Source organism: Manacus vitellinus, unplaced genomic scaffold (assembly GCF_001715985.3).
Source record: "Manacus vitellinus isolate BGI_N305 unplaced genomic scaffold, ASM171598v3 scaffold_54_pilon, whole genome shotgun sequence".
NCBI lineage: Eukaryota > Metazoa > Chordata > Aves > Passeriformes > Pipridae > Manacus > Manacus vitellinus.
The window spans coordinates 1,847,443-1,919,531 of NW_021940645.1; the positions used below are offsets into that span (position 1 = coordinate 1,847,443).

Genomic DNA, 72,089 nt, shown 5'->3' on the forward strand with positions numbered 1-72,089 from the left:
TTGCAGCTTTTTAGGGAGGAGACAAGTAGTGTCTGAAAAACATTCTTGTCTGCTGCATTACTTCCCAGTGTTGTTGGCTCAGCATGGAGCACAACGGATCAGGGTTGTAAAATGCTGTAATCCCTCCTGTTGACCCATGTTTTTACTCCAAATCGATTAAGACAGAAGCTGATGCAGGCAGGAAAGGTAAAGTTAAAGAACAGGGGAAGGTCCAGTGCCTCTTCAGGAAAACAAGGTGAAACCCCTTCAGTTGTTGGTTAGGAGGCAGCTTGCTCAGCTGGAAAAGGCAGCAGTGATCCTGTGAAACATTGTAATTCTGTTGCTGTAGAGGAAAAGGGGTTTGTTTCCTGTTGTTACTATAAAAGCAAAGTCTGGGAATGATGGTTCCCATGGCAAAAGTGAAGCCAGGAGTTTTGCTGAGGAAAAAAAATGAGTGTGTGTTACAGCCAGCCTGCATCTGAGTCAGAAAATCAGCGTCGGTCTGGGGAGAAACATCGATAAAATGTGTCTTAAAGAACATTTTATGTTCTTTAAGAAGTGAAGGTTGTTTTAGAGCTGGTGGTGACCTACCGTGCAGTGAACTACTGCTGTACATTGCTGCTTTTGCAGATGTGAGACGTTATTTCTGGCTGTTCTGTACCTGAGATGAGATGTCTGATTGAGAGAAGTTCACGGCTTTGTGTGCTACCTAACAAATGTATCACTGCAAAGTTTCACAGTGGGATTTAATTAATTTTGCTTTTCACGCCATAGTATTTCTTGTGCATATTTTTATTGGCGTTTCTGTTATTGAAAATGAACTCATTGGTTTTCTTTATTTAATTTCTGTGACATTATGCATGTTTTTAATTTAGATTTCCAATTTACCCTGACAAAACTCTTACATATCTCCTTGTACTACATTTTTAACAGTCTAAGTGTATACTCTTTATTGTTTTGGTGTTATTAATGGATAATTATGCTGAAAATCTACTAGAAAGATGTATGGTTTTTTGACATATAAGATTATTGTGTTATGTAATTCAAAACCTTAAGATCGGTCCAATTTTAAGGGGAAATGTAAAATTAATCACTCCTCTCCATATCTTCCACAGTAAATAGCTGTTGTTCTGTACTTTTAGGTACCTGTCACTAACTTGCCTGCTTCAGCAACAGCAGATAATCAGGCACTGACCCCAAGCTACTTATCAAAGTAAATTTTCCAAGCTGATACTGATTCTAAGTTGTTTTACATATGGAAAGAATATAGTATATAAGAAGCATAATACTGTAGAAGAAGAAGAATATAATAGAAGTGATATTAGGAAACCATTTATCTGCTTATCCATCACAGGTGACTCGTAAGGTAAAAGCAGGCTACATAACACACTAGAGCACAGGCTTAGAGCACTTGCAGCATGAAGGAATGAAGAGACATCTAAAGAAATAAATACATGGAAGAAGTTTGCATTTATTGTCTTAAGTGTGAATGAATCTTGCTTCCAAGTGCCATAAACCTTCTCTGTACAGAGATGTGCATTTCCCCAGAAAGCACAGCTTTAATTTAATAGAAAGTTTTTACTGTTGACACTGGGAGAAGGCTTGGTAAATATTCACTTCAACAGAGCTATGCTCACTTAGTCCCTTTGAGGACCTGTCTCTATTATTTTAATTAAAAGCAGCAGACAAAATCTAATCATGCAGAGCCTGCACCATACCAAACCCAGAGTCAAAATGAACTCTGTGCTCGGTGTAAAACTGAATTGAGCAATCGTGTCATGCAACCAGATCTTCTGCAGCAGGCTCTGAAAGGCAATGTCATGGGAAAAGCAAAAGAAGCAACTGCAGCATTCACTTTTCCTTATTATTGCCAGAGCCATGCCAGAAATGTTGTTAGGAAGCAACATCTAATTAAAACATTCTCAGCTTAACTTTAGGGTATTTCATAATCTCACCCTTGGCTTTGTCTTTTTATTAGCAAAAGGCTTAAGTGACTGTGAAATATAATGAAAGGCCATGGGGAGGGCTTGCACACCACAAAGCTGCTAATCCATTGGAGACCTATGTGGGAAGTGAACATTTTTGAGCAATGGTGCAGAGCTTTGAAGGTTATCAGGACCTTTTATCTTCTAGTCAGCTTTCTCTGAACTTGAAGCCCTATCTGTGTGAAGTACATCCCAGCAAATATCTACTAAGCTTGAAATGGAGAGACTAATGTATTGCTGCTTTTCCTCAAATGTTTTAAATCTGTCTGATTTACTTGTTTTATGTAGCGTGTGGGAACCAGAGTGAGAGTCCAGGACATTAATAGCACAATACAAGTGTGTTTAATGCCCCAGAGAGTTTATTGTGCAGATTATTAGGTGTTATTCAGTCAATGTGGGTTTGACAGTGCAAATGTCAAATAGAGATGTATATTTTCCTTAACCTCATACTAAAATAAAAGATCAGGACTGATCCAGTAATAGTAGGAGTGTAATATTTTCCTCTCAGATTTGTTATTTTTACAGAAGAATCTGATCAACTGGGAACCAGAAGAGAACCTCAGTTCACTTTCATATTTTATTTCATATCTTTTATTCTTTTTATTCAGCATGGAGTAGTCTGAGTCATAACTAGGAACAAGGTGTCTGAGAAAATACTCGGTGACTTTGACATTCATACTCAGTCAGTCTACTTTTGTTTAGTCTTGCAAGCAGTCAGGAGAATAGTTTGCTTTGTGAAGGAAGAACTAAACCTCAAGAGCATCTGAGAGGATTAAATTATATGAAGGGAAGTTATTAGGCAATTTTAAAAAAGGGTATTAGCAGAATTCAGAATTTCTGCTGATGAATAGATCTCCTTTGCTTTGAGTCTTGCCATTCCTAACCACACACTACCAGTGATCACTCTGGGAGCTGCCATGTCAGTGTTTAGACATGCCCATGTCAGGCACTTCAGTACAGCTTTAAGTGACAGCAGTATTGGGCTGTCCCCAAACTCATTTACCAGTGAGTAATCATGTCATGCAAAATCCCTTCCTGCCATGCTGCACCTGTGCTGCTGTGCTTGCCCATCAGTAGCAGCTAACACAGAAGAACAACTTAAATTAGCCACTCAGTTTAAACCAAAATGCAGCTGAAACATTCATTAGGCTCCTTGAAAAATCTCAGCTGCTTAGGCTGAGACCAGTTGCGGTTGGTTGGTTGGTTTTTTTCTTAATAGTTAAAAGTACTAACTCTGAAGCTTGACTGAAGTTTTAGATCTTTTGAGAGGAGAGGTAAGCTGTTTACTTTACAGTTTTTTATTGAAAATAACGGTGTCCCAGCTTGGGGTAATAACTTACATAAATATGACTTCTGACTTTTTTAACTCTTGTCACTGTGCCTTCCGCCGGGCTTTAAATATTGTTGTGATCTTTATCAAACACATTATTCATAGAATTAATACAGATACCATTAGCCCAGGAGTACTGAAAAGTACCATAAACCAGAGTGTTGGTGGGTTTTTTTCACTTGTTACTTAGCTTGAGTCATTTCCCTGTATCAGATGGGTTGCCATTGAGTTGAAGAGTTAACCCTGGCTGTGATTGGTGTTCACTATGTTCAGATTGCTCCTGACCTAACATAATTACCTCCTAACAACATAATTACCTTTTATGTGTGTTTTATATTTTCAGTCTCAAATCCTTGCTTCCTCTTTTGTATTACCACTCTTACACATAGTTAGCTCTTTGTGTGTAAAACATCTGAACTGGGTTGATTGGATGGCACTGCTTATGCTGCCAGAATGATGTCTTAATTGAACTTAACTGGATAATTTTAAGTACTGCTTAACTGAAATCCTCAGTATAAAGCAGTCCTCCCTGAATCACGAACTGACTTTTTTTCTACTCATCAACTGAGCTCCTCCTGTGTTCAGATGTAGTAGCAGCGTGATGAGGGGAATCACTGGTAGGTCTAGTGGCATTTATTCCCAGGGTTGCTGTTTAGAGGAGTTCACTGTGTGCCATTAAACTGTTCACCTACATGGAGAGTAAACTAAATCTTGGACTTGGCAGATACAAAAGTCTGTCGCAGGGGGAGATGTTGAGGCAGACTGAGTTTTACTTCTGTGGCAAGGCTCTAGATGGGAGAGAAGTGGATGTGTGGCAGGATGGATTTTTTCTGACTCATTTCTTTGTTAGCCACAGGGGTTTATATGGGCCTTGCTTCCTTTCCTGTATCCCAAAATCCTATGGCTGAGAGTGTATTCCACTTTAAATAATGGGAGTTTTGTCATTCACTGAATTGCTCATCAGCTTCCTAGAAGGGATAGTGCAGAATTTCTTTTGGAAATAGTGTGTTTACCATGTTCCATCACAGCCCATATGAAATGTATGTCTCTTAGGAACTTAAATAGAAACAAAAAAAAATTTGCTTCAAATACTTGCAATTCTAGAATTTTTTTTCTGCAAAGAAGCAGCAGGTATTCACAGAGAAAGCAATGTGGTTGATACAACTGCAGCTAATTCGCTTCTTTCGTTAGTCAAATGTTTAGAGACAATTTGAGTTAATCAACCTGCTCTTTAAAAAATATTGAAAAGGTCTTACAAATTAATTTTCAATTTGGAAAGAGCATTTGCATTAAAAAAAAAAAAAAAACAGGAAGGATATGCACATCTTAGCAGAGTGCAATAACTGTTAAGTTAAAAATAATTAGGATATGAAATAACAAATGTCTCTAAATATATGTAAAGTACAATTTTCAGTAAAATATATTAACTCAGTTTTTAAACTGTTTCTTCGGTTAGTATATAGGTTGGGATTGGAAGCTCACTTTTTTCAATTAATGGAGAGAAAACTGCTTGATACAATTCAGCTGTTTAACCATGCATTGCAGATAAACCTAGTCAGTTGATTATCTGCATCTCCCCAATAGTTTCACTTTGCTCATTAGTGATAATTGCTGCTCGTTAGTGGGAAAAAAAAAAGTTGTAATCAATGTGTTAACATCACAGAAAATAGCAACACAAAGCCTAATGTCCTTAGTGCAGCGTTTGTCCAAAGTCCTCCTCCCTTGGCACTTCACTCTGTATTTTATTACCTGATAACATTTGCTGCAATTTAGGCTCAAAAATCATTTGCTTCATAGTATCTCTTATTTCACATGGCTATAAATTTCTGAAATGTTTCTCTCAGTGCTGTGTTTTTTCTGGAGAGGAAATTTTTTTGGAATGCAAGAATCTTCAGTGGTCCAAAGAGCAGTGCTTAGGCATTATTTTATTTATATATATTTTTTAAATGGAATGGTGTTATTTATAGTTTTCCATAGACTTGAGATGTTTCAACAGAGAAAGTTTAACAAAGTGCAGTTTATCTGAGGAGGAAAAATTTCTTAGGATTGGATTTATTCACAAATTTTTTTCCTCTTTCTTCATTGCAGCTTCTATGAGATGCTAAATTGCAGAGCTATTACTGACATTAGGTTATTTGATTAATTTAAAAGGCTTTTGCCTCATTTCATATCTGAATTTTTTTTAATATGTAAAAAGTCTTATATTTCATACTGTCTTATGAAAAAAAATTGTTTGCTTTTGGTTGCACTGCTGAATCTCTAGTTTTAGGATAAGAAAAGAGGAGTTTGTGCCTACACAAGAGAGGTAGGGAGGAGCAGATGGTATTGTCTTTAAACAGATGGTTTCTTGTCTTTAAAGAGGTCTTACAAGATTACAGAGTTTTTCAGCCAACAGGGTTTTTCACTGGAATCATACTATAAACTAGTTTAGGGACAATATTTTGGTACTGAATAAACATATATAGTAAATAAAAGTTATCAGTGAGAGTAAATAAAGCAAATTCTAAACTCAAAAAAAGTTTCTGACCAACTTCATTGGTCTTACAAGGTTCTTGTGTCCTGAGATGACTTTTATATCAAAACAAACCAGCTTTGTTGCAAATCAAGAAAAAATATTTAATTGAATTCTTAAATACAAAGCTAAGTAGATAATGTTTTCTGGAAGCTTCAGTATTAACTTCTTATCTTAGAAGTTATTGTGGTTGGATGGTTGGTTTTTTGTTGTTTTGTTTTTTGTTTTTTTTAAGAAAAGACAATAGATTAATACACAGAAACCAGATGTTTAAATTAAATATATACAGCTTCATCTAGGAGGGTTTTTAATGTATCCCTTAAGAGCAGCATCTTTGTAGTCTGCTAGGTAGGATTCTTGTAAAAAAATCTTTGTAATTAAATCATTGTAATTAGCTGTTATAAGATACAAGCATCCTATTTTTCTCTACAGATAAAAAGCAGACAAGTTTATTAGAAATCCATTTAGACATTTGTTAATTTTAACAGTAGGCAAAATTCTCATACAGAAAGGTTGAAATAAATTTATGTAGTACTTCAACATAAATTATTACATTATTACCAAGAGTTGCATTCCTACATGGAGAGCAGTGGCCAATATTAAAACAAGATGTCTTGATTTGTAAGCTAAGCAGATGGAAATTTTCATAGAAGGTTACTTAGAGATTAAAAAGTCAGATTTTATCCTCCTGGATACCTACAAAACTTAACTTCATTGATGCTTTGCCTTCAAGGGTATTTATAATTTAGGAGAGAAACAAGTGTGATGTTAGACAAACAGAATAAGTTACAGTAGGGTATCATGTTGTACCAATGCATGCCTTGAACATACATATACACATGAGCTAGTTAGTCCATGTTTTGGAGTTTATTTAGAAAAAGAAAGAGCTGCATATTTTTCTGAAGAGAGATGTTTGGCATCATTCTTTATTATTCTGAGAGAGTGAAATACCTTTTTCCCCTGGAAAAACCCAATGGCTTTTCAGACTACTGACTTTTCTCAGGAAATGTTCTACTCATTTTGATTGTATTAGGGACGAGCTTTCGTTGTGGGTACTTGCTTCAGGCACCTAAACTTGGTCAAATTATTAATCATGGAATTCATATTGCCAGAGGAGATTTAGCACAAAGGAACAAGAGCACTTAAGGAAGACTGACAGATGGAGAAGTGTGTGTGGGTCTGTATAAAAACCTTATAATGCCTGCTGCAAAAATCCTGGTGTTTAGCCCAGTATTCTGTAGCTCCAGTCTTTCTTAAAGACAAGCTGATGTTTATCCATGTCCTGTCTGTGTTATTCAACCTCTTTTCAGTGATAGCAACACGTTTACTGAATTTGCAAACAAGATGTCTGTTGCATTTCAGCGTTGTAAGAAGTGACCAGTTTGTATCTGGGAAGCTGTAAGAAATTAATTTTTTTCCATTTCTTCAAATCCTTCCTTCTTGTCTGTGATAATTTCATCCCCCTCTAGCTATTTGCCTATAATAGAGGAATACCTACATGTGTCTCTTCATTGGTTATCTGAAAATTTTTATTCTTAGCTCTGGAAGAGTAATTTAAATTTAGAAAACAAACAAACAAAAAACCAAATGCCTCTGGATGGGAATCTGAACCTTGAGATTTTCTTTTCTTTATCTCAGAGGGTTTTGCTTCATTATTCATAGGAGAGGGCTTTATATCACTTGTACTTTGCCAGCCACAAACTTGTTCTGTCAGTTTTAACCCATTTATATTAAAGATTAATTAACAAGATTTGAGTTTTCTTTAACCATTGTGGAAGCTTTGTGGAAAACCCTAGCATGTGTACATAATTGCAACACAGAGACCACAAGAATTTAAGATAGTTGAGGTTGCAGTAGAATTCAGCAGAACTTACACAGACTTTCCAAGCACCCTGATTTTCAGACGACTTGGGAGGATTATTTTGCTTTTCTGTTTCCTTTCTCAGACACTCTGGAACAGTTTCCTGATGGTGAGCCAACACTAAGCTGGAAAGCATAGAAGGGCAGGCTTTGATCCAGAGTATATTTCGATCTTACATCTGAAGAATGTTTCACGTGATTTTGTGATATTGGATGTTAGTTGTAAAGTTTTGGAAATTAATCTTTCAGAGATTCTTTCAGAAGCATCAGCAAAGTTTCTTTTCTACTTTGGGGTTGTGGTTCTTCTCTGTGTAGCAGTGAAACAGTGACAGCCCTCATTGCAGTTGGTTTAGTTTTTATCAGAAGAATAAAACTTAAGGACTCTTCTGAAAAAATCCCCATATCTTTCTCCACCATTTGAAATGTTTTTTTTGTGAGAAGGACTTCACTGAGAAGAATTGTTGTATAGCTTCTCTCTGTCCTGTTTGCAGACCTTTTGAGGGAAAGAGGACAGTTTCATGTAATTATACCTCTAAAAATAATTGTTTTTTTCAGTGACTCAGCCTTGGTTACTATAAATAAGTCTTGGATATCATAGGTAGTTTTAAAAAGTTAAACCAATTACATTACTAGCAATAAGCAGTGAGTAATTAAAGAAACCTATTTCAAGTAGCTTGGAAGTTTCCTACTGATGTAGCACACTTTCCTCAGTACTTGCAGTGAGTATTCTACAGAATTTTAAAATTATTTTTATAAAATGTGAAATAAGTAAACAGCTCTTACATAATTGGTTTCTTTCTAAAAATAGAAATAATATTTTAATTATTTGAAGTACTTTTTTTTTTCATTTTTCAGGGTTTGAAAGAGGTTCACTTCTAAATTTTATTTATTTATTTTTTAAACTACATAGGGAGTCCTCACTAGTGTTTAACACAATTTTGATTTATCTGTTTAAATTTAGGAGCCTGCCAGAAGGAAAATTTTGCTTCCAGAGTATTTTGTACTTGAACTGAATATAGCTGAGAATGATTGCACAAGCTGACTTTTGTCAATAACATCAGTAAGCATTTAAGACTGAACTATTTTTGCAGTGTTCATAGTGGTCTTAATTTAAAAAATCTGATAAACCTGTTAGTAAGCTACAAATGTACTCCAAGTATAAGAGTTAGCCCTAAATTATTTTCCACTCACTGACCTATGCTTTTGAATGCATTGAAGCAAAAATACACACTTTAGCACAGTCACTTACTAAAGTTCAATATCCCATAAATGACCTCAATGACTAGATGAATTTGAAGGCATCCACAGCATTTGATGGAGATGTCAGTCATGGTTCTCTCTATAAGTTCAGGTCAGAAATCATTGCAGGACATAGTTTGGCTCATAAAGTTATGGAAATGTAGGCTGATTTTAGAATACCTGGAGTATAATACTGGTTTTGCCAAAAGGTTAGAACCAAAAGAAAAAAATTGGGGAGTACTGACTCAGTATGTCATTTCCTTATGAGACAACTAACAGTGAAACCTGGAGCAGGAAACGGGTGATCATAAATACACAGTCTGTTCAGGGGGCATCCTGGTCAGCATTTCTGAATCCTTTCAAAATGTCTTATAGGATTCACAAGCCTTTGCCTCAGAAAACATCTGCTTTCTGCAAATATTGCCGTTGCTTCTGTGAAAATACTGAGCTGAAGTCTGTCATTTCCCAATGGGGCATGATCAGTGAAGGCTTTGCTTAATTGGGATGCGTAGGTGGTTGTTGATTCTCTTGTCTTTATTTTCTAAAGTCTAATTCTGCATTATTGGAACATTTGATGTTCCATGTGCCAGTTAAGAATACCTGGAAATGGATTTTTTTGTTCAATAAGAGCAATTTAAGACACAATATAAGAGAGCAGCTTACATCTGAATGACAGTTCTTGTTCCAGCCAATGTATAGTAATGGCAGGTCACACACACTCTGTTTCTACTCTGTTATGACTCTAGTTATCAGTGAAATTTTCTTGCATGTTGCAAAGTAGGCCAGAATCAGTCCCACTGTTTCAAGCAATTCTTGCTCTACTCTGCACAATGCTCCCCACAGGTGGATTTTCATGATTAATCAATCCAAAACAATTCTTAAATGTTTCCAACTCAAAAATTAGTCTTAACAAGGTGGTAATATATATATATATATATATATATATATAAACAAAACTGTTTTAGAGGCATCTAAGCTGAGGTTTTATGTCTCCTTTATTGTTAGCAACTGTGGAATCTGTAAATCCTTACCTTTTTAATGGTGTTTTATTAAATTCATTTATCTTAGTTCATAACGACCTCTTTTCCATATTACCTCTGCCTTCTCTGGCAATATTGTGAAAATTGAAATTGATGATGGCAATATGTTGGCAACTTGATGAATCATATGTTTTCTGATTGTTTTTTAGAGTAGGTATAAGATATATACCACTAAGGTGATGAGTAAAAAAGGGTCATCTGAAGGAATCTCCTCTCTAGTCCTGCTCAGAGAAGCAAAACAGATAGGAGCTGTCAAAGAGGATGCATGAAGAGCAATACATTTTCCTTGGCTTTTGCAACACCTGACAGCAAAGGAAAAATTCAAAGACAGTTAAGATGTGCAGAGATTTTACCTGGCTGCTTTCTTGACAATTTTGCAAACTCGATTTTTCCTGAATTAATGACATAGCCTTCTAAAGCTGCTGGGAAATATGAAGGCATCTCATTTCAAAAGACAAGTAACTTCATATGTAGGGGAGAGAACAATGAGAGGCAGAGGGCTGGCCAGCAGGGAAGCCTTTTTGTGTGGAATTTCAGTTGCAGTCATAAAGGCATCTCCGTGAACCTTCACACCTTGCCCATGGCCTTGGCATTTGTAAGCAGTGCTGTCTTCTGCAGTCTATTCTTTGGTGTTCTCTCACCTTCTGCTTTCGTGCCGTGGCAGTGCAGCAGCTGTTGCCTCCTGCCTCCCTGTCAGCCCGCCCTCAGCCGCTCAGCGCTCCCCGAGCTCTTCAAAACACGGCTCGCCCAGGCAGCAAAGAAAAACTGGGTCACAGGCAAGCCCAAGTAGGCCGAGTTATTGCTATTCAGCTGCTTTTGTGTGAGTTGTTCTGTTCAGGCCTCTTCAAGTCTGCTTATTCTTTTCATTAAGCCATACTCAGAGCCGTGATGTTTCAGCAATGTTTGTTCAAGGCTCAACACCCGTTTGGCCCTATAGCTATAAGCTGTCCATCGTGACTGCCACAGAAAGTAATGGGGAATATTTTTAAAGGACATGAAGCTGAGGGACACAGAAAGGGCTGTTGTATAAAGCATGAGTCAGAAAACACTTGGCCATTACTGCTTAGCAAAGTGATCTTTGTCTTAAAATGTTGTGATGAACCAGAGGAAGTGCTTACTTCTGGCACAGTATTTCCATTTGCAGTTTTTAGATAAAAATCATGACCAGAAATGTTGCAAATGTTGCAAAGCACATGAAAAGCTGCCCTGTGCTGTCAGAATCAGTATTGTGTATGACAGCTCCTGGCTTGCAACACCCAACTAGGCAGTCTGTGTAGGAATGTTTATTACTGGTACCACCAGTCAGGCTTCAGCTGAAAATGTTTGACACTGGTGTAATATGTCCTTCACTTTGCCATGCCGTGACTTGTAAAGCTGCTCCCTTTCATGCAGTCATAAAATAATTCAGGAGCTCTCCAGTCAACTGATTGGATGCCAGAAACCTCCAGTGGTTGTCCCACTCTACTCAGTGGTGCAGTTCACCACTGAGCTGTCTTCATGGGAAGAGGTTTTCCCTCAGAGGAAAACTCTCTTGTTTCAATCACTGTTTGTCTTGTCCTCCTACCCTGTGCTGCTGGCTCCATCTTGTCAATAACTAGGGACCAGAGATAATTTTATTTATTTATTTTGGGTTTTTAAGTCACTTTAACTTTGAAGTCATTGTGTGTGTCATTCTGAAAATATTTTTCCTATTGTTGAGTTTAATTTCTTATTTTTCTATGGATTATAAGAATGTATGTTAGACTTTATGGTTTCAGATAACCATGGATCCTTTTGAAGTGGAAAGTTTATGGTTTTTTTCTGACAATTACTGTGCTTTACTGCTGAAAAAAAATCAGCCTATATAAGGGATTTTGAAATTTAAAATTCTATTAGTTAAAGATATGTTTGTGTATTTTCAATAAAGGAGAGAGTGGACAAAGTTTATCGTGTCCTGAAGGATAGCACAAAGTTTACATACCTTGTACATGTACATGCTTACCTTTAAGCTACAATTTGCAAGTGTTTGAAGTCCACCTAAATGTATTAATATAGAGAGATTAAACTATATATTGGCTTTTGGTTTTGGGAGGCCAGGAAGAGGAGTAGAAGAATAAATAAAACTGTATTCTCAAATACATAAAGAAATGTCTTTGAACTAGGAACACAATTAGGATGTAGCATTGATGTCATGCAATATGTCAGTTGTTAAGATTTTAATCCCCTTCTTCAGTCCTTCCGAAGCACAGGACTGTGGTAGGGCTTGCACTGCAGCAGTCCCAGCAGTCGCATTCACATCCAAGTTGGCATCTGAGCAGCCTGGCTTTGCCAGCTTGCTGCCTACCTGCAGGCACTGCCAAGTGCGTGGAGCAGATCCCTCCCCGTGGGTGAGCGCCGGGAGCGCACTGCGAGACGGTCTGGGGGCTGAGGGCTTCATTGTGTCTTAGCACTGCTGCTCGCATTTGTAGGCTCTGAGCATCTGCCATTGCTCAGTAGGAACAACTGGATATTATCCCTCATGTTGGCAAAAAGCCTCTGGAGGATTAAAGGAAGAGTGTAGCTGCTTACAGTCCCCATATTTACTTTTCTGTGTCTGCCAGCACAGTCTGGTTTTCTCTCTGATCATTTATCCAGCCTGGACTTGAGTGTCGCAGTCATTATGGTGAGCGAACAGGCACTTGCTGTGGTGGGGAGCTGACTGACAAGAATATTTTGTGAAAAGGTGAGGGGGATGCTGCTGCATCTGTAGAGGTGAGGGACAGAACACATCAAGCCAGACTGTTTCCAGGTTCCACTGGCTCATGGAATAGGCAGGGAAAATCAGCAGAGCAAGTAATGGGTGCACAACTATACAGTCCTTTAATCTCTGCACACCTGGGAGGTTTGAGTGGGGATGGCTTCAAGGGGAACACAGATGGACAGCACTCTGTGTGAAGAAGGACACTACTCCCTCCATCAGCCTCTCCTTGTTGTCACATCCAAGTGTTCACTGGCTTGTGAGAAGCCAGGTCAAGGAGGTGGGGCTTGGAACAAAAAGAAGGCAAAGCATAAATACATAGTCCTGTACCTGAAGAGTCTTGTTCAGAAGCTGTTGTACTCAGTACTTGTGACATCTTTCAGCAGCTGACTAAGCCCTTGTCCTTATCCTCTGTGCCCTCACCCTCCAGAGCCTTCCCAGGCAGACCACCACGTTTCTGTTAAAGTGTATGAAAACCAAAATATATTTCAAGTTATTAATGATTGTTTTCTGTGGTTTTCCTGTCACTGCTCGCACCATATTTCTGTAAAAAAATCTATAAATGCACCCTGGTTAAAACAGCAGCAGTCAAAGAGATGGCACTTAATTATGATATTGCTTGACTTGCTGTGAGCTCCTGACGATGTAGCCATCAACAGTAACTGTCAAATGCACTTTGACAGCTTTGCTGTTAGCTTGAGATTTGAGTGGAATGTTCAATATCAGCAAGTGAGCGAGATATAGGGAGAATTTCCAGTGACAGGGCTTTGTTGATAATAGCAATGCAAGCTCTGAGATCAAATAAAGTATCAGCTGGGAAATTAAGATGATATTACATTACATGTTAGTGATGCTTAGGATCTTAGGAGTAACAACCCTCATCAGCTAAGGAATTACTAAGGCAAAATTAAAGAATGCTATTGCTTTATAATGCCATAATATTTTATGTAATAAACTTCTCAGAAACTGTCTTTATGGAGTTACATATAGAACAATTATGTCACTTATCCATTGCCTATTCCACTTAATGGTCTTTGGATTAGTCCGTTTATATATATCTACATCCTCAGAAACCTTAATAAACTCTGCAGTAACTCGTGCAGTTTGTGTCCAAATGTCCTTCCCTCTGCTTCCTCCATTTACCAGCACAACGTTTGGTTGAACAAGGGCCTCGGGAGAGCTGGAAAGCTCAGCCCAGTATTGATTTTGCAGAAATGGAAGAATACATGTGGAAACATAATGACTGGGGAAAAAACCCACCAAAACAAAATCCTTCTGGAAAATAATGTTATTTAATTTTTTAAAAAAATCGCAGTAATTTTTTGTAATATTTGCCAGTCTTGAAGCTTTTGTGATTTATGCTTTGAAGCTTTTTGTGTTTCTGTGAAAGACTGTGAGTTTTTTTCTGTAGAACACAGAAGATATTGCATATGTCTTTGTTCAGTGGAAGACCAGTAGGTTACATTCAGACTTCATAATATATTAAACTATGTGAATTTTCTTACCTAAGATTCAAAAGGCTTCAAAGACATGACATGAGAACGGTCAGCAGTGCTGTCAACACAAAGGTGGCTGGAACTGTGCAGACTCCCTTAAGTTGGTGTTTGGCTATGAAACTAAATTATTAGCATATTGCATGCCCTCCTTGTCTGCTGACTTAATATGGTCCTGTCACTGACTGTGGTTTGATGGTGAAAGACCTCATTTTAAGGGGCTGAATTTTGCATCCTTTGGATCTGCAGTAGAAGCTGGAGGTACTTGGAGCTGTGATACTCAGTAAGCAGAAGTGACATAAAGAATAAGGCTTGATGGTAGATCAAGTAGATGAAGTTTTAGGTATTATCTAGGAGGTTTCAGTACCTTACACAGAGCAGGTTTAACTGTTATTTCAGTAGTGTTGTTAACTACTTAGCAACAACTACAGCATCAGAGTGTTATCGACACTATTCTCATACTGAATCCAAAATACAGCACTGTACCAGGTACTAGGAAGAAAATTAACTCTGTCTCAGCCAAAACCAAGACAAGTAGCTGTTAGTTTTAGCTGTTGGTTCAGTACTGAGGTGCTAGCAAGCAGTGGTGCTGTAAAGAGTCTTTGTACCACCTAAACTTGCAGAGCACTGAAAAGGTTTAAAACCCTCCCACTGTTCCACTGGAATTTTCTTTCAGTGTGTTTTTGCAGTTGGCTTCTTTGGTACCACTCCACTGCCATTCATTTTCCAGTGGCTGCATGAGTCACTGCAGCTGGTGCTGTCCTGTTCCTGGTGGATTCTCTGGCCTGTCATGCCATCCCCCCATGCCAGGAAAAGCACTCACACAGCCTTGACATGGGGGTTCTCTCTTGCACAATGTGAATACACACAAAGCAAAAGCATGCAGAGAGGGGATACTGGGCTCTAAAGTTTCTTCTCAGTCGAAGAAGAAGGGGGCAAATTGTTCTGCCTCATTGCCCTGTAAAGGTTTGGCTCTTCCTGTTGACTGGTGTCTAATTCCTCTTGCTCTTCTCAATCTCTTTTTCAGTTTCATTTGTGGTAGCAAAGGCAGAGCTCTCTGTGTGCAGAAACCAGTAACTACTATACTTCTTCTGAGACTAAATGCTGATGGCTGATGGAGTTATAACTGAGTTGGATGTGTTTGGCTTGGTGACAAGAGTATCACTGTTGGTCAGTGCCATTCTACACCAAACAATAGATGGCAAAAAAAAAATAAATGCTCTGCAGGGCCCCAGCCCCCTCCATTTCAGACATGACATGTCTTTTTGGGGAAAGGGAAACAGTTTATATGAAAATGCCTGCTGCTTCCCTGCTCTTTCCTGCCAAGAGCTGTTCCTTTCTCTTCTCTATTGCAGGAATTCCACAGCATATAGGGCCACGTGCAGTCCTTATTGTGCAGGAAAAGCTTCTGCAAATCTTTAGCTTTGTATCTCAAATCTGTAAGTTTTCACATGAGATTAGAGCAAGAGTTCATGTTGTTTGGGTCTAACTGTTCTGCCCATAATTTCACATCATACTACCATGATACTATTTCTTCAGTGTCCTGATGCATTTTAGTACAAGTGTCCTCAGCAGTGGTCAAATGTAAAATAGAATTGAAATGTTTCTGATCTTTTAGTAGGTTCTTTTTCTCTCCACCAGCTATCAAGTATCTCTCCCGTGGGAGTATTGTTCCTTAGAGGGCTGTTCCTTAGCTGCTCATCCCTTTCACATGTCAGCAAAAGTGCAGGCAGCCATCAGGCAGGAAGATTACAGCCAGAAGATCACAGTTTTAGACAGCTTTACCCTTTTTATCATAAGGTTTTTTCACTGTACTCATTGTCTAAAATATCACCATAGATCTTTAGCTGTCAGCCTTTATTAACCAAATAAATTTTTCTCCTAGATCCAGACTGTAAATTAAGTTTGAGGAGGGAGGAGAACTGGCCTTTATACTTGTCTTTCTCTCATAATTAAAAAAGTTAGGGTTAAAACTTTTATATTTAGGTGGTATAAAAAATTATTAAGATGGAAGGTTCATATGTAATTTTAATTCTTATTAGAATATAATAGGAATGTAGTACAGGTTAACTTACTGAGTTTATTTTTGCAATAGTAGAAGGTCTTAGAGAGTCTTAGAATTGCTATAATAATTCTAAAACTGAACCTTTCGGCAAGGAAAATTAGCGCCTGCACACAGAGGACTGATGAGACTTAGGTGATGAATTTTGCTGGTAAATGACTGATCTTATCCATCTCAGAAGTAGAATGGAAATAGATAAAGTTTGTAATAGAATTGGGTTGTCTTACTTATAAATTGTAAACACAAACCCACTTCTAACAAGAAGTTTTCTCAAAAGGAAAAAGCTACTTCTCTTCCCTTAGCTTTCTATAGAGCTATTTCAAGCCTAAGATTTAATGAATATGTTGCAATGAATGTACTTAAATATGACTTTGAGAGTTTGTTAGATTTGAGTTCTGCTTTGCAGGTGAGGCAAGTCCCCAAGTTCCCTGCAGATAAAAGGAAACAATTGTTTCTTAGGACACCCAAGTTAAAATTAAGTTACCTTCAGAATTAAGATCTTACTGTTTAGAAGTGTTTATCAGATTTTCACTTTATAACAAGTTGCAGTTACTAAGAATATTGACACTGCTGTAACCATAGACAACACTAGATATTCCTGTGTAAGGTTAGCCTCTCTTTTTTCTTTTTCTTTTTTCTTTTTTTTTCAGATAACTCTTCAGTGTTTGGCTCATTTTATTTCAGGAGATGTTTGTTCATTACTTTTGATTGAGACTTCAGCTTTCACTCACCAACCTAAAATTGAGAGCTCAAACTCAGGTTTACAACACATACCTTTGCATTCCTTTTCATCATGAGTCTATAACATTATACTTAATTCATTGCTTCATTTTTAATATTTCATGCAAAACTAGTGCCAATGCAGCATTAATGTCATAGAATTAAGTACTTAAAATAGGTCAGACAAGTTGAACACTCATCCCTTTCTTGTCTGCCTTATGTGTACACAGAAAATGATCTCACTAGTGTTGAATACCAGTAGTCAAACAATGCATAATGTTGTGCAATTGTAATATATAATGGGCTACATCTATTTCACTTCGCTTTCATTAAGATCCTTCTGCTGTGGACATTCCACTAGCAGAGGAAAATGTATTTCGTTCATCTTTGTTACAATCAGAATTATTGAACGGTTCTTCCCAAGGCAGAATCACTGTCAAAACTATGAAATGCTTTATGAACTTCTGCCAGCATAAACCAGCTTACTCTGATTCCACTTTGAAATGGGAATCTGTGCAATTAACCTTGACTCTGTCCTTTCCGTAAATGATAACAGATACAAACTTCCTCTTCTGATCTGTTAACCTAAGTGTCTTGAGTCGCCTTTAAAAGGGAAATTCTACCCAGACAGAAAAAAGTCTTTGGAATAAAACTCAGTGTCTAATAAAAGTAGCTGAGAATTAGAATAAAACATGGTATTTTATGTGAAGTAATCCATATGCTCTTAAAGATGTTGAAATATAATTATCTTAGATGGGTTTATCTATTTCATGTATTTGCAAGGACTTCATTCCTTTAGAGGTTAATAAGTTTATATTCCATTTTATCATGTTAATCACTGAAATGGAAGAGGCAATATCCTTTTGGTTACAGAAAGAACAAGGGTCTTGACTTACCCAAGGTCAAAGAAGAAATTTGTGAACTCTGTCTTGCAGCATTTCAGCTGTTTTGTTCTGCCTTAGCACAAGCTACAGCATATGGCAGAGAATCTGTACAGTAGGCTTTTGCAAGTGAAAGAACAGAAAACTCTTGGGAGAGTTGAATGTCTGATGGTGAGGCAATCACAGATTTTGTGGAACAGGCAGGCTTTTTTTATTCTCCTCATGAATTAAATTTAGAATGCTGTATATAGTTCAGTACTTGTCACACATAAATCTTAAGTATATTGAGAAATATGCTTTAACAACTCTCTTGCCTTTTAACTTACGGGGATCCATATTTTATTGGAAATCTTGATGTTGTGTATGAGGTTTCCATGTAGGCCTCCTCTGCTGTTGTATATGGGACTTTGAGGGTGCAGGACACAAATTAGGGTTTAAGTGTCAAATTATACTATTGAGGTTCACTTCAGAAGTGAGGTTCTGGCTCTGCAGGGCATTCCAGTACCACGTGACATGCTGTGGCAGAGAATGAAGGGAAATGAAAAAAGCATGGCAGTGAAGTCACAGTGCCCACTTTACTGGACCTACGTGGTTCAGTTTTTGCATGGGGACAAAAAAAACCCCAAACCCTCCCTGCATTCTGTCTTGTAGTTTGTTGAAGAAAAGCTGGTTTTATGTTCTGTCCATTAGACCATGCTTCCTCTGTTGACTCATCTGTGGCAGGGGTCAAGAAAAAGGTGAAGAACATTATCTTTAAATTTTCTGCTGAAAAATAAGTCATAGAATTTTTCATTGACATTTATCAATGGGAGAAAGCACATGGAAAGCTGCTGGTTTTCGTGAGTACCAATGACAAGATACAGGGCTTCCCATATTTATTTTATAGCATATTGTTACTTGGCAGCAATGCAGTGGGTCCTCTTAGGGGGAGGGAGTGAGGAAGGTAAGGAGATGCTGAATGCTGTTAGAATTTATACTTTTGAGGCTGTGAGTAAAACCTTCAGCATAAGAATTAATCTGGACATTTATTCATTTTTAGGGTTTATTTTTTTCTTTATAGAGCAAAGGTTAAATGATGCATTCGTATGGTAAATGTCATAATTTCTCAGTTGGCTTGGTTTGAATAGTCAGTAATCATTCTCTGTGATGCTTGTGACCATATTGAGATTTTACTCAATAGCCATTGAAATAAACACAAGGGGCAAAGTTACTATTTTTGTTTTGTTATCGTTTTGCGTAGGCCACATGCTGTTCTTCGTATTTGAAATCCCTTTCAAAGATATTTCAACTCAAAATACACAATAGAGCTTGGAGGATCCAGTGATTATGTCTAGCAATGATACTGTGGATTTAAGTCCTAACAAAGCTTAAAATAATCTGTTTTAATTAACTAAATTATTTTTTTCTCAATAATATGATTAGAAAGACCTTGTACCAGCATTCTTACTTTTATAATAAAGTAACAAAGAAGAGGCAGATTTCAGCTTCTGTACACAAAAAACTCCTACCATATGCTTTGGAAATAACAATCATAAGAATGTGTCTATCTTACACTTTTTAATCCTCTAAAGATGTATGTGTTTGCTTCAGCAGATCTTTCCATATGCATAAAGCAAATAGATTGCAGCTTGTAAGAATAAATTTTAAGGGCCAAGAGAATTAAAAAACCCAAAACCTTCCATGGGTCACCAGTAGTCATTTTGTGTTTCATAATAGCAGTGAATGTGTGAGATAAGCTTACAAAATTTTTTAGCAGGGTGGAAAATTGGAAAGAATCAATAGCATAAATGCCAGTGGGCTAGACATGTAACTGGACACACAGTGAATAGGGACTTTTCTATGGGAACCCATTCCAATGAACTTTCAGCAGGCTCTATGTCCCATGTGAGTTTGTCTTGTCTTTATGCTCTGAGAAGACCTTTCTTTCCATAATTTTTATTAAACAAATAGTCTGCATCTAAACAGTTTACTGTGTTACCTTTCAGTACTGTGGTCGTGTTTATCTTGGTATAGGTTGTGTATTTTTTGTAATTGGAATGCTTGATGGAATTCACATTCTATAGTCTTAATCCTCAAATGGATTATCCAGGAATATCCATGGCAGTTAATATTTTGATTTGTAGCAGAAATATTTTCTTGGCTGCTCATTAAATGAGGAATCCTCTCCCAAGAGAATTTGTTTCAATAGACTGTAATTGAGGTGATGTACTTCACAAGGAATACATGAATATATGTGAATAAAGAGAAACTAGCAATTTCAGTCACGCTTTAAATTACCTTGGAAAGTTAATTTCAGTGTGTAAAAAATGTGTATGCACAAGTTGATGCACATCTTGAGCCAAGGAGAAGGAATTTGCAATTCTTCTCTTTTCTGCACTTTGATTTTCTACAGCTTTCTGCTCTGTGAGAGCCCAAGTGCTGTGCAGTGCTTAGCTATAGGCATCTACCTGATTCAGGCCCTATTCAGTGCTCCTTGGCTAGAGAGGATCTCACCTGTGCCATGTGTGTTTAGCACAACTAAAACCTCACAGTAGTGAGGTTGAATCAAGGCAACCATGAGTTTGTAGAGAAGTTGGTAGAGAAAGGCAGATTACATTGCTGTCAATAAGAAGGTGATTTTTAAATAAAGGCAGTGTGGAAGATTAGAGAATGGAAAAATGCCTAACTGATTATATTTAAAGAGGTTGGAGACAAAAAATGGGTGAAGTTCAATACATAAATAAAGATTTAAAGGATATAAAAAATGGACAAAGGTGTCTAAGAAATGGTATGCAGTTAATCAATAAGTACTGCTTTAAATATGCACTGTACAAAGTAAACAAAAAGGAAAGAGAGTATTGATCAGCATGTGTTGAAAGGTAGTGACAGGGACTAATCTGACTACACAAAAGACTTAAATCTTCACATAGTTGTTTGAGCAAGATAATATTGTCTGGTCTCTGAACTGCTTTTATCTTTGTAAGACTTATTCTAAAGCATCTTTAACAAGACAGTGATTGCTATTCAGGACTGACAAAAGAGCATAGCTGCATTAAAATTACCATTTCTCAAAAAAAACCACCTAGTACAAGAAAAAAAAATAAAGTATTTAATGAGGTCTTATGTTAGAAGGAAAAGCAAAATTAAGCCTGTTTGCATGCCTTACTTAAAAGAGTTTCTTTTAATAAATAGGGTTTATTTAATTATATGGAAAGTTAAAGTGAAATTAAAGTTCATAATTATGTATGTTTTAGTTGTAGCTTAGGCAGTAGGAGCTGAAATCAGTATTCGGGCAGAACAGGTTAACAATTGCTGAACTGAAGAATTCCTTAATTATTTTCAGTGTGACTCACCTCAGCATATGAATTTAAAGTTTGTAGGATTAGTCCTTTGTGTGTTGCAGTGGAAATTGAAGGTGGGTGATAGTGTTTACACAAGCTAGTGTTCAAACCAACCAAACAAACAAAAAGAAATTAAAACCCCAAACGTTTTCTGCATTGCCAGTGAGGATTTACTGGTTTATACATGCCAATGAGGAATGAGGTCTAAAGCTGTACTGGAAGCAGTTTTACTGCAATGTGAACAGGATTTCTTCTTTAATTACAACCTTTCAGTTATATTTTACACGGATAAAAAGTCTATTTGCTTCTTTTTATTTTTAAGACAGTATAGTAAAACTACGACTTGTAACATTTCAAATTTAAATGAGGAAAAAATGTCAACAGAAGCTGAGGACATTGTACGTTAGAAATGGCTTCTGTGTCATTGTGATGTTCATTAGGTGAGCAAGTAGAGAATTAAAAAATAAAGATTTGGTCCTTGCAATTTTATTTTTAATATCTTACAAAAAAAGGACTGAGACTTACCAGAGACAAATGATTGTATTTAAGACTCCAAATCTTCAGTAACAGCACTGTGATATACTTTCTTGAGAAATTATAATTCGTACTCATTAGGATACTGCACATAGTCTTTAGTCATTATAACACCAGATAGTATTTGACTGACATTCCCACTAGGTATAGATTTTTTTTTTAGTATTTGCCTAGATTCATCTTGGTGTTGTCATACAATATTTGTCATGAACCTGAGACTTACAAACTTGGAATTACTGCCATCTACTTGACATATGTGTCTGGTGTTCATCCTGACGGGTGGGTCTGCATTGAAGATCTCTAACCTAGAAAGGAAGTGTAGGTTTGTCAGTGTGCAGTGCTTGTACTGTGCTTTGAGAACCCTACATGTAGACTTTCCACCTGAAATACGTGAATGAAAATACCGGTTTATATGTTGCATGCTTGGAGAAACATCTTAAAAACTAACAATCTGTTCAGCATGTTAGCACTTTGAACTTGAAAAGTAGTTGAAATAATTAAAAAAAAGTAATTATTAACACTTGAGAAGCTATTGTTTGAGTTTATGAATCTCCAGTTTCTTATCAGCTTCTTTCTGCTGACTGTTTTCCTTATTTTCTTAGCTTTTTTTTTTCTTTCATTCTGTTCCTGTTTTAAAATTAATTCGAATATTATGAGACTTATAAAGGAAATTTGTTTCTTAAAAATAGACTCCTATCAAAGCAATATCTGGTGCATTGTAGCAAAGTACTCACTGGGTTCTTTCCAGGTTCATTGAATTAATTTTTTACTGCCTTATGTTGTAAATAAACTTTAAGTACAGAGAATGACGTGGGAATGAGGCACTGTAATTACATTTTTGGGGTAGCTAAAAAAGAACTTGGACTCTCCTGGGACATTGCAAGAGTTCTGATGGTTCTTTCCTTCAACCAGAAAAATTCCATGGTTGTTGGGCTCTTTATCCTATTGATGGTAGAATCTTTTGTTTAAAAGGCTGAAAAAATGGCACGTAGGGCAGAGAAAATATTAAACTGTCCTGATTTTCATTATTTTTATCTCTTGCTGTGTATTGGAGGAGGCCACAACTCTCTGAACCTTTATCTAGATGAGAGGTTCAGAGAAGCATCCATTCCTTGAGGAACTGGCCGACCCAGACCTCCGAGCCTCTCGGATCTGTCGATCGTTAGCGAAAACACGACGTGCTGAAACCCGCTTTTCGCCAGGGCTGTTTTCTGATGCTTTCCTAACTCTCCCTTTTGCTGTTCACAGAGAGCGAGGACGTGTACCAGCGCCAGGTGCTGTCCATTTCCTGCATCGCCTTCGCCATAGTCGTAGTGGGCATGCTTTGTGCAGCGTTCTACTTCAGAACAAAGTAAGAGCCTTCGTCTGGCGTGCTCCTTCATTAGCTCCTGTCCTTCCTACAGCTTTACAGTTCTAAAGTTTCTCCCCTCCTTTTCAAGCTGTTGTTATCTCTGGTCAGGCCAGAAATGTTCCCCATGGCTAAGTCCCCTCAGAAAGTAAACACAAGTAATATGTGTTGTTTTTTCTATTTTCTGATATCAGGAGAGAATAGATTGTGTCATTTCCAGTTCTTTTTTTTTTTCTTGACAGCAATAATTTTGTGTCTTTTGCTATCAGTGCAATAATCACTTTCCTTTCTTGAAAATGACAGTTTAAACATACCATCTCCCTTTTGCATTTCATTTCATGTCCCTAAAAGTCCCATTTATTCTGTATGCTGAGAACAAAAGTAAAGTTAGAAATGCAGAAAGAAACAAGCTGTCTGCAGATATCTGCAACCTGTAGCTAATAGTTGTAAACTGTTGATGTGAATGCATTAGTATCTGTGATATAGAAGCACTTTGACTTTTCCAAGTATGGTGAAATAATCTGTACTAAACTATTTTCAAGAGAAATACTTTCCACTCTATTCTTTTTTCTTCCCAACTGAACATTATAATATTTATTGTACTGTGTGTAATTTGAGTTGCAAAAACCTCATAGCAATTACTTGACCTGCTTGTCAGTGCCACTGTATCTATAAGTATGTTCTCTATGGTCGTCATCCTTCATTCCTGTTCCAGCTGGAGCTGAGAGAACACATACCAATGTAAAAAGTACCTGCATGAGGCTAGTTAGGGTGGCTGAGCACCAAAAACGTGGAGGTTTGCGCTATTTAAAAGTCTGGATGCTTACCTGAATCCCCCTTTCTAGAATTTATTTTAATGGCTAGGAAATCTGATGAGGACTGCTTTTTATTTAAAATAAATTACAATTGATATTTCTGTCAGGAAGAAAAAAAAAAGGAACAAAAAAAAGAAGTTGGAAAAGTCACCAGGTCTTTTTTCCCCCCTTTTTCTTTCCCTCAGACTGCAGGGGTAGTTCGTGCGTGACTTGGGTGGATATTTGAGTGGTTCATGTTTTTTTGCTGAACACTCCTACCTGTTCTAATGTCTTGAGAGATTTTGTTTGATTGTTTTTTGGGCATCCAGTATGACAGTGATGCTAGCTGGGAAGGACAGACAGGCAGGACAGTTCCTCTCTGCAGACTCCTTTATTGTAGTGTAATTTGTAAGCAGAGACAGCCATTTTTGTACTGCATTAGAAATGTCATTATGCATTTTAGATCTGCAGAAGAGCGAGCGAGAGAGAATCTACCTGGAAAGGCTTGGGGGTTTTGCTGAAGAAGAGAGATTCAGAAAAGGCAGAACGGGATTGTCAGTAGGAAGAACATGCAGTCAGTGACAGAGCACACTGTGAATAAAATGCCCCTCTGTTATTCACTTGTGTTCCCCTTGGTTTGGCACTGTTGTAAGGAGTGGTGCAGAGCTGGGCTGGAACAGCCTTCAAAATACCATGACTTTGATGAGGTGGTGAGGAGAGCTATGACTGAAAATAATGAGTGGAAATAACACTTCAAAGATGGACTCACAGGACAATAGTGCGTCATAACTCCGGAGGAGGTGGGGTGTTGGGTTTGGGATTTTATCTGCATTATAAATATGATAGTTGAGAAGTACAGGGAAGAGTTGAAGTGTGCTTATGCCAGGAACTGAATTTTGAAGAGTTATGAGAAAATGAGCCCCTCTGGTTCAGTCAGGAGGTCTTATAAAATATTTGAGTAGAGTAATGGTGAGATACTAATCAATCCCTAACGCCCTGGCTGTGGCTCCATCTAGCACTGTCCAAAAAGTAAAAGTGTCTAGACTGGGTCTCATAGAGACCATGTAAAATAGTATTGTAAATGTAACATTGAGCAGTGTCTTAAGGCTGTAAAACCCAACAAATTTGAAGTGCCTCAATGTTTATCATGTGTTAGCTTTTAGTCAGCAGATATTCGGGAACTTCTTTCTCGGGTATACGTATCCTGACTATGCCTGAATGTTATCAAAGCATTCCTCCTGCATGGGGGATTATCCTTGGGTTTCATTTGATGTATAAAAAATATATAAAATATTGCTAATAGATACAGAAATTTTGAATAGTGGACCTGTTAAGAAAAAAGCCTCCCTGAAGACACTGACCCACAGTTTCTTAGTCTGACAATTCTCTAATACCATCTGCTAGAAATAGGCACTTCCCTATGCACCATTGAATTAAAAGTCCTTTAAAATAGAATCAATCTGAGGAAGTTTAGGACTATAATTAAACTCTATGCCCTTCTAATTATTCCTTTTAGGTTAATCAAGAAAGTGCTGGAAGTGTTAGCAACAGACGAAGAGTACAGTAATGGGCTGCCCTTTACAGCTTAGACTTTTATAAATGACTAGTGACTTTATATCTTGCTGAAGTAACAACACTTTGTTGCCATATAACTCTAAAGTAGAACACATAAGGCCCATTTGTTTTGAAAACAAAAATTATAAAATGAATTTATTAATCAGTAACTTTGAATAATTAATAGTTTCTAGTTTTATAACTGTGCATCCTATAGTTTGGAAAAATAAATATGCAAAAAACTAATATTAATGTTAGGTTGCATGAACATAAAAGGAAATTAATGATTAGATTGTTTTTCTCAGCAAATTATCTTCAGGAATCTCAATTGTAATCTTAACGATTGCAGTAGTGAAGCTGAATATTCCAGTTTTACTTACAGGTGTTTATATACATAGAAACAACTCTAAACCCAGGTTTTCTACATAAATCCAAATTAGAGTTCCCAAAATTGTTTTGTTATTTTCCTGATTAAATTGTAATAATTTTTTATGTATTGGAGACATTCCCAAAGTCTGATGCTGTGATCATGTTTCACTATCATTGTTTATACCTTATATGAAGTCTCCACTCAAAACCCTTGGATGTTCCATAACCATTCTGAAGACCAACATGCAGGTGGCTGGCTTTCCACTAGGATATATGAATAGATATGCCTATTTCCTCAGTTGTGTGTAACTTAGCTGTTCAGAAAATAGTTACTCATACAAATGCTAAAGTTGCTTTTATGGATCTCCCCTGGAATTTTATTAAAAGCTAAAGAGCTCATTTTGATATTTTACAAAGTAAATTATTCAATTTCATTGGTTTCAAAAATTAGTAGGTATTAAAAAGAGATTGTTTCAGAATCAACTGACTAATGTAATTTGACATTATAATCCTTCAGATTATTTATCTGTTTAGATTATTCCAGTATTAACTTCAGAAGTTTTGGGTAAGGAAGAATTTTGAAAGTTTTAAGAAGATTTTTTGCTTGGGAAATTATATCCTCACCCAACTCTGTAAATTTTACTAATTATGAGTTCCTAGCTATACCCAAATTATGTCACTCATATTTGTACCATGTTTACAACGTAAATTCATTCTTTTTCATTTGCCATGCTTTTTAAAAAAAGGACATAAATAGAAAGCCTAAGAGATATGTCTACAGTCCAAGATTTATTAAAGTTTATGACCTGTACTCAGAAAATATGCTATAACGAATACTTACTTCTAAGCAGGTACTTACAGTTTGATGAATGGAAGCATTTGCTTACATTGACATGTTGAATCAAAACTAAGGAACTCAAAGGCAGGGGAAATTCCATGTATTTATTTTAATATATTAAAAACTTTACTATTAAAATTGAGTGTCTGAACTGGGATACTTTTCATCTCTTGCTTTCATACTGAGGGAGCTTGTCCTTTCTCACAGGCTCCCCCACTGACCACCTAATTAAGTCATTTTCCTCTAGTTTCTTATGCTTTCCTGCAGTAGACACAAACTCCACTGTGAAGTTAAAATTACTTTTATTAATCATTCAGTGTAACATTCATTGGCCTGACTCAAGTAAGATGCTGTCAAGCTTGACCATGTCACAAAGCTTTCAGCAGTCAAATCACCAGAAATTTTTCAAAATGTTGCTAAAGTTTTTTGCTAAAACTTCAATTTCAGTATAGAAAGGCTGTATTTTTTTTATTTCTTATTCCCTGAAATAACATCCTTCTGAAATTTGGCTCTGAACCCATTGCTGTCCAAAAGCTGCTGGTGGCATAATAAAATGATGCTGCTGCTGGCAAGTCCTTGACCTTGGTGGGTGGTTTTCAGGGCTGTTGGAGGTTCACTGCTGGAAATGCATTTTCTGGGGAGAAAAAAGAAAGAAGGGAAGGAAGGAGAGAAATAAAGTGGTGTTGTGAAGTTATTTCTCATGATTGTTTAAAACTGATAGTCCAAGACAATGTAGCTTATCAAAAGCTGATAAAAAGGCCTTACATATATTTTGCTAACAGTTTTTGCCCAGCTGAGATATCTGTTTGCAGAAGATAAAAGTAATATTTAAAGTTTGCTGTCTCATATCCTCTGTCATGTGCAGAACTTAATAACTCAGTTTGTCAATGTAGTGTGGCAGAAACAGTGTCTTTATTAACAATGTAGTTATCTCCTGAATGATACAAGCTATTCATCCAGTGGTATTCCTAGCTCTGACATTGTGAATAGTAGTATAATATGTCAACTACACAGCCTCAGATGCCAGACTGATGGTTTTCTTTGAGGTTTAAGCATGTAAGTAAAAGCTGCTCTGTACAGGATGGGTTATAGGTCAAGCCTAATCAGCTAGCAGAAATTTTTGATTCTTCATCAGTTTTCATAGCCAACAGGGGCTAATGCCTGTTATATTTGCCAAAATATTTTTTCCAAATCAGAGCAAAATGCTTTTTTATTATTCAGACCTACTTGCAAGCTATTGTTAAATATGTGATAGAGGATCTTACAAAATTCTGCACTAAAACAACTAGCATGCTATTATGGTAATCTGAGAATAGAAGATATTTTAAAACAGAAGAGCTCTTTTTTTTCCCCTCTTATAAGCCTTGCCAAAAAACAACCACTGCATTGAAATATAAGACACTGGTGAATTAGCTCAGCTGGCTCATCTAATACAGTGAAGTTTTGAACAAAGGGAACTATGGCTATAAAAATATCGTGGCTATAGTCGAAGATCAAGTTAGCTCTTTCTTACATGAATTTTATTTCTCTCTGCAGGAAACAAACAAAGCAAATTCATGAACAGCTGAAAGAAACACAGAATAGGAAAACCTACAGCCTAAATGCTTCCAGCATGATGGCAAAGTCGGAGTGTATGGCACAAAGCCAAGTCCAGCTGCAAAATGTAAGTAATGCTGCCAGCTACAGCACTTAATAGCCTGGCTGAGTTCCTGCTGCTGATGGCAGCACATCCTCATGCTGCTATTAGCATCTGAGCAACGGGAACAAGAATTCTCACCTCTTGCATAAAAAGCTTTCTATCAGGCCTGTTAATGGAAAGCAGGGATTTTTTTTCTGAAGTTGTTTCAATGGATTCTGGTACATTTCGTTCATGTAGTAGTAGACTTTGCTGAGCTTTCCACTGCATCTAGCAGTGGAAATTACTAATATAGTTTCCTTCAATACCATAGCTCATATATGTTGGTTATAGGTGAAGTGGGGTCCTTGATCTTAAGTGATGTCAGGTCTTCCAATAATAAATGAACCTGCATGAAAAAATGTAGAGATTTGTCACAGCTAATTCAGAGTAAATTCAAAATCTGGAACTAAATTTACACATATAAACTAGTGCCCAAGGGAAGACCATGCAGATGGTCTCGTTTATCTGGGTCTTTAGTTAAAGGCAGTTTAGATAACAGAAACAAATTCATTTGTTCAAAGTAAATCTGAAATTTATTTAGTCATTTTCTGTATGTAGTTATATGTAAGTTAATACAGTCTCACAATCCTGAAGTGCATAGAGCATATTTGAAATAAGGAGCTTGAAGATACCTTGCATCCAGGGCTAAATCAATCAGTTATTTTCCAATAAATGTCATCTTCCCCCTTGGTCACACACTAAATTAATACTGTCTTACTTTGAACGAAGTCTTTGGAAGAACTCAGAAGGATCCTGGTAGCAATATAATAGGAAAATATAACAGATGTGTTAAAGCCTTTCTAAATTATTAACTCCTTTTTTTTTTTTAAAGTATCTTAGCATTGCTCAAAGGAATGACTACCTTATTTGCCAGATTCCATCAAAATAGTGGGAGTTTAGCAAAAGTGAGCTCTCATGCCCACTAACTCCTAGTTTACATCCAATTAAGTAAGAGATAAGTATGAGCCCTTTTAACCAATTTAGAGTAAGTAGAACTTCCCTGATGTGACAGAGAAGTTGTCAGAGCATTGCTTATGTTCACTTTAAGTTCTGTTTTGTAGGAATACCATTGTGATGCTCCTGTATATACTCACGATATGCTTCGAAATGCAGGAAAAATATGCTATTTCAAGAAGGAAGATAGCTTCACTAAATTGATATAATCACAGTTTGGGGAACCTTTTGCAATTTTTTTATTTCACTTTCAGTTCATTCAGTCATATATTATTTCTAGCCCCTAAAAAAAAAAAGCTGTTGGGAGTGTTGTTGGGTTGTAATGATGACAACAATAGGTAAAGTTCATGATCCTTTTGTTCTATCATGTAAAGTAAGCCTTGGTTAACACTAAGAAAATGTTCTTTGCCTTTTTCTCACTGTAATTCAGTGCTATATTTTGTCAACCCATCATTTCCATGAACTGTTTGATGTCTCCTGAGCAGCTAACAAACACACCAACAACCTTTATTTCAGTTTTTTTCTTTTGCTCTAGCAATAGCCATAATGACTGAAGTAGCAGTTTGTGGATTCTGGACATAAGGGATTGAAAGCCACCATTATATTTATTATTTTAATCCAAATTTGCTTTTCAGTTCTTAATGCTGTTCAGACTGTCATTTTCAGTGCTGGTAATTAACACACCATTTTCTTGTTCTTGTGGCTGCTTGGCACTGTTTTCTCCTTGCCATTAATGCATTCTCCCTTTGGGAACAAAGATACTAAGGAAGAAAAACAGAATGACCTTGTGCAGGATATAGCATAACAGTGCAGGGTAATAATGGTTTCTATTGTTAGGAAGATTTTAGTGCAGGAATTCATGCAGGCAGCTCATGAAATATTTACAAAACCTGGCAGCTTGGAGGAGAAAAAAAGGGCAGGGGTATGGTGAGGCAGCAGAAAAAAGAACTTTGAAAAGGTATTTCATAGGAATGGCTGAGTGACTCCCCCTCGGAGACCAGAGATCTGCCCTGGGTGTATCTGCTGGGTGGGAAAGGACCAGGCAGCAGCGTGGGGCACAGAGCTCTCCTGTGGCTCTGCTCCCTTCTGTTGGTTGCAGCCTGGGTGTGATCTCTGCCATTCCCATCTGCAGCTGCCACCACAGGGGTCTGGGGAGAAATCTTAGTTCTCTTTGTTTCCAGGAGCTAATAGATAAATAAATTAAGACAGTTATTTTCTGGAGATTACTCCCCCAGTCTGGCATTTTGGTTTATGTAATCCTGGAAGCTGTTTCTTTTCCCATGCCACGTGCTCCTCTTACAAGCAAGAGAGTTTTCCCATTTATGTCACCTTTGTGTCTTTCCCTAGAAGATTTTCCTGTATTTTTCTCTTGTCTGTTTTGAATAGACAAGATGCTTTCAGGTTTTTCACACAGCTCTTTCTTCTTCTATAGAGAAGAAAGAGAAGAATACTTTTGTGTAGGCCTGAGAATAGTTGCATAAGGATTCTTATTCTTTATGACTATTGTGAAGGAGCCATCACCTTTTGACTGAGAGGTTGCTATATTTAGTAAAGGATCCATCTATCTTTCCAAATATTGTGTTGTTCTAGAAAGAGGTTTAACTTATTTCCCAAGACCCAGGGTATAGCAGAGAGTGTTTCAAGTGGTTTGTGGCTGTAAAGAGCTTGACCAGTCTCTTCTTCCCACACTCAAATGCAGTGTGTCTCCTCCACTCCCTCCCTCTGCTCAGTTGTGATCCTGAGAAGTGAAATAAAGGGTCAGATTTTGTCAGGACAGTTGTGTTCTGTCTGAACTCCTGCTGCTCGTTGTGGTAATTGTGGTAATTGTGCTCACCTGTAACAAGTCTGTTTCTCTCCATAGCAATATCATTACTTTTGTAGACGTACAAATTAGATGAAAAATACTATAATCAGGGTTCATAAATAACTGTTTGAACACAGCTCTTAGGATTTCCTGAATCTCCTTCAAGTCCACTGCTTTTCCCAAATATTCTGGCAGCAACACACTTAATTTCTTGCTAGGTTGTTCTTGCTAGGCTTTCTAGCCTCTTGGATTTAGAGACTAATGCACTGGTAATCTTGCTATAATTCTTCAACCAGGAAGAGATAGATGTGCCAGTTTTTAATTCAGGATCTTTGAGGTACACGGGAGATTCAGATTTATTTCACCTAGTGCATGAAACTGAGGTCTTCCAAGTATTATGTACCCCTTCCCAAAGAGATTATACTCTATCCAAGAGAGATTTAAAGACTCTGCTCCAGGGGGCTGCAGCAGTTTGATCTCCTCATAAGCAAAAAGCAGAAAATTGTCATTCTCAGCTTCCCCCCCTCCTTACAAAGACAAGTCCTCGGTGCACCCTCACACACCATGCAGGGGCAGGAGGAGGTGAGGTGGCTCCTGATTGCTACCTTCTTTTTCCACCTTGAGTAGAGAGTTTCTTTAAATTCTCACAACTTGACAAATGCGTCATGGGGGTAAAAAAAAAAAGGGGGGGGTGAAACCATACCGTCCCTTTAGTGTTTCTGAGAATTGTCACGGCTGTTTAAAGTGGTCTTTTTCACCTTTGTGGTTTTTAATACCTTCTCCCGTGGTACCAAGTGGATCTATTAATCCCCCATCACTTTCCTTCTGAGGTGGCTAATATGCTTTTCGTGCTGTACTGTGTGGTTTCACTTTTCAATACATTTGTTTTTAATAGCATGCAGTCACTAGCTCCAGGTTTTTGATATTCTTATAATGAGAGGCTAAAATATGCTCTTTATATGTCTTGTTGCTTTTTGTTGATAGTAGTAGGAAATAAGTTATTTTTGGTCACTGCGATGGACATGCAATTACTGTATTGCACATTCTGTTGCAATTCTGTTGAGCAACAGATACACTTAAATCTTTTAAAGGATTAGTCTGTTGTTTTACCTGAATTATGATTTGGTTTATCAGCCAAGATCAAGAGCAAAATTCCCATTTTTATATCTCATGGCTACTTAGGAAACACTGCCAGAATAGACAAACCTGAGTTTATTGTCCTCTGTCTAGAGGTAGTGTTGGCAACAAAACATACAGAGCATATGGGAACAGCTGTAAGGATGTTAAATGTACCACCTGATGGGCTTTTGTGCAAGATCAGCCCATCCAGGAATATCACTGGCTCTTTTTCTCCTTGAGTTGACCTCTCTGAATGTAATTTAAAGCTGACCCTTCTGCCTTATCAGTTGTTTTTGAAATGAGATCCCCACATCACCTCTCTTGCAATACCACATGACTTTCTGGACCTTTTATTCTTACTATTTTGGGAAAACCATTGAGGGGGAAGGGCTAGGTAAAGCCAGGGGGGGAGGGATGGGTGTTTTGATTTGCATAACGTTAGGACAACAGTGTCAAGCTGTTCTGTAGCATTCGAGTGGCATTTGTTATCCAAGAATCCTACATTTTAGAAGGAGGAATACAAAGCATGGAGCAGAGGAATTATGTGCTCACAGTAATACAGTAGGTCAGTGGCAGAGGCTTCTTTCCTGGCTCAGGCTGCCTTCACAGATTCACTTAGCATTAAGTAGCAGGGGGTGGAATTTTATTGTGAAAATATTCAGTAATTGTACATAATAGATGATTTTCTCCATGAAACCATGAAAAATTGAAAATTTGCAAAATACTTTTTTTAAGAGCTATCATTATTCTTTAATTTATTTAGCCATATGCACCAGTGTTTTTCAGTAATTGCTCAAACAAGCACAGATAATTAACCAAGAAGACAATAAAACCATTAAAAAACCCGTATAATACAGATAAGCTTTCAGTGATGCTGGAAACAGCCCTTTGAAAGTGTTTCACAGCTTATTCTCCATCATGGCTGATTATTCAGGAGCTCAGAACAGTCAGAGGTCTCCACAGAGCTCAGCCCAGGTGAGAACTGAGCTGTGGAAGCAGCAGGATGAGCTCTGCTGGGATATGTCTGGGGAATAATCCTATCCTATACTTTTGGGAGCACTAACTGATACTGGTGTAAACTCTTCACAAAAATATGAAGGTATTTTTCTCCAGAAGGGATGTGGCACTTAAAACTAAGCTTAAGAGGGATTAACCCAACTGTGTTTAAACCTATTAAAATGTACAAATAATGTGATACATCCAAATATGTTCAATTACGTTGTTCAAATTCTCTGTATATTCACACCCTCAACTTAAACTGTGATTCATATTTTCATTGTAATGAATGTTATGACTGTTACAATAACTGTGTAATAACTAGTGTATCTGAAAATGGCATAAATGTTTGGTTAGGGACAAAAAATACCTTGAAAAAAATGTGCCAGAGTGGTTCTTGGTGTTGGACCTTCAGTACCATTTGCTAATCAGCATCAGAGCAGCTTCTGGGGTCCTGGTTTTCCTCAGTTGTGATGAGGAAAAACTCTGTGTACCACTGCTCCAGCCCACATCCACCTTAAATGTGGATGTAGTGAAAGGCACAGCTTATCTCTAATTGCTCTTCATAATTCACATCATACCCATGGTCTTATAAGGCATTCAGACCTTCAATTTTTTTTCATGAACAAACTGAAAAAAAAACAGAAGTAGCTTCTTGGTACTAGCAGCCCATTCTTAACAGAGCTCAAATTGATTTATTCAGGTCACAAATCAAAGCCAGTTTCATTTCTGCAGCTGGCAGGATAACTATTAAAGTTTAAAGCCTTCACAGACCTTAAAAGTCATACTTCTGTCTGAATATTTTATCTACAACATTTACAAGTGCCAACTAAGATCATGGTAACTGAAAGAAATGGGAGTGTAATATGCTGCTTCTTATTACTTCAGTTGTGTTTACTTTATGTGTGTGGCAACATTTTGCACATTGCTGCTCTCATACCTTTGCCTTCATGTATGTCAGCAGTGATTTTGGCCCCATTTATGTGGATATTTCAACAGAAAGGTGGAGAAGACCATTGGAGAAAAGTGTGAAGGTCTGTTACTTTATCCACAGAAATCAGTCATAAGAAGTCTGAGTAGATGGACTAAACATACATGTAACCCATTTTTAAAGGAGAATAATCTTCTGTGACTTTCCTTTTTTATCTTGCTGAAGTCTACAAAATTGTAGATAAGTGGGAATCAGATAATTCTGTATTTTTAAGGAGTTATTTGTCTTTTGTTAGACAAAATAATTATGAAGAACTTTATTTTGAAAGAATTCTTACTACCTTCTCCATGAATTTTTGGGCTATTGTGTATGCCATAATATGGCATTTTTTACCACTGCAATTTTTTCTGTTATTTTGACTACTTTAATTTGTATTTCTTTATAAAATATGTAATCATGTAATAGCTTCCTCAATACCGATTTATTGTGAAGATAACATGGATATCTAGGTATCTGAAAATACAATCTCAGTACAGAAAGGAAAGCAGAGCAATTAGTTTTAGTGCAGGTCTTTGTAATGCAGTGTAAAAAATCTGCAGAGTGATGTATTTTTAATACCTAAATGGAAATGTGGGTTAACCTCTCATATCTCTGAGATATTGCCCAGTAACCACTGAGAACATGAATTCTTCTTACAAGCCCAAGTGCAGCTTTTTCTATACTTTTACTTTCTGGCTCCATTTAGGATCAGATTCTTCTTCTTCTTCTTCTTTTTTTTTTTTCTTTCTTTTTCTTTTTTTTTTTTTTAATGAAATTTCAGTTGAATCACAAAGCAAGAAGAAAAAAATCTGTTCTTGTTCATGTCTGGTGTCTGCTTTGCAGACCTCTGTGTCTCAGTATGTGCCCAGAGACTGCCCTACGCCTACACCTGTCACAGGAAGAATTATGTTTACAGTGTTCATAGTAGCACAGATACTCCCAGGTCAAAAGCTTCAGACCTGTTCAGAAGAGATATCTGGCTCTGCAGATAGGATTCAAATATTTTTCATGCTTATCTGATGACACAAATGCTGTTTCAGTTTGGTTTTCATCGTCGTACATGCTGATGAATGCAGTGTTTGACTGAAATCACCAAAGGACCCAAGAAGTTGCTGACTGTCCTCCGAGATGTGTTTTGTGATCTCAGTCTCTGCATGGAGAAGCACAGAAACAGTGTTCCTTATCATTATGGGCAGATCAGTCCGTAATTTTGCTGCTAATGCAGATATGAGCATTTTGATGTGGAGAACGTAATGGGGATAATGAGTACTGGTACTTTCCGCTGTGTAAACAGTACTGAATGAATGTATTACTTTCAATCCCTAATTTTGATTTAAAATTGCATTAGAGCACTTCTTACCCCATTCTAATATGAATTCAGATGGAATAGCATCAACAGTGTGCTTTGTCTTTTGAGTATTAATTAAGTTTATTCTCTCTGCTACAGTATTCAAAACCAGACAGGCATCCGGGGCCTATTCTGCACAAGGTTATGGAGTCTAGTTTTTCAGGCCCTCAGTCTTTCCCAGAGGCCTTGTCTCCTGACAGAGGAACTCAGCCCATCAAGCAACACAGGTGAGCAAATGGCTGTCTGGTGAGAGCTTTGCTGGCTGCCGAGGGATGTCACTGAGCTGGTGATGCGTGTGCAGGGTTGTTGTGCGCTGGAACTGGGTGAGGTGCTGACTGGTGTGGTACCAGCAGAGCCTCAGCCCACTGATTAAGCAGATGTCCAAGCATTTTCATAGCTGCAGACATAAAAGGTAATAGCAGTGCTTACTAACTTCATCTGTGTTTTGTGAAAGTCCTGGAGGAAGCATTTAAAGACTCTATTGGAGCTGCAGACACAGACCAGTGAATGAAACAGCTGTAGTATGAGAAACCATTAAAAACAAGACTTTCTTTATCAATGTTTGTGAAGTTAATGGCTCATTTGCTGCAGAAAGACTTGGTTCTAAACTTCTAGCCTTTTTTACTACTTTTTTTAAACAAATGATACTTGAAATGAATAATGACTTATTTATGAAAACGTGGTGGCCTTTGAAAACTAGGCTTAAAAAAGTTTGAATGATTGTTTCTAAGAGGAAGAAAAAGAGGAATGTCACCCACCTCTGCATAGCATTCAGATGAGAATTATCCTTATAGCCTTTTTGGATGAGAAGGAGTGCAGGTGCTTCACTGCAGGACTAGAAACTAAACTGGTGTCTGGTATAAGCAGTAATGCTGGTCAGATGGCAATGGTAACATCTGGTTCGGTGCACAGAGAGAGAGAAAAAAGGCTGCAAAAAAATGAGTCTGGAATTTTTTCAGCTAGATAATCTGGAGGGAAAGACTTGTTTATTAAAAGAATAATTTTTTTAAATTATTTCAAAAAAACAAAAGTCTCAGATTGCATGAGGATATGATCTGCCTAGTATATGCTGCATTTTTCATTGCAGTGTCCCAGCCAGCTACATGTTCTTGTTCATTTGAATGAATAATTTGCCTAACCTACAAAGTGCAGTATGTGAGCCAGAAGGGGATATTTTAGGTCCTGTCTGCTTTTACCTCACTTAAGCCTTTAATTTGGCATAAAAAAATAATGCCAACTGTCATGTCAGATCCATTTCTTAGGTCTTATTCCTTATTACACAGAGATTTTCAAAACACACTTAATAATTTTATTTAACATAGATATGAACTATGGGACTGTGGCCTAGAAGTTCTACTCAGAAGTTCTGAGTAGAATTTTATCGCCATTTAGTCACAAGGTGAAGTTTAGAAAAAACACAATGACGTTCCCTTACCTTTAATAGTATGATGGCAATATCCAAGTTTGATATGTCTTTACTTCAGAACTAATTTAAGAAGTGGAATGACTAGTTAATTTATAAAAAAATCTTTTCCAGTTTTATAATTTAAGACTTATTATAAAAGGCCCTGTTTGCTTTATGAAACATGCAACAGACTTGAACATCTAAGACTTATAAGATTGTCTTTAATTTATGCACCATGTGACAGCTTCCTATTTTAGTTTCTAAATATTGTTCAGTATGGACAAATGGTCAGTGTGGCCAAATGAGGAAACTTTTTTAACAGGATTATGTTTTATCCTAAATATCCCTTCATTCCATTCCAGACGTGACATGAGCCTGGAAAAATTATAACAGCTCTGCAGGTTCTCTCTTTTATGCTGTCATTAAATTACATTGTTGTTTTATTTCTGCTTGCTAAGAAAATATTTTGTTCTGCATCCAGACCTCTTTTCTCTGCTGGTGTTTTCAAGGACACAAATGGTGGGTTATCATTTCCTAAAATCGGGAACTGGCTGTTTCCAGTTCCTAAAACTAATACAATTTTTGCCTGACAGTAAGACTATCAACATAGGGAATCACTCGGAGTTGCTGAAATGTGACTGACAGAAATAATTTTTCATTCAGATTAGTAGATAACAGCAATTTTCCATCTCTACCAACCTCAGCTGCATGCAAAGAATTAATGCAGAGGTTAAATTGAAAACTGAAATTTAATCTCCAAAAATATTTTCCCTGTATTATTATTAACCTCCTAAAATATTTTGCCTGTATTATGCACTGATATAACAGTAGAAGAATGTTACATCATCTGCTTGCATATGTAAAATAACTCTTCATACTGTCAGAATTCAAAATCAACAAGTGTGTTTAATCAGTAAACTTCCTGTAAAGTGTTCAATTTACTCAAAAATTCATCTTGGATTATCTGTTGATTTAGGTAAGAAGAAAACCCATAGTGTCTTATTTTCTAGTAGATAGAAACAAATTAGAGTTTTGTCAATTATGGGATTGAGTTGGGATCCCTTTGAATAGCAGTTTTCTTGGTAATTAGTCATCCTGACTTTCATTCATTGATTCAGTCATCATTGATTTTAAAGGGATTCATTTCAGAGAATAACATGATGAAAGCCAAATGCAGATGCTTTCAGCCTGGAGTGGTTGTATTGTCTTACAAAACCACCAAAATAGGATAAACTTACTCTAAAATTAAAAATAATTTGTGTTTTCATTTTTAATGAACTTTTAACACCACAAAAACCATGCTAAAAAGAATTTTTTTCATTTGGTAAGGATTTTATCTATATGCTTCCAATATAATTGATCCAGTTTAAATTAAAGAGTAAATTTAACTTATTCTGTAAATAAGGCTATTGAATTTCAAAGAAGTAGTAATGATAAACTAAAGCAACTAAGAATGAAAAGGCAGAGGAAACCTGAAAAGAAAGCATAAGGAATATGGTATTTTCCCAAAGAAAGAACATAGTTTTCTGCAGAAATTTACTAAAAGTAATGTCTAAAAGGAATAGGGTGTATGGAAAGAAACAAACCATATCACAGAGGGCAAGAAGTCATGCTTGAAGTGAACATTTCCAGGACTCATTGAGAGTTAAGAATTAGTGGTAATACTGAAAGCAATCAATTGTTCCTGCTGTGAAGAAAAAAAACAAAACCAACAAACAGTACTGTACAGGAAAAAGGAAAGCTGATGATGGGACAAAAATAATATATGAAGCTGTTAGGGCAATCCTGAATTAATATATTTCATTTTTTTTTTAAGTTAGAATGGTTATTTGAGGACAGAGGCAGAATGGGAATAGAATCAAATGTATGGAAATAGACATTACTGCAGTCAAAGTGGAAGTAAAATGTGGAAATCAAAGCTTTCAAGTCAAGTTGGTTTGGTTAATCCTGATCAAAGAAATCTGGAAGGAGAACCAGCTCATGAAATTTGAAGTCTAGTAGCAAAATCTGTAAAGATGGGAGCTGTAACATATGATGATAGAATAGCAAGTATCAAATATTTAGGAGTATGGAAAATTTATTGAAGTAACTGAGGGCCAGTTATGTTGAATTAGACTAGTCAAGGCTTTAGGACAAATGTGGGGGAAGCAGATTCTTGGAGTAGATAGAAAAAAGGCCGAAAAATATTTACTAGTTTACCAGCAGCAGCTCCTGCAACACATCACTGATGACTTTCTTTGTATTTGGTGTAGGTGAGCTCGATCTCCACGCAGTCCCAGTCACTCTTGTCACATGTGTCTAATGCCTTCAATGGGAGAAAGCAGGGAGAGACAGAAAAACTATAATGTGGATACACAGAGGTGGTTAAGAGGGAGATAGTGAGGAGTTATGTTGAAAAGGTAAGTGCTGGGCTGAAGACAGTCAACAGTGGAGCACTAGTGGAGCACTCAAGGAACTAGTTAATGTTGGGGGCAAACTTTGTTTAATGTTTTTGTGCATGACTTTGGCACAAAAAGAATTGGAACATCCTGAAAAAATTAGTTAAGAATCACAGACTCAGTACAGATAAAGATTTAGATATAAGGAGTGAATGGCATAACTTTAAAGGATGGCTAACAGGGGTGGATTGAAGTTCAGCTGTACTAAATACAAGGTCAGGCATTTGGGAACTGGTAATAAAATTTAAGAAACAAATGAGGTAGAAAGGTTTCAGTATATACTGCTTGTTAAAGGATAACTAAGTCACGAAGTGATGCAGCTGTGCAAAAGGTGTATGGGATGAGAGGAAGTATTAATTACAGCATCTTCTTCAGAGAGTCAGAAAGATTAATACCATTTCATGAGATACTGTTGTCACTTCATTTGTATATAGCATGAGAATGTACCACTATTATCTCACCTGGTTAAAATGGCCCCTTGATTATTATGGACTCAAATTGCATTCATGAGCTAATATGAGGAGTCAGTGATCCATGTTCTATGGAAAGTGTTAGACTGACACTGTCTTGTGTCAGTATTCAATTCAGGAGACTGGAAAGAGTGTGTGACTGCTGCTTATAAATACATCTCAAAAAGGATAACAAGGAGTTAAAGACCTATTCAAAGTGAAGGAGTATGATGGCACATTTGTCAGAAATAACTGTAAACTAAAAAGAAGTTTTAAAGTTTTCAATATAGAACAACTTTCTGTGGTGGTATCCTGCATATCATTGTAGTTTTAGGATGGAGGTTGATCAGTGCACTACAGGGAGTATATGATAAAGTTATGGCAGATGATTAAACTTAGTGCCACTGAGGTACCTTGAATGCTCTGTTTTCTTTTCCTGTTGCATCTCTCACAAGGGTGGTGACCAGATGATATAGGTAGCTTTGAAGAATTTATGTAGAGTTTCAAAGTCTGGAATCAGCCCCTACACATGCTGTTCCTGAATACGAGAATATGGAATGGAATCAACAATGCTTAGATTTGTAGATATAGGCTGGCTGCTGGAAAGCATCTCTTTTTAAGGTTTTTCATGTTCTGTTGGCAAATTTACATCTTAATGTGTTCATAATGCGATGTAAAATCAATTGTGTTTAGTAATTAACTAAAAAGTAGTACAAGAAGATTCACAGAGTTACTGTAAAAATACTGCTGGTCTTCTCTTCATGAACACAGTTACCTGCACTCGGGAGTTGTGTATGTGCCTCGAGAGGAGAATACTCCACCTGCAGGAACAGACTTTGTTCCCACTCGGTTGCTCAACCTAAAAGAAAATTTTCACTGAAAGCAACCTGCAACAATGAATGCCAAGTTCTTAATTAAGTGCGTTTTTCAAACCATTAATTCATCAGAACTATATTTCACTCTGCTTTATGCATCACTTGTGAACCAGTTCATGCATATTCTGATTTTTTTTATTCTGGAGTAATTGATTAATAGATTTTAAGGACATATCTGCTACAGCTTTATGTATTGGTCTAAATTATTGAATGGCTCAGTTATGTGGGCTGATTTCTTTTACCCAATTAGAGTGGAGTGCAGGGAGGAAGAAACCATAATGATGGGTAAAGGACAATAAAGTCCATGAAGAAATCCGAAAGGCATTGTTTGCCTGAGAGGGAGAAAATCTTCATGTGAGTGCTAGAGCAGAAGTCTGAGAGGGACTGTATTGACACTTTTAGAGGAAGATGTTGCTGATGTTCGGATCAGTTTTGTGAGAAAGGAAGAGCTTTGTTATGCTGGAGTTACCTTTTCATAGAACTTTTAACAGAAATTGTTATTGTCTTTGGTGCTTGAAGAAATGAGTTATCCTGCAGCTTACAGCTGTGCTGTCTGCAAGTATTTCCCAGTCCTTAGTGAATTCATCTTGTCCATGACCACAAATGATTTCCGTTCATTTTTCCCCCCTTTTTTTCTGTCAGAAATGTTGAAAGCATGAGAACCTCCCACTGGTAACAAATTGGTTGCTTCAGCACTGTCACTGCTGGAAGCACTGTGGTTGCAGGACAGTGTTGGCACGTGCCAGATCCCTTCAGTCTGACCAGCACACACACCTTTAACAGCCCCTGGCATCTAGTGCTCCATGGAGCAGTGAGACTTTCAGTGCAAACTGAAGTCCAGATTTATCTACATCTTTGCTGCAGTTTATAGCTTTTACCTCAGGTACACCTGTATGTGTTGAAATTACGTCCATTACAAATGAGGAGCTTTTGTGAATTTGCATGTGCATATTATTAGATAGGAGACTGTGTGCTCTCCTCTAGCAAGGAGGATGCACAAGGGCATCAAATCAACCACAATTAAAAATTTAAAATTTCTAGTTTCAAATATTTGTAATCAGTCTAAAGTCTGATAATCAATTTTTTTACTTTTGTAGAACATTGATGAATATGCTTCAGTAAGTAAACAACCCTGACTTTCCTTATCCATCACAAATTATTCATTCAGCTGCATCTTTTGAGATCCTCTGCTATAATAATCTGAGACTCTCCTGAGCAGAATTGGTCAATTATTTTGTGTTGTGGTGGTGTTACTTTACAGAATATGAACTGTAACTCACAACTTGAACTCAGCCTTCAGAACTGAAAGGCCAGTATTTCATTTTTTCAAAGAAGTTTTTTCACAGCCTCCTTAGTAGCGAAGGAAAAATATATTTAAGGAAGCATCAAAAACCCTGGAGGGAATGCTATTGCTATGGGTTATTGATCTTTTCAGTTAAAAAGCAATAGAAAAATAAAGGTGTAGAAGAAAACAGAGCCAAGGTGGTGATGGAACACTGCTAGCTTGAGCAGTAGGATAAGAGACCATTGAATTTATTTCTTATTTTAACTTTGGACGGAAAAGGTTGGTTTTAATTTGTCCAAGATCCCACTAGTTAAAAAATGCAAATTATTTTTAAGTCATACTATAATAGGAAAAAAAGAAGCAAACTTATCAAAAGTCTTTTGCATTGCTGAATTTTATCAAAAGTTTGAATTATTCACATAGCCAAAAATAATGACTCGTAAAAGGCATCTACAAACCCTATCTTAAGTTATCATTAAAGATGTAACAGAATATTAGGTAACACATGCATTTCTGAGACCCAGAAGATGCCAAGAGAAGTAGGAGTAGCTGGAAAATGAATAGCCAGTCACACCATGCAGTACTGTGACCTGTTAACATTAAGAATAGGTTATACCTTGTCTTAATTCTGTGTTCCCATATTTTTGATTTAGTAAAAGCTAAATTTATGGTTTGCATACCAAAACTGTGGATTCTTGATACCTTTTAATTCCTGCATGAGATGAAAAAAATTCCATTCTCCTTCCAAAACACTAGAAAAATGTTTACAAAAGCAGTTTTCTCAAATAAGTATGAAACTACTACTTGTTTTTATGAAATTCAAGTTTATATTAAATCACATAAAGTAACAACACAGCATTGATCCATGTATACAAACAGGAAAGCAATCTGTATATGAAACAAGAATAAAACAATATAGAAATCTTGTTCAAAGTGGAGGAAACTTGTCTTAGATGGCTTCTTCAAGCTGCAGTTCATAAACTTCACTTATATTGTTCACTTACACTTTTTTTCTCAATTTAGTGTTATTGTATCAGGAAGCAGCACATTGTAGGCTGTAATGGGCTCAGTTTCAGATCTGATTTTTGAATTCAGCTGTGGGTATGATGGAGCTGTGCTGTTTGTTTGTACTGTCTGAGGAGTAAGTAACTCTGTGTAGTGGGATTATGATATGCAGCATGGAAAAAAGAAGCATCCTTCATCAAGTGCAAGAAAACATTTAATATACTGGGTAATTATTTTCATTCTGAGAAGAGAGGTGATGTATTAAATACAGCATAAACAGCAGCTAATGGTGGATTATAGTATTATATTTCCATAGAGAATTTCTACTGCCATCATAGACCACCACAACAAAGTTTATGAGAACAGTAATCCATGTGTTATTAATCCTGAACCTTTACTTTGCAGAATTTTATGCTGTTGTTGTGATAAGTTTTACTGTATTCTCGGTGTTTTTCCTAGAAGTCTCTCTTCATGCTGCAGCCCAGGACAGAAAAGTGGGATGCTCCATCGAAATGCCTTTCGGAGGACTCCTCCCTTGCCTCGGGGTAGGTTCAATGGAATTACAGGACCAGCATATCAACAGCTAGAAGAGTCAAGGATCACAGACCAGGACACAATACCTTGTCACGGGTAAGTAACAGTATAACTGAGCTGAGCCTCTTTGGGAGTGGCTGCTGTTGGGAGGTTAATATGCTTTGCCATGTTCCAGCTTTGTTGTAGTATACTGTGGACCCAGGTTTTATGCTGCTGAAAGCAAAAGAATGTTTTCTGCATACTGGCTCTTTGAAGGTAATATGTTTTTATTTGGCTGGCTGCTTTTTTTTAAGCATTTCAAAGGCTGTAGAGAGAGGGATCAGAACAAACTGTAAGTGATTGGCAACATTACTCCTTATAACTGTTTTTTCTAGCAGTGCTATGATGTTCTAGTAATTTATGGATAGCATTTTTTTCTTCCATCAATCAGCACTGGGCAAATAAGAGAATTAAGAAGTTCAACTTTTTTTAATAAATCAATGTACATTGTGAAGTTTGTTTTCTATAGACTGAAGACCAATCACTTCACATAGGTTTGTCTTTGAAAAACAATTCCACTATTTTTTTTCCTTTTTTAATTCAGTTTGTTAGAACATTGACTGTGAACTCCAACTGTACATAAAGTCTGAATTTCAGAAGTGCTCCTGAGCACCTGCAGTTGCCTTTGAAGTCTTTTGCAATTGCTGAGGTATTTTGTGTAATATTTACATATCTCTATAGATTTCCAAAGACTTTGCAGGATCATTACAAGCATATCATATATATAAAAGTAGGAGTGATATCTGGAATAGAATGAAAAACCCACCGGTTTCATGTGCACACCTGTAAGTCACAGTGAAGAGTTACACTATGAGAAGGGAGCTGCAGGGTTTTGTGTCATAACTGGCTTTATGAAGTGCAGAACTGAGGTTACCCATGTGTTATATTTTCCTTAAGGATGAAAGGAGCTATTATCACTAACCACTCTGATCTCCTGGCAATGACAGCCACAACATTGTTACGTGTGTGTATGTGGTTGTCATCACATGTGTAGGCACCCATCCTCCAGTGCTGCCCTTGGCTCACTGTTTTGTGGATGAATCTACCTAACAAAGCTAGCCACAGTAATTAGGAAAGACAGACCAAGAGCAGGGCTTACCTGGGGAGGGGGAAAGCAAAGCAGCAAAAGGTTTGTGTATCTGGTGCCTTCTTTTAAATAAGTTTGACTCAGGCTTCTGTCATTGTTACTATTTGCTTCTTCTGAGAAAAAAATTGTTTTTATTACCTCTTGCAGTAAATGTATTATTGTTCATTTGTATGATAATGTGCATATAATTCCTTGTGAAAATTGTTACTGAAATTGCAACCCTTCCTGAAAGGAACAGGCTGACAGCCTTCCCTCTCCAGCAGACATGTCTTATAACATGGGCTCTAGGGAGTGCTGTAGTCTTCTCCTAGAGAGAAGTGAGATACAAAACAGCAAAGCTGTGGGTAGTTGTATTTTCTTTTCTCTAGGAAACCAGTGTGTGATACTACAAGTATCGTCTTGTACTGGTCTGTATTTTAAATTTTCAGTTCTGCCAAAGTTTGATATTGGGACGAGCCTGTGATCTTCTGACCTCAGTCTGCTCAGCACTTCATGCCTATTTTGTGCACTAAGGATGTTTAGCATCTAAATATCTGCTGGTTTCACAGTGTTGGTATTCTCATTGGATTTCCAGCCCAAATAAAAAGTTCCCTTGTCCTTTGCAGAAGTTACACTGCTTCCTTTCTTCTCCTTTAAACCTCCATCTTTCCTTATAGGCATGCACAAATCAAAGTGGTTTATCTCCCTAATTCTCTGAGCATTCTGAACTTTGTCCATCAGCAGTTCTGGCTGAAGTTTAGTCAGATTTTGTGTGTTTATACTTGATAGAAAAGAGGATAATTTAGCTGATAGTCTTTGTTCCTCCTGCAAAAGTGCTTCTCTTCACATCCCACGTTGAGAGGAAAGCTTTTGCTGCCTTCAAAAAGCACCAAATCGTGATATTTGCAATACGATCTAATATTGTTTGAGTCAAATACAGGTAATATCAGTTATTTATTCAGTGTATTACTTGAAAGAGTAGAAAAACCTGCTTGAAATGAGTGGCTTAAAGAAGTCACCTCTGTGTCAGTTATGTCTCAGACGGGTTCCAGTCCCTGAGGGTGTTGTGAGTTGACATGCAGTGAAGTGGACAGTGGTTTGATCTCCAGCAGTCAGGGACCTGGCAGGAAGGGTCAGCAGTAAAAAATTATTATGCTTCTTTCAGTTTCATTCTTTAATTTAGACTCAAACACTATAACATAATTAATTACTGTTGAATATTTATAAATGTTTGCTTTTCTTTTGTTGCGTGGTTTTAGGAGGAGGGTGGAGAGAGAACTGCACTTTGAAACACATGCAGATGAATTAATTTATTCAGACAAAATAATTTTTCAGATAAAAAAACAGATATATTTCTTTGGAGGAACTATGGTTCTGGGAAAGTTAATGATAGGAAAATGTAATTAAGGTTCTGCAATTATAGTTCTGAGTCTCAGTCTATTGAAAACAGCAGCAGTCTGGTGTCACACATAGAAGCATGGATCAGTTTGTAATTAACCAAAAGCTGAGTCTCACGTGGTTTAGATGTAATACCCCTTCCGGTTTAATACCTCACCTGTTGCATACAGTGTATGCACTTTAATTCAACCTCAGTCCCTCTTTGTAAGCCCTGTGAGCACAAGGCAGAAACATGTAATTCTGGCATAAAGTTGGTATGTTTAGCTGTATTTCAAAAAATATTATAGAAATATGCCAGGCATTGCGTTACATGTTACTGCTGCTGCCAGTTAGTTTTCAAAATACAAGGAATAATTGAATCTCTGTTATAGAACTGGCAAATGTTACTGTTTTCTCACCAAATCCATTTTAATTCAATCTTTTCTTGTTTTTGCTTATATATCATCCATATAAAACATCCATTGCATGTGAAATTCATTAAAAACATTCACTCCCTTTGTTTTCAGGGTGCAGCCCAGAATATATTTAGGGCCTGAATTACCAAAAAAGGGACTAATGCAACTGATGCGATCTCTCCAGCTATAGTCGTTTGAACAATTATATATAAGCAAAGGAAACAAGAATGGGCACAACCCAAAGGTCTGCACTGTTTTGTTTTCATTTATTTTTTTTTTAATTGTCCTCCCTCAGGAATAATATCCCCAATTAGTATTTCATTCATGAGTCTTGAGAAGTGTTCTAAAAAGCTCCTCCATGAATGGCTGCAGGTGTGTCTAAGCACAGTGCAAATGTAATTAACCAAAGCTGGCTCAGATAAAATATATAGCTGCATCTGTATAGCGTGGACAGGAAATTCTAGCACATATCCAAAAAGGCTGTTTGCTCGATTATTCCCTGGAGTCCCACTTCCCAAAGCACTATCTCTTTCCATCACATGGCAGCAAAGTTCACAACACCTCCTCCTTATCACAGAGCTCCTAGATGCATGTGCTGCTCTTTTGGGGATGCCTGGAGACCTCTGTACAGACCTTCATGTGTGCATGTGTACACATGAATATGTGTCAGGCACTTGTACAAACGCAGTGCCACCACAGACGAGTTAATTACAGGTCAGTGGCACTCTGCTGGAAACGAGCCTGAAGATACCTCCTGCTGTCTCCTGGCTGACGCCTTGCAGGGAGGATGGGCCAAAGGAAGCCTTTCCAGTTAATTTCCATTATGTGCTAATGCTGCACTATGGCTGTTTCACGGGATTCAGTTTCTTTTCATTAGCTCTTTTTCTGCCCGTACCAAAAAGCAGCGAGGTACATATGAGTAGAAGGATATCCCTAGTGAGGTCCAGCAGGATTTTCAGAATAATACCCTTGAGGTCAGAGCACTTACCTCCACACCAGGTCTAAATGTTGCTGTCCTCATCCATGGATAAAACATGTTAGATTTACTATTAGCTTGCCTTATTAAATAGTGATAAGCTGATTATAAATAAAGTATATTCTGGTACTGAGGTAATGTCTGTGGTCCTTAGTAACATGACTAGTAGATGTAGTAACTCTTAGAGCACCATATTTCTAGTAATACTACTTTCAGATGGGAAACATCTTTTTTTTTTTTTTCATTGTTTCCTTTATTTTATATTTAGTATACTTTCCATTTCTTTTTTTTTTTAACTATTTTTTGTAAACAAAACATTTCCCTATCAGAATAATGAATTTGGCTTTGAAACAAAATGGAAATGCTGATAAATTTCACCAAGTTGCCTCACAATAAATAAAATCATACTGTGAGATGTATTAGTGGAAGATAAAGGATTGGGGTTTTTTTAAACAGTATTACAATATCAAGAGAACACAGACATTTGCTCAAGCCTAATATATATTAGCTCTATTTCCAGATGAAATCTAATAAAACAAACCAGGCCAACATTATGGTAAAGGCTATTGAAAAAATAGACATTTTTCAGAGGTACACTGCACTTAGATGCTCTGATTGTTTGAAGGGGAGTACAATCATTTCTATGTAAACAAAGACTATACAGCCATGTGTGTTTAAAGTTCTTTTTATCTGCATCTTTTTTAAGTGTTTTCCTAAAATAACCATTTGACATTGAGAGTTCTGACATTGAAGAAAGTATCAATCCATTTCTGGATTCAGAAATGTACGAATGGAATGTCAAATTTAATTTCAAAGCAAATTAATAATACATTATAACTTCTGAAATCTTTTAAAAAGGAATTTTCATTACTCTCATGTACTGGTGGGCAAAATGAGACTGAGGGAAAAGCAGTGGTTTGCCACTGGCAGATCTGAGAATCAAAAGCTGTCTCCAGAGCCTATTGTTTTCCCCAGGGCCCCACCACTGCCAAGTGCTCCTAGTGGAAGGGAAAAATCATGTGTATCCTTTCAGCACAGTTCACTAAACCTCAGTGTCCCTGCTGCCAGTTGCATCTGACCACTTGATGTAAAACAAAAACCTCTTTTTACTCTTTCCAGGTATTCATCCAGTGGTTTAAAAACTCCTCAGAATACTTCAATAAATATGCAACTGCCTTCAAGAGAGACAACCCCATATTTTAATAACGTGGATCAGAAGGACTTGGTCGGCTATTCATCTTCAAGGGCCAACTCCGTTCCCATCATCCCGTCTGTGGGCTTGGACGAAGCCTGCATGCAAATGCAAAACGTTTCTGAAGTAACAGGCATCAAATGGTGCAAAAACTCCTATTCCGCTGAACTTGTCAATGTGAGTTCCCCTGTCAGTAATTGTCTTATAGCAGAACAACACGAAGTGAAAGTATTGCTAGAAACTGTGCAGGAGCAGATCCGGATTCTGACGGACGCGCGGCGGTCGGAGGACTATGACCTGGCGAGCGCGGACGCAGAGAGCAGCGCGAGTGAAAACACGGCCTTTCTGCCCATGAGCCCCTTGGCCAAGTCGGAGCGAGAGGCGCAGTTTGTCTTAAAAAACGAAACGCAAAGAGACTCAGTATTGACCAAGTGACTTCGTGTGGGGGTTGTGGGAGGGGAAATGAGAGATCTGTGCGCTCGATGCTTTGCTAAACAGGAAGGGAGGAAGTTAAATACAAATTATTTATATGCATTAATTTAAGAGCATCTACTTAGAAGAAACCAAATAGTCAATCGCCCTCATATCATAGTGTTTTTTAACAAAATATTTTTTTAAGGGAAAAGTTCCAGGAGGGATGAAGCGTGCATCAGGTGCTTTCTAGGCAGGATTACACAGTTTCAGTTACAGAGGATTTTACCATGGTCCCGTTCAACTGTCCAAAGTCTTAGGCTATGCATCTTCTTTTCAGTAAAGTCCAAGACCATTCTTAGATGCATTTGTGGTTTCAGAGCAGTGCTGCAGCGAGCTACTGGCCAGGGATTCAGACCCTGGGGACCAAGTCCCGTGAGCCCAGCACAGGTCCAATCCCCTCTCCCCCTCTCCTCTTGATTCCAGGTTCATACCACAGAAACAGGCACACAGATTCCTACTTCTGAGTTCTGGTACCTGCTGTGGAATGAGGACATCCCTAAACTGAACATATTCTTAACTCTTGACCTTAATTTGATGTGTCGGTCAGCCAAGAAAGTCAATGGAATCATTGAGGAGCTCTGGGTTTTGCCAAGCGTGGAGAGGGATTGGGTTCTGTAGAGATTCAGTGGTCAGAAGCCGGTGGCTGCTCCATCTTCTGAGCTTTGCCTACCAGAGCTGCCTTGGTGGAGAGTTAGGAAGAACAAGGGAAAATGCAGAAGTGTGTATTACAACAGGTGTGGTTTTGGTTTCTGACTTGGGTTTTTTTTGAGTGGCACCATAAACTCTGTTGTTCGTTAGCATCCCTAAACATTTCTAAACTTTTACACTTTGAAGGCATTTGTAAGCTCTCAAGGAGCACTTCTTGGTGTCTGTGTATATTTTTTTTTAACTTACCTTTTATTATGGGTTGTTCAGAGAAGAGTCAGGGAGATCCAATATGATCAAAATCCAGCTGATAAGTGTTCACTATGCCTAATTTGTTCCTGCATTCAGTTCTCCAGTTACTTTAATTAATTATGGCTTAGGCTTGTGAACTTTAAAGTTTCAACCCTGCAGATGATTCAGTATGGACAGACCTGCAGGCATGCACAGATCTGAGTCTAATGGGGCTGTATAAGAGCAGATGGTTTCCACCAAGTCACTCCCTGCAGGGGATCAAGGTCTTAGAGAAGAAGTGTCATTACCTGGCTGCTGTATCCCAGTCACATTATAGCACTTTTTCCATTATCTTTCTTTTTAGTCCCTCTTTCCCCCAGAAATTGTAACAAAATATGCCAATAGTGCAATGAGTTGGGTTTGGTGACACATATTACTGGTTTTATTGGTATTAAAATATCTGCTTATTCTTGGGGGGAAAAGTCAACTATAATAAATAATTGCGAAAGCCTTCCCTGGTTAATGTCAGAAGATTGATTTTAAAAAAACAGTATATACAGAATGTATTTAAACATTCCTTTGCAGCAAATTAATGGTTAAATTTATTAATGTGCCCCAGACTTTCTAGTTCACAAGTCTCAAGACTTCCCAAAATAGCACAATCGATCACGCTGTGCTGTTGTATGTTGAGTCAGAATAAAGCAATATTTTAACCTCTGTCAAGTAAATTTGGAAAAGAAATGCTGAAGGTGTATGTCATTTTTTTTGTTAAGGCAGTAAAAAAAAATTAACAGTCTTCATTCAGCAAGTCTTATTTTGGGTTCCTTTTGTGGTTTTGATTTCGGGGTTTCTTTTAAAGATAAAGTTGATGAAATTGTCTTGTTTACAGAACTTTCTATGGCTGTAATCTTTGCTGTGTGTTTTCAGTAGAAATATATTTGAGGGCAAACTGTTGTTCTGTGCCCCAGGATGGAGCCTGTCTTGTTTGGACTCCCTTCTGCAAAGACACAGAGCTTTTGTTGTATCAGTGAGGTGGATCGCCATGAGGTTTGGTCTCACCCTGATGTTTTTCTGCTGTATGTTGTGGCTGGGCACAGTCTCACTGTGTGAATTGAGCTGACTGTGGTGGGTGTGGTCCCACGCCCACACTAGATAAATCCTCTGAAAGACAGGGTGTATTAGGTGGGGCTCAGCTTTGCATCCCTACAGTCATATGACTTTTCTGTTAACAGCGTTTACATCCCACCATCTGAGGGCATGAGCAAAGTGAGCTTGCTTCTGCCCATAAGCCCTGTGAACATACCTGTAATATAAAAGCTGGTTACTATATAAAGCTCTGGTTCAACAATTTGTAAAGTATGATCACTATTAATAAATTTTTCACCATTAATTTCATCCAGATGGTCTCTCTGCTAAAATGTGCAGAATCCTGCCCAAATTGATGTTTCAGAATTAAATCTTTTCAATCCAGACGTAAGACCTCCTCACCCCCAAATTCTTCCAAACTCTGCAGTTTCACCTCTGGCAAAATAATGGAAACACACAACAAGATTTCAGTTGAAGAAAGAACCATATCATAAGCAATGCCTTTATGGAGTGAATGTGTTCACGCAGCACCCCTGAAAGACCCAGAAAGAGGGGACAAGCAATGTATTTAAGAGAATGAAATGTCTAAGTGAATGACAGATGAAGATCTGAAATGGTGAGGATATCTTCGGTTCGTGTTAGAGATGCGATCTTGTACTCAGCAAAGGATGTGTGACTGTTATATGTTAACTGTTCTATTCAGTTTTCAGCATGTTTGAATAGAGAGACGTTAATATTAACCATATGACAGACTAGTGTATTATTTGTTAAGAGTATTACTTCAGATCTTATTGAAACTGTCATTGTTTGCAGAGGAAAACAAAAAGGGTTGAAAACGTCAAACTAGGTAGCCTTAATGCCGTTTGTGTGGTTCTCTAACACAGCTGTTTTCCTCTGTGGACCTTCCTATTTTACAGTGAATGGGACAACATTTTCTCTGAGGTCTGACAACTCATTATGTAAAGGATCCCTAAGAAAGTTGTACTGAAACAGCTGAAGTGGTAGGCCAAATATTGCTTTACTTCTGGTCCCATTGAACTCAGTGGATTGGAAGGGCTGTGAATCAGTGCAAAATGCAGTTCATTCCTAAATTTACATCTGTTCCCAGCCTTGGAAACAGTCTGTAATCCGCCTAGAAGAGGCTCTGAATTGAGTCATTTACCTGTAACACAATTAAAAATTTTATCTGGCCTATGAAGTTCCAGGTGTAGCCTGGTGTGAAAATTTGCACATGTAGCATGGCATTCAAGCAAACTGGGCAAACAGCTGGCTAAATAAATTGAACTTTCTCTGAACTGAACAGAGAAAACCTATCTCCCTTCAGCGTAATCCTGTGGAGGAGAATTATGGGAGATGTATGTCCTGATATTTTTTTTCTTTTGTTTAGAATTTTTTCAAAAACAATCCAAAATAACTCTAAAAAGAACCCCAGTAGAACAATCCCAGCAGTTGAAATGGGAAATGTAGGTAAGTATGGGCACATTTCATAGTTTTGATCACTGAAAAACTCTTTGGTACCCCATGACCTAAAGCTTAAATGTTTTAATTTTTGCAGGATCATGTTTAGATCAACAAATGCTTCCATGAAAAAAGAGCTGTTCAGAATGCTTTTGGTTTCTAGCCACCTAGCCATGGTCTCGGCTGGTGTAGTCAATGCATATGACAGGGCATATTAATAGAGGATCACATCCCAAATCTGTACTACTGCAAGTCCAGTGTAGTGTGACAAAGCTTAGTAGTCTACCATATGATGTAAGCACTAGTGCACTGATTTATGGAGCTACCTGCATTTTGCTTATGAAAATCCCAGCAGTGTGTGAACACTCTCAGTGGAATACGGTGCGAGGTCCATTGGCTGAGTGATTGGTTTGTCAGGTCTCTCTGTCACAGGGGCTGAGTGGCCCTGGCCAGGCTCTAACAGCAGTGAACTTACCACCATGTGGCTAATTCCAAAGTCAGTCATCAGAATCCTGCAGCTCCAGGTTTAAATTTTGAAAAAAGCAATGAGTTGATGGCATGTGGTCATGATGACCAGGCGTGTGCTCGATATGCTCCTGAATTGAAATGTTCAGTTAATTTGTGTCTATTTCTCCTGTAAGTAGGGAGAAAATCTGGATTCCTTTTCCAATTCATCCCCAGCTTCCCTCAGTCTAATTTTGGACGTTACTTGAACATTTCTTACTCTTACAAGAAAGTCTGAAAATGAAAACCAAAGAAGAACTCTTTCAGAGTTCTAGCTGCAGTAAGTAAAATTGAAGCTTGAAGGAGCAGACCTGGAATAAAAACTGTTTTTGAAAGTGGTATTAATATCAATTGCATTTCAATAAAATGGAATTTCCCTGTAAACCATTTACCACTTGGGAAAAGATAGGCAGAATGAGCTTATAAAGTGATTTATTATGTTGCCATGAATTTAAAATGCTCATCTCCCAGCAGATTGGAGAAAAGCAAATATTTAGGATAGATTTTTCAGCTTTTGTGATTTTTTTTTTTATTTTATTTCAGTTAGCCCCACAGATCAATGATCCATTATCTGTATTGTCTGTCCTCTTTTGTGGTCCAAATGCTGGACTGTTAGATTTCCTTAAAGAGAACAAGATTTTATCTAAATTTTATTTTTAAATTATTCATAGAATAATATATTTCTTTATCTTGCTGAAAACATAAAGTAATGCAAACTTTTTTTTTTTTTGTGCTGCATTATTGCTGAATTTGCAGCAAGATTATGCTGCCTTTGTTTTGATATCTACTCACATGAAAACAACTGTGACACCCAGTTTTCAGGTTTTACACTTGGCACTTCCAAATCATCATATCAAACAGGACTTTTGTATTTTAAATAGCAAAGTTCAAACACGACATAGAAATGAAATAGCTACAACAGCAGTAAACTTATTAAGAAAGTTGGTTTGCGGTTTGTTGTTTTTTTCATTTTTATTCCATAGCAATTAGAGGATTGGGCCATGGGAATTGGTAGTCTCTTGCAAGGAATACAGTCACAGAATATATTAGTGGCAGTGGAAAGTCATTGCTGTAGCCCAGAACTAGAAAAGCCACAGGGGAGGAGGAATCAGTCATCCAGTGTGTGCTGCAGGGGGTAAAAGTGCTTTCATTTTAATAGTAAAAACCAATATAGTTGTTTTTCTGTTGAAACTGCCATAAAAGGTAAATTATCTGAATTTATTAATGACCATGGTGGTAGTGTTTGAGAAGAGTAAAAGGGGCAGAAATTCCCAAATTTGCAATGCTTGTCCGGTCCCTTGGAACAAAGCTAATTATGTTTTGATTCTTTGTTATTACAGCACAGTTTTCAGTGCTGCAGAGACAGAGTGATCACACCTCACTGACAGCCTGCACTGACCCTTTCTTGCTTGAAAAGATTTAGCAGTTTCCTCTTTGATCAACAGTCCTGTAAACAAGGGATGATTTATTGAAGTGAAAATACAGCTATAAGGTTAGGGGTTTTTTATGTAAGAAACTATATTTAATTTTATAGCTATAATGAAGAGAGGTTACTGATGACTGAAGAATGTAAATAATGTATGTAAGTGGCATGGAAATCCTGTATTTGTACCATAGCTTTTGATAATACATTCTCTTAACACCATCAGGGGAGACCTACATGCAGTTTTTATATTTTTTTCCTTAACAGGGACAATGGTCTGTACCACATCACTATAGTGGCTAGGCACTGATGTACCCTTGTCCTTATTTTTTCCTCTTGCATTGCAAGACCCACTTCTGTGCTGTCCCATGCCTGCTCTGGTTTTACTGAAATAACTGAATTTGTAATGATTCAACATCTTTATTCACATTCAGTTTTACCTTGCCCTCAGCATCAAGAGTATCGGCCTGACATTTGGGACACTGGGGGTATCCGCTGAGTAAATTTAAGGCCTAAAACAGTTTTATGCACTTGCATTTGTCTGCTTTGTGTTGACCTAACAGGAAATCTTTGCCTTGAAGAAGGATTTATGCAGCCCATGCTGCAAGGCATTTTCCCGCCCTTCTTTCGTATCAGTATTTCCAATCTCTTCAGTCAGCTGCTCTCTTTGAGTTCTCCTGCCCAGCATTGGGAAGTACTGTGAGATTACAGACCAGAAGCCTCAGACTTCTTTTAGCATACCAAAGACCAGAAGTCATCTGAAATGTCCTGAGCTATAACTTCAGATACGACTTTCTGCCTCTTACTAGTAAAATGTCTCCAAAGGTTGAGGTCTCTGAAATGCATTGCATTAAATTACGTAATATAAATAATGCCAAAGTGCATAAAATTGAGAGTTATATGGCAAATATTATTTTTTAGTGTATGTCTTGCTTTGAAGGAATACAGAACGAGAGCTCCCAGCTGGAAACTAAAAATACAAACAATAACACAAGAATAGAAAATAATACAAAGAATAATTAATATTATAAAATAAGAAATAGTTCCTTGCTTTCTCTGAAATAAACAGTCATAGTTGAAGGTTATCGAGATGCATCAGGGAAATGAAGAAGTTTCAGTGAGGCTGTTTTATAAGTTTTATGTCTAAGAGCTTTTCTCAAGGAATTCAGGCTTCCCTTGCTTGACAATAATTAAGATGATGTTTCCTCCATAACATTACTCCTGTACAGAGTCAAATATTGCATACCTCAGCATAAGCAGGACAGAAATGCAGGATAGGTTTCACTTTGGCTTTCTGACTCAAGTTGGACTCACTTGCTTTAGATTATCTCTGATCTATTCCAGGAAAGAATAAATTAATATCAAAAGAAAAATAAAGAGACACACGAACACTTAATGATTATTTTTTCAAAAATCTACCAATTGGTATTAAGATTAGAGCCATCTGCTGAACTTGAGTGTTCTAGAAATAGCTGAGATTTTGACTGTTCTTGGTGGGGGAAACAGCAAGTAGTAGAAGTATTACCACCCCCACCACCCCAGCAAGATGCACACTGTGAACAACTGGAGAATAGGGTAAGGAGCTTCTCCTGGCTATGGCACAGCTTTTTGCATGGGTGAGGAGGGATGGATTTTGTATCAGGCCAGGTCATGTCTTCTGAGAAACTTGTCCTTTATTTCTTTCTCAGATCTTTCTCATTTCAGTGAAATTGTGGTCATCAGCACTAGTTTGGTTTTGGGTTTTTTGTGACTTAAAAATTCTAGGATCATTTAAAGTGTTGAATTTTGGAAGCAGAGACTTCTGAAGAAAAAAGTAAAATTTCTTCCGTGATTTTTTTACATCATCTTTAATTGAAATGCTTGTATTATGTTAACTATTTTTTAAAAAATTAGATGTTACAAATCTAAATGCGAATGTTTAGATTTACATGGTGTTAATAGGAGATGGGTAAGATCTACGTTTCTCTCCTGATCTAGTTGAAGACTCCTCTGTTCATTGTAGGGGGGTTGGACTAGATGACCTTTAAAGGTCCCTTCCAACTCAAACTATGCTAGCCATGTTCAAGTTAATTCTTTTATGTATCAAATTGCCTATAAAATGTTGAGATTTCTGTGCACATCAGTGGCAACTTTGGATTTTGCATGTAAAGGTAAATAAGATATTTACAAAGAAAAAATGGACTATGTAAAACTTCCAGGTCAGACTGGTGTTGCACAAGGGGCAGCTGTTTCACTGAAAGCACAGTTAATATGAAGTAAATGAGGTTCTCAAAGGAGGATGTTTATGGTGGCTCAGCAGTTGAGCTGTCTGAAATAAAACCCAGGTTTCTACCTCTGCAGAGCTAACCTATGCTCCTTTCTAAAAGTGGCCCACAGGATGTCTGCAGCTCCTCCACCAGTGACTGTACCAAAAGGCAGGTGACAGCACTGACTTCTGTGAAGGCTCCTCTCATTAAATCAAAATGAAGTAATATGAACTAAAAATTGATGGGTCTGATTCTCCCAGGTATTGCCAGGTTATATTGAGTTCCAGCAGGAATGCTGATTTACAATTTCTGAGGCTGTGGCCCGTGATTTGACCTGACCTGCTAGTTCTCCCTGCCTGAGCTGGGGCAATCTAAGCAGAAATATCTCTGCCTATCAGGGTAACTTCAGAACATCATTAAAGCAGTTTGATTCCAGCTAACCTCATTTTTTATACTTCATTGCATATTCTCCTTGATTATTGCAGAGGTGAAGCTGCTTCCAGCTTGAAGTTGTTATCACTGATCTGTCTTTGCCAGAGTAACTGGTTGGGATCACTCAGGTCCAGTTCTGACAGTGGTGTAAGGTCCTCCAATTCTGCAGATCAGAGCTGGCTCTTGCAGTCCAACATCGTATCTGTATCATAGAATGGATTGGCTTGGAAGAGACCTTAAAGATATCTAATTCCAAGCCCCCTGCAGTGAGCAGGGACACCTTACAATAGACCAGGTTGCTCAGACCCCCATCCAACCTGGCCTTGAAAACTTCCAGGGATGCAGCATCCACAACTTCCATGGGCAGCCTGTTCCAGTACCTCATCACCCTCACAGTGAAGAAAAATGTACAAGCACAACTGTCCCTGCTTGTTCTGCAGCAATTGTATGCATGGATCAGCTGTCAGGCTGATCTTTCACATTATCCATTTTATTTAACAAAGCTATTTCTTAAATATAAGTTCTGTGCTGGTTCTCTGTATGTTGTATAGAGAAGGAATGAAGGCAAATTCAGCCTGTTGGCATTTTCACACCAGCTAACAATGGTATGCTTTTTTTCAAAGAAGCTCAGAAGACAAACCGTAAAATTCTGACCTACCTGGTCAGAGCAGGGTTATTATGAGCAGGTTTTGTCCATGTATGTTCTTATCTAATTTGTCTTTTTTCCTAAGAAATCATCTTTCTTCCAAGAGCCCATGTTCCTAAAAAAACATTAAGTAAAGGTAAGGCAAGAGATATGCTTTGTCTTCTCTGCAGAGGAGACAGGGACACAAGTAAATGCTAATTACCAAAAACCTTTCCAGCTGATTCCACTCATATTTGCACAGACAGGTGATGGTAAAATGACTCTATATGGTTTGTCACATCTATTTGCAGGCTGTGACATATATAAACTGTTTTGAATTGTCTGTGGTTTGTAATATCTTAGATGTGAGGGTGCAGGCGGTGTTCTGGGTTGTGGGGAAGCATCCCACAGGCTCAGACCCTTCTTCAGGCAAGGAATCAGGTTTCACAATAGGGGGGCCTCCTAAGCTAAAAATTAGAAACTCTCCCAAGGTTGAGATAAAAGGGCAACTTGGAAAAAAACACTAGAAATTACAGTCCTTTAAAACAAGGCTCCTCTTTAACCCCATATGGATTGGCAACAAGGTTGTGATTTTTATTTCAATTTCCCCAGTAAGTAATAGAGTAGTTTTGCTTTTACATTAGTTTAAACCTGTCTCTAGGTGGCTTCAGAGGGCAAAGAGAACACATCACTGTGTGAACAGCTGTGCTCTAGGAAGGTGGTTGCTTATGGGCAACTTCCCATCCTTGAGGGTGGTATCTGATCATCAACACTTTGCCTGTCTTCCTTAATGAGCTGAGAGAAGACCAGGCAGTGCTCTGCACTCCTTGCTTCTTAGCTGCTGGTGAAACTTGGAGCAAATCTTTGTACCAGAAGCATTTACAAATGGAACAGAGGTGATGGAGATGGGGTCTGTTCACTGTGAATATCCAGCTGGGATAGCTGGAATAACTGCAAGGGAAGAGTTGCCTTTGCAAATCATGTGCCTGATTTGTTGGTTAGATAGTTTTTCAGTCCTCCCTATTTAGTCAACAAGGATGTTAAGATGTCCAGAAATAAAAGTGGAATGATTGGTTCCCAGTACTAATCTTAATGACCAGTATTTCAGAGTTTTTGCTGAGCACTTAGCAAGTAGAGTCAATCAGGCTTCACTTAAATAGATGACCTTTTATTGTAGAGTTACACCTGATTTCATGCTTTCCTTTATTGATCACCACATCTTTTCTATGTCACATGAAGTTATGCTTACCTTAAAACTGATCTGTAGATGTGCCTGAAACAGCACCTAATGTGAACATGAAATCTGAGTGTTCTCAATGTGTAGGGCGAGTCTTGTGAAACCTCTTTTTTAGCAGCCGAAAGTCTTGAACCATTCACTGAAATAAGACAACTATTTGATTTCAACAAAATTGATTCTGCTGTCAATAAAATCACTGATAAACACTTGAGTTGGATTTGGGGCTTCTGAGTATATATATATATATATATATGTAAAGCTACATACACAGATTTTCTTTTAGAACATAGAAATGAATGCTCCAACTTAAAGTTTATTCATCTAAATAGCTGGAGAGAATATCCACTTAACCACATAGCCTAAACACATTGAAGTATGGGGGAAAAGGTGTTTATTTTCACCTGTGTTTATTTTTTCACCGGTAAAAACAAATAAAAAAAAGAGAAGAAAAATAATCATAGTGCCTATGACAAAGATTGTGTTTCAAGGAGTGTGCAATGTGTACCTTGATTACTTTAACTGCAAATGGAAGCCGCTTTTAGACGGAGTGTGGTTGAAAGGAAATATCGTTAGAAAAAATGTCATGCAGCATCCCAGGAAATGTTTTGGTTCGATCTGTTTGGCCTCCGTTTTTGTGGAGCTGTACATTCCTGTCCATGGTTCTAAAGGATAAAAAAAGAACTGATTTCAGAATCAATCTGTATTTTGACTCGTTTTTATACTCTCCACACCCAGGCTGGTTTATTGTATGTGTGAGTGAAGCTGAACAGTATAATTTTTCTATTTAGTATCACAAATGAGTTTTACTGCGTTGCTGAATTCAGTCCTTTTTCCCTGCTCAAGTGGTATGCTCCTGCTGTCTGCAGCCATCTCTCGCTCAAAGTAGAGGTTTCATTTGTTCACAAAGCCACAAGAAGGGTTGAGGCCAATCCATCTGAAGACACAGGATCTCTTCATTCAGCCTTGCTGGTGGGAGGATCAGCCAGGGTTAGCTGGAATTTGAGACAACAATCTCTGACATCTCGGCACGTGGAGAGGCATCTGCCTGGAAAGCCCAAGATTTCTGCTGCAGAAGTCAATCCTTCCAGTCTCACCTGCAAGCCTCTCAGCTTTAGGCTAAATGAATCAGGTAGAAAGGCTGAACTGTCCAAAATAACACATTCTCAGGGAAGATCAGCTGAGAAGAGAGGCAGAGATGGCAATATCCTTAATTCTGGAGTCCCAACAATAAAAAAGTACAACTTCTTTGCAAAATTATTTCTTAGCTGAACACAGCAGGTGTCACAGCAGCAGCCATGGGGACGGGGCAAAATTTCAATGTCACCCATCCCTGACCAACTGGGGGCCCCCTCCCGGGGCAGTCACAGCTGATGTGGTGCCCACCCCTCCTCGCAGCCCCTGCCACCTTGTGTGGATGTCCCTGCCTTCCCTCTGTGCCCAGGGTCATGTTTTCAAGCACATCACCAGAAGTTTGTGCTGAACTGCTCCACGCTGAACTTATTCATCATCCAAACCCCAAAGAGGCTTTCTGCTCGAGTGCCTCCAAAACGCTTCTGTAGCTGATGTCAGGTACCCCTTGGCAAAGCCCCAAGTCCCTGCAGCTCCTGCCCACGGTGTGCTGAGCACCCAGAGTCTCAGCTGAGGCCCAGCCCATTCCCAGGCAAGGGAAGGAGGGTGCAGGGCTGCAGGTACTCCCTGGATCCACCATACCTCAGTCCGCCTCCCCCAACATCACTCCTGGATGCTGAACTGCAGATCCCCATTTCTGCTAACACTTGGGCTTTTCCTGTTGGACTTCTTTATTTTCTTTCCTTTTTCCCCCCCTGTGTGGTTCAGAATAGCTCTCTGAATCTGACACTTGGTTTCTGCTAATGCAGGTTGGCCGTGTGAGTCCAAGTGTTTTGAACACACCAGTGTTACAAAATAGCAAAAAAAAAAAAAAAGCTTTACTGTCAAAGCCACACTTCCAAACACTTCATACCCTGGGGCTGAGGTAGAGGCACTTGGGTGAGTTTGATGCTGAAACCCACTGATCTGATAAGAAGGTTTTTCCTTTTGCCCAGGGCTAAGGGCAGGTTTGGGTGGGGGTGTAATACTGCCCCAGGTAAGGCTCCCTCCCACAGGGAATCAACCCACAGCTGTGTTATGTGGAGCTGTTCAGGTGGTTTGCAATCACAGCTGTAACCACTGAGGACACCCTTTGTCTTCCCAGCAGTGGTCACCCATTCAGGTCTCTTTCCTTGGTGTTCCTGCAGCAGAAGGGTCCTGTCTTGCTGGGAGGAGGCAGCTCTGAAGATATGGCTCTGGTAGGAGGCTTGTTTTCTAAATGCGCTTTTTGGAGGTGTTTGGGGGTTTTGTTTGTTTGCTTTTTCCCATTTGGTTTGTGCTGGATATTTCCTGTAGTGGCTATTTTATTTACTCTGTGGCATAGTAACTGAGTTTATTAGACTGAGCAGGGATTAAGGTATGGGAATACAACAGTCTTACAGTTTTATCTTAAAGCTTTAAATTGACTCAGAGCTATGGTTGATTGTTTTGAAAATGTGCAGGCTTGCTAAGAGGGGATCTCTGCAGATTTCCTCTTCACCCAGGGGTAAACTGCGAGTTCTTGTCTGCTCCCTTCCAGAATGGAAAAATCTGAAGCTTATTTAGAGCATGGTTTATGCCATGATAGGCACTGCATACTGTCCAGCCATCCCATAAAACAGCCTGCGTGCTGAGGAACTCTGAACTTTCTAAAGGTGCAACTTCAAATGTAACAAATAAGAATGCAGTGAGAATGGCTCATAAAATTCCCGTTAAAAGTCATGTTTGATATCTACTTAAAACTTCATATTCTTGTGGAATGCCTTTTGTCAAAGACACATTAATTATGAGTGCTTTCTGAAGCAAGGCTATAGCAAGTGTTATACAGCTTCAGGAATGTCCTGTGATGATCTGTATCCTAACAGCTGAAACCACTTTGCTTAGGCAGTCATCTGCAGAGCAAAAACTGTCATTAAGTCACTTAAATATTTTTAATTCGTACTCTTCACAGATCCATAGCAAGCTGCTAGAGTTGCTAACAGGTATACCTCTCAAACTGTATTTAAAGTTATGTCTACTGCTAATGGCAAACACTGCAGTTACTTACTAGCAAAGTGCTTTTAAGAATGTCTTTGGTTCTAAGCAAAATAAGAATAGTTTTATTATAAGCATCTTCTTTGTTAGGACTTGCACACACAGCTCACAGTGAAGTGCTTGTTGACTTGCAAAATGTCTCTGCTCCAGCACAGCTGAAGCAAAGATGATGGTGAAGCTCTTTTGTTTCAGTAGTAGCACTATTCCCCAAAAAAGGGTTTGCTACCAGTTTAATCCTACTTAAAATAATGCAGTTATATCTATAGGTTCTGGATGTTTTCTAACTTTGAGTCAAAGAACTTGTATTTCTTTACTTTAGTATGTTGAGAGGTGAAATTAGAGGTGGACAGGCAGCAAAAGAGCAACCACTCACAAAATCCTGGGTTTACCCTCTTTTGATGAGTTTGTGACTGTCTTTTTAATTATTCATAAGCATTGTTACAATAGGATTTACTGAGATGCAAGGAAGAGGCTGTCATTTTGGGAGGCTCTGGCTCTGTGCAGGAGAGGAATTGGAGGAAGCCAAGGCCTGGGGAAAGGGTGGGTCTCACCTAAGATGAAGACATACTCGGGGATATCTGTGTGCCAAGGACTTAAAGGACAAAGTCTCTGTGAACCTCCTCCATATTCAACTGCGTGTAAGCCAGATGGACAGTTCCTGATCAGTAAAGTAGAGCAAACTAGATGGAGGAATCTACTCTGAAAATAAGACCAGAAAAAGGAGTGGCTCCAAATACAAATTCTTACTCAGCATAATCCTGTGAGAGCAAAACCTGAGAGAGATTTGCAGGTGAAGCCTATCAAGTTTTGTGCCTGGCTGTTCTTGACCCACAGCTGTACCTCCTAACTCATCAGACTGACAGATGCTTGGGCCAGGAATGGTGGATGAAGTAGACTGACTAATCCAACATAACAATATGTTTTCCAGTAAAGCTGATTTATTTTTAAGGATTCAAAGAAACTGGGGGGGGCTGGAAAATTGAGGTATTTGGTTAGTTATTTCATTTGCTTTTTCTCCTGAAGTCAGGCCAAAGGAAGCTACAGCAATTCAACTTTAGGAACTAACCTGAGGAACAAGATCTTTTAACAACTAGTTCCTGTCGCCTGGTATGGTGGATAACATTACTGATTCTCCAGTCAGGTTGGGTACTGCAGGCATACATGTCTGTTTTGCACTCAGCATCTCTCAGACTCTTCTCACTACTTCTCTCTTCTTTCAGAAAATGTTCCAATGCAGTGGACCTGGGCTGATGGGATAGAGGAAATATGGCTTCTCCCCAACAGCTAATATAAATCCCTACAGCTCCAGTATGTCCCCTGCTATCTTTTTGGTGTCCTATGTGAGGTTGCCAGTTGTCCTTCTCAGGGTTTCTCCTGTGTTATCTCATGCTCTAGTTCTTTTTCTATATCATGTTTGATAGTTTGCTGCCATTCTTCTAAAAATAGTGCTGCTATTCTAGGCAGTAATTTATACTAGGGATAACAGATATGACAGCTATTCAGGACTTTTTCTTTAAAATAAAAGAGTAATTGCGGTTTTGGCCCAGTCTCCAGGAAATCTGGAGGGCCTGAGGCTGGCCTCATAGCCAAAATTGGGTCAAGGTGTCTACAGGGGTGGCAGAAACTTCCTAAGCATCTTCATGGGAGATGTGGAGACTCACCTGCTGAGGTGATTTGTGAACTCACTGCTGTGCCAATGCAACTTAAAGAGCCAATGCTGTAGCAGTAATTTGGTACAAAGTTTTATGGTGAACTGCAGTTTAGGGATATTGGTTGTCCTCTTTGCCACCGGCAGTGTAAGGAACATGTGAAGCTGATGTAGTGTGCAACACATCAACAAGGTGAGTGGGGACAGGTGGATGCAGGTGTCTGACAATTTCCCTGCAGCTGGCAGAGGAGCTGGGAGAAGCCTTTCCCTCTGAGGTGTGATTGGTCTGTGAGCTTTCCAGAGCATTGCAGAGATCAGGTGCTTTTTGGTTGCTTCTCTTAGTAGTCTGTATTTTACCACTGACTGTAACAGCTTCTTGACTGAAACTCCATGGGGTATGCCTTGCTCTAGAAGATTTCTTAGTTTGAATTGAACAGCATTTGTAGATTTATTGGTGATAATTTTTACTGTAAATGCAGACCAGCAAGGTATAAACATGTAACTTTTGATTTCACATCAAATGAACCTTTTATTCCTATCTAGTTACTTGAGCCAATGTAGTTTAAATTCTCTAACGCAGAGCTTTTTCTCTCCATGAATTAAATGGATGAACCTCTCTTAGAAAGCTTTCTCTAATTGTATTACTGTACTGGGCTATTAATTCCTTTCCTCAATAAGCTACTATTTTTTTTTATGGCTACAGTGACCTGAAGTAATTACAGTCTCAGTATTAGTTGAAGCCTTTCAGTTTAACGCTCTTCTAATGAAATTTATTGCTTCTACTAATGTCTTACAAATACTCTGAAGAAATAGCAGTGCATAGAGAGAACTTCAATGAGCACAATTAGAACAATAGCTGAGGATACCCTTATGTAAAAGTCCCTTTTTTTTCCCCTACATAATCACACTGGTGTATCACAAGCCTGTTTGAGAAGAGAAAGAAAGCATTCATTATTAGTATCCATTAGATTCCTTTTGTATGCTAGAAATAATTTATTTTATCTAGTTGAAGATGGTGGAAAAATAAGATGATGATTTACTGCATGTTTGCAGTCTGAGATTGCCTAGAGCCCAAAAATTCACAATGCTACAGGCTGAATTTGTCTTTCTTGTACTTAGAATTGTAAAATGCTGAGCTGCTGTTGTGTGCAAGAAGTGGTGTTAGTTGAATACTTGCTGATTGTCTAATAGCTGATATCCTAGGTGGGCAGTTCATTCCATGTGTTATGAATGAAGGTAGATGGGGAAAAACTGAAAGGATGTTTGTCACCCCAGAGGAAAATTTCTCCCCTGAGCTTCTTGAAAGATATGTCATGAAACCAAACAGCAGTGAATTTCATGATTTATGGATTAAATATCACTTTAATCAAGAAGACATTTTAAGTAGCCAGCTTAATCATTGTCATCAACTTCATCAGGGTGATTGAAACCATCATTACTTTAGCAACTGATTAGCAAGAGCTGGATGTGGTCTTTGTACTAATGCTGGAGGTGCTCATTAGAAGGATGTCAGAGGTCCCTGACTCTATCTGCCCTGGTGTTTTTTGCTGTCTTTTGCTAGGGGGTATGTGGATTTTTCCTTACATTAAACTTCTTTCAGTATAATTCAAAATAATTACTATTTTGTATTACAATACCTAAGTATTTATGCATAAAGCTTGTTCATAAAAGCAGAGTGCAGAAGTCTGATTGTTTCTTAGGCTTTATAACCACGGCTAAACAAATCACTATTTAAACATGGTTTTTAAAAAATATAAAAGAAAGGATTGGAGTTCCTGAAGGAAAACAAACAAATTGCATCTAAACAACATCAAATCTCAAAGCCAATGCATGTTGGAGGAGACAGGTGGTTGATCTGTGCTCCAACAGAAAAACAATCCTACCTGGGCAAGATTATCAAAATGATAGTCAGGTTGGAAGTTAACATATAAAGTTCTCTGTCTGGAACAAGGATATAAATTAATAAGAAACATGATTCATGTGTAGCATACACCTGGGGTATTTGGGTTAGGTAAAGGAAAAAAGAATTTTTCTGTTAACTACTTTAGAATAGACCATTTATGATATAAGCAGAAAAAAGTCTTAAGAAGGTTTCAGGAGCCTGAAAATGAGTCTGATAAGCAACTAAAATAACCATACAGCAAGTTAGTTGTAGAGGTGATTAATCCAGCCATCCAGAGACCTTGGGGGATGGGGCTTTCTGTCAAAGTGAAGATAAGCTTTTCTGGTTAGGAAAGCGGCCCTCTTGCTCTAGTTTTCAGATAATTAATTCTTCCTAAAAATAAAGGGAAAAGTCTTATTTTTAACTTCACGATGCTAGCAAAGGATTGGGAACTTGATCAAAGACACAGGTACTAGCAGTTTTATCAGTAATCTTGAAAGAATTTATATGAAATTATCCAAATAATCCAAGTTTTACCTTGGATTCTTGGTAGGGGTTAGCTGTTGGTCTGATATTATTATAACAAAACCTAAATAAAAATTCTCCTAAAATCCTTCTCAGCACATGGGAAAATTGAGCAGCTCTCAGCTGAATGTGAGTTAGACGTGAAGATTTATAATCCAAGCACGGTGAGTTTTGGCAAAAACTGATGATGCACCTCATCTGTATTCAGATGGAGATTGGGGAAAGGAATCCAAGGATGTTTTTGTCATTTTGCAGTGATCACCATGGGAAAGGCAATCATTCCCAGCAGAAGCCCTCTGAAACAGCAGCAAACAAGTAACAAGGAGGGCCCTTAGTGATACTCAAAATAGCACAGATGGACACAATTTCAGATTGGTTTCAGAATGTATGGAAAACCATAACTTTGAAACTAAAGGAAACCTTTTATTTATCTTCATGGCTTACAAACTGAGCTTAATGATGGGCAGGACTGAAAGGAAAGTTTAATGAATGTGGGGAAAGCAAGAATGAAGGTATTATAAGAAGGGTTCTTGGACAGGAGAACAAGAAATGGCTCCTCTACCTTATTTCTTGTGTTGAAAATCATGTTCTTGTCATCTTGAAAGATGTGAGAGGCCACCTGAGGCCAAGACATGTACTGATTTAACAGCCATAATTTCTTCCCCTTGTGGGACAGGAGCACTTGTGTCAGTCCTGCTCAGCTTTCTGTGAAAGGCATTTCCCCAGCTGTGACAGCCTCTTTCCAGTACCAAATCTTCTGGAGCTTTTCTTGCTCTTTGGTGCCATATGTATTGGTTGCTAAGGTCTGGAGTACTTGTTTTCATTATTATTGGGATATTTCCCAGAATATTGGATTCTTCAGATTCACACAAGTGGCTCGCCAGCTGTTAAAATATTTCATGGCACTAAATAGAGCTCTTCCAAAAACAAAACCGTATTCTCTGCTATCACAGGGTACATGGAGTTGACATTTTGGAGCCTGAAGTTGGCAGAAGGGATTTCATCAGGCTTGCTGCACCAGCACAGGTACCCTTCTTCAGTGCACAGAGAGTTGTGCTGTTTCTCTACCTCTCTGTCCTCCTGAGTGAGCAGGGCTGGGTGAAGGCAGTGTGGCAGCAGTGCTGCCAGCACCCTCTGAGGCTGTGCTATGTCCCTGCTGTACATGGCTCCCATCCTGGCCCTGCTGTCAGCAGCTGATGCTGCTGCAGCAGAGCTCTGTTTCAATCAGGCTAGTGTGAATCAGGTTAGTTATTGCTCACGTGTGCAGGAGAGATTGAATCAAGTTTCCATTTTGTTCTTTGGGCTGACATGCTTTTGCTTCAAATGAGTGTTCCTGCTGTGGCTGCTGTTTCAAAACACATACTGGAATTTTATTTCTATTACTGCCTATTAGTATAGTCTCTCTCTCTTGCTTACCTTTGTTTCAGACCCTGCAGGTGGGCTTAACAGAAATGTGCCCTTCCGTCCACTGAGGTTTTGTTGTCCCTGTTGCCTAGAAGGAGCACTTGGTACCATTAACAGGCTTTTTATGATGGTACTATTGTTTTGAGAGAGCGTTTTGGAGTGTCTGTGTGCTTGGCAGTTGCTGAAAGCAGCAACACCTGTGACTTTCTGGAGAGAGGAGAAGTGAGCTGCAGGCAGACGGACTGTGTTGGAGATGGCAGCAGGGCTTGGCAAACCCGGGTACCTGACTGTGCTGGGGCCACGGCTGCCTCAGTGTCCTGAAATGAGGAGTCCAGGCTTCTGTTCCCATGCAGGAGGGCAATCAAACCTTCTAAATGTAGCAAATAACTCTGGCAGCAGATTGCAGGGCAGCCAGAAGCAGCAGTGAAATACATCTGATGGTTCCTGGTGCCTTGTCAGCAGTAAATAATCTTGCATGTGCCTTGACAGCAGCTCCCAGCTCTGCTGATGAGGGCTCTGCCACCAGGAACACTGGCCTCTGTTCAGCCAGAAGCTGGACTTGGAGGTTCCCCTAAGCCATGTGGATAGGAACCAGTGTCTGCTAAAACAGTGACATGGAAGGAGTTACCATAGGGCAGGGTAGTTCCCAGCTCCTAATTCTCCTTCAGTTAGGACTATGGCAGTGCAGTCACCAAATTAGTGACTATGGGCCACATTGAGAAGGACAAGTAGAGGGCAGGTCAGCCAGATTCTTGGAGTATGGCATACAGTTTTCTGAGCAAAAGGAGAGCGTAGTTATGCTGTTCTGTCCGTACCTTAAGAAAGGATTCAATTGTTGCTGTAATGAAAAATGCTATTGAACTCCTCTGCTTCTGCCTGGTTCATATTTTCCCAACATACTTCCTTGCAGATTTTTTTATTACTACTATCTGTTCTAGTTGATCTAATTTGGTGGTCAAAATGAGCAGATGGAGAGGGACACGCTATTCCCTGGCATGTTCTAAACGACATCAGCCCAGTGAGTTTAAGCACCAGTGCAAATAGCTGAAGCTTGAATCATAAACAATTGTTGTATCGGACACAAATGATGCGTCTCAGCCTGTTAACGGAGTAGGCACATATTAACCTCCCACCAGCATGGCAGCATTTCAAAAAGTTCAGGCATATACTGTCTTGTTAACCTGCTTAAAGGATAACAAGTATTTACTTTTAGGTTGCTGTGGAAAGAGATGGTGCATTTGTAAGAGGGGTATTTTTGTAGATGTTAAAATTACTGAAACCTTTGAAAGTAAATCTGCTGTTGACTATAATAAAAGTAAATTGCCCGTGTGTGAAATAGGAGTCCCAAATACACATAAAGATCATTCTGGTAAATTAGGGCTGTTTAGTTAAGGAATGCTAGGATGAAAAATGCTGAGAAGTGATCTGGCTTTGGTCACTTTTAGCATCGTTCATATTAAGTACTTACCTTAGAAGTGTTAAATGAGCCATCCTTTTTTTCTAAGGTTAAGGAAATAAGTCTATCATGGAGTTTCAGGAAATAGGGCTGAGAAAGGCCATCAGGAAGCCAAAGTAACATCAGCTTGTTTGGTGGGTGCTAACTTTCCTGCAAAGCTTGTGCAATTTCCCTGAATAACCCTTTCTACTCATTTTAAATTCTAATCCTTCAATGCCTTTGCTGCACGTGAAGGCTTAATTTGGTTTCTTTTTCGACAAGCAGAGAAGTTTGCAATTGCCCACTCTGTCTGTAGTGCTGTGAGTAATTGAGGACTTACAGATCTCTCTGAGCCTGGTTGTCCCTCTCCCCAGGTGTGTTGTTTGGGAGCCACCTTGCCCTCACAACTCCCTTTCACTAAGGAAGACTTCAGCCAGTGTCTCCCCCAGTTACAACAAGGAAAACTCAATAATTACCAAGTACAGTTTTACCATTAAATCAGCCTTCATGTTACAATTGTTACTTTTAGCCCATGTTTTCTCTGTGTTTTATCAGACAGGATAACAAAGGTCTTTATTATCATTAAGACACCTACTTCACCCTGGCTTCCCTGCCTACAAGGTCTGCTCTCCTGTCCAGAAAAGAAATCGGACTGGTACAGTTAGTATTTGACAATCCCATCTTTCTTACTATTATCTGCAGACCCTGGTAAAACTTAACCCAAATGAATTGAATAAATGAATTCAAGAGCAGAAATACTTTGATTTCCTTCTGTGTTCCCACAAATAATTTCTTCATTCTGGTATCCCTTAAGAAAAGAGACCGGTCAGCCCAGACCTCCTCCTTTCTCCCACTTGCTTCTCTCACTTATTTCTCAGAGGCACTCTGCTTGAGCTTTTTCAGTGTTTCCAACCCCTATGTGAGCTCTTAAAGATGATGTATAACTGTTTGGAGAGAAACTGACTGGAGCAATGTCTTCTAAGACAAATTCCATAAAGCCCAAGGGAAGCGTTTGCAAAGGCAGGAACACAGAAGCTGTGTGCCCAAACACAAGTATTGAGGATCATGACAGACACAAGCAAAAATCTGTGGCAGGCAGTAGGGAAATGCAGCAAATAAATGGAGGCTGCTTGCCTTGTAAAAGGTCCCCCCTGTATGTGCTAATAAACCAGATAGCTGTATTTTATTTACAGAGCAAAGGAAATAAGGCAGTTCTCTTACAGCCAGTGTCCTGGTAGGTCTGAGGGATCTGTTTCAGGTCAGCATTGGCAGTGCTCACCCTGCCCAGGCAGACACTTGTACCCCACCTGATTTGCACCAGGCAGTCTTTGAGACTTGTGTACTCTCTGGTGTAACTACACACAAACTCCAGGCAGTGTTCTAAGCAACACATCACTTGGGTTTTTGAAGAGAATGATTTAAAGTATGGATTTTGTGGACTTCAAAGAACAGATGCACTAAACCATAGTGACATTGCATGTGTATTTTAAAAGCCTATTCCTTGGATACCCAACAGAAGTTATCACAAATTAATTAGTGTTCTTGGAATTCATGTATTTAATGTCCTCTGTGGGAGTTCCAGTTAAGAAAGAAAGTATTTTTACTTATTTTTTAGTGTGGTTACTGCTCTTCAGCTAGTTCAAGGTAGTCAATTTATTAGACATTTTAAATCTTTAAATACAATTAAATACAATTATTGACTAAACAGAAGCCTGAGCAACCTCTTCCACAGACTTTTCATAATTACAGTATGGCTAAATGAAGGTCCAGGAAATAATTTTTTTTTTTTTGTCTTGGGATATCTAATATGTAGTGCACATTAAAAATGGCATAGGAAATGTGGAATCAAAGTTCTTTACACTACAGTAGCTTTTGGGAAAACTGAGAATAGCAGTAATACTTGACTTGTGTGTTTTCTAAGTGTTCTTATGACTCACCAGTGACATTACATACCTGGGATATGCTTCCCTAGGGAGATGGGAAGGAACAACTGTTCACATCAGGACCATAGCTAGAATGGGTACGAATAGGATTGCCTCTTCTGCCCCAGTCAGTAGGAAATCCCTGAGTCACACTACTGAAGAGTAATCATACCTTCCCAGTTCGTAATCAAAGCAAAGAAAAAGTTGTCTTGTCCATGGCCTAAAGGCTTCTTAAAAGCAGGATGAACTTTAGGTTACTTAGCTGAAAGGAAGCTGGCTTCCAGTTTATCCTTCAGTAGTTAATAGGAAGTTTGTTGGTGATAATGAATTGTTTAATCAGAATTTTACTCACCATCCAGGGAATAGAGCCTCAAAGACTCAAGTGAAATTTTCAAAGCATATGCATGTTGTAGCACCAAGGATGGTTTTTCGGTCAGATGTGCTTTTAGCATCCTATTTTGACAGAGTTGGGGTGTGTATATGTGTATATATGTGTGTATGTATATATATACTGATTTCCTCTAAATATTTTGAGTGGCCAAATCCCAATGAAAATGTTACTTTTCCCAAGAAGTTATATTAGCCATCATTAACCTTCCAGAAAACTTAGAATTTTTTTTTTTTCCATAGACCTGCAGTGAAAAGCTGCAGCTTGGGTATGTGTATGGGTTATGTCTCAGGCTGCAGAGAAAGACTGATGGAATTACTGAAACTGCTGGAGATGTACAGCAAAAGTTCCTCCTGCCCCCACCCCTCCTCTTGGGAAGCTCTCCAGCCAGAGGGTTGCATTTAGTGCCTGCTGGGGAAAACCGTGCTAGAGGATCTTGGAGAGCAGGGAAAGTAAAAGGAAGAGATTGGAGGGGAGGGACAGGAGGAAAAAAGTAAAGAACATGCACAGAAAAGTTAATACACAGTAAAATTAGCCTCTATGTTTCCTCAGTAGTTGGATTATTTCAGCAGTTTGGCAGATGACTTACTTGTTTTTCTATTGAAAGTGGTAGCAAGGAGTTGCATTAAGAGTGGCTGCAATGCTTTAATTTGCTCTTAATTAAATCTTACTGCATTCTATTTCACTTGTAAATTTTCCTGTGTTTATGGGTGATTTGAAATTCAGACTCACAATTCATGCTTAAATTGCCATTTATGCATGTACTTTCTATGGTTGCTAATGAAAATTTAACTCAGATTTCATAGCACTACTTTTAAGAAAGTAGGTTGTTTGCTTTTTCAAATCTCAGATACTGTTGACTGAGTTCAGAGCTTAAGCTGAAAATTCAAGAACATCTATTTTC

At 38.2% G+C, this 72,089-nt stretch overlaps 1 protein-coding gene across 1 annotated transcript; it reads left to right on the forward strand.

Moving 5' to 3' along the window:
- Positions 1-22,755: 22,755 nt before the first annotated feature.
- On the forward strand, positions 22,756-51,150 carry NRG3 (neuregulin 3). Its single transcript, XM_025896040.2, has 6 exons — positions 22,756-23,022; positions 25,330-25,376; positions 28,117-28,237; positions 35,543-35,670; positions 43,360-43,530; positions 48,428-51,150. Exons 1-6 carry the CDS (start codon positions 22,756-22,758, stop codon positions 48,933-48,935), a joined length of 1,242 nt encoding a protein of 413 aa, XP_025751825.1. The 3' UTR covers positions 48,936-51,150.
- The last annotated feature ends 20,939 nt before the right edge of the window (positions 51,151-72,089 follow it).

What these genes read in the sequence shown, in the direction of transcription:
- NRG3 (XM_025896040.2), top strand. Translation starts at nt 22,756, where the DNA reads ATGAGAGGTTCAGAGAAGCATCCATTCCTTGAGGAACTGGCCGACCCA. An exon ending in AGCAACAGACGAAGAGTACA is followed by an intron (nt 25,377 to 28,116) that starts GTAATGGGCTGC and finishes CTGCAGGAAACA; the next exon opens with AACAAAGCAAATTCATGAAC. An exon ending in GACACAATACCTTGTCACGG is followed by an intron (nt 43,531 to 48,427) that starts GTAAGTAACAGT and finishes TACTCTTTCCAG; the next exon opens with GTATTCATCCAGTGGTTTAA.